This window comes from Mustela nivalis, assembly GCF_964662115.1.
Source record: "Mustela nivalis genome assembly, chromosome: 8".
Classification (NCBI taxonomy): domain Eukaryota; kingdom Metazoa; phylum Chordata; class Mammalia; order Carnivora; family Mustelidae; genus Mustela; species Mustela nivalis.
In genome coordinates this window covers 95,861,169-95,933,257 of record NC_139027.1, presented here as the reverse complement: position 1 = coordinate 95,933,257, position 72,089 = coordinate 95,861,169, and positions in this window count along the sequence as shown.

The window sequence follows — 72,089 nt, the reverse complement described above, 5'->3', positions numbered from 1 at the left end:
ACTTCACAAAAAAAATTTGAATAAACAAATTTAGTAAAGCCGCCAAATACAAGATCAATATATAAAAGACAAGAATTTTGTTTTGTTTCATTTTTTTAATATGGAATTCTTCCCTGTTTTTCATATCATCCAAAGTAAGCAAAAGACAGGAGCATTTTAACACTCTAATGATGAACTACCTGAAAAAATAAAGAAAACAATCTAATTCACAATAGCATCAAAAATAATAAAATACTTAGGAATAGGTTTAACTAAGAAGATGAAAGATCTGTACTCCATAAACTATGACATTGATAAAGAAATTGAAGGAGACACAAATGGAAAGATAGCTCATATTTATGAATGGTAAGAATTAACATTGTTAAAATGTCCATACTACCGAAAACCATCTGTAAATCCAATTCCTATCAAAAATCCAATGTTAGGGGCGCCTGGGTGGCTCAGTGGGTTAAGCCGCTGCCTTCGGCTCAGGTCATGATTCCAGGGTCCTGGGATCGAGCCCCGCATCAGGCTCTCTGCTCAGCAGGAAGCCTGCTTCCTCTTCTCTGTCTGCCTGCCTCTCTGCCTGCTTGTCATCTCTCTCTGTCAAATAAATAAATTAAAAATCTTTAAAAAATCCAATATTATTTTTTACAGAAGTAAGTAAAGAATCCTACAATTTATATGAGACCACAAAAGACAACAAATAATCAAAGCAGTTCTGAGAAAGAATGAAGAAGAGAAATTACACTTCTTGATTTGGAACTATACTACAAAGTCCTCATGCTCAAAACAATAAAGTATACTGGCATAAAAACAGACCAATAAACAAGTAGAACAGAAATAAATCCTTTCATACAGTCACCTAATATTTGACAGGGGCCAACATATGTAATGGGTAAAGATAGTCTGTTCAATAAATGATATTTAAAACTGAATAGTCACATAAACAGTAGGAAACCGGAACCTTATATCACTCATAAGTCTTAACTTGAAGTAGATTAAAGACTTAAAGGTGATGCATGAAACTACATTTCCTAAAGGAAAACATAGGAAAAATTCTCCTTGACATTGGTCTTGCCAATAGTTTTTTGGATACCAGACCAAAAACACAGGAAAAAAAGCAAAAATAAATAAATCGTATTATATCAAACTAAAGTGTCTGCATTGCCAAAAACAAAAGAGAGAGAGAGAGAATGAAAACACAATCCACAGAATGTAAGAAAATACTTACAAATCTTATATCTGAAAAGAGGTTAATAACCAACAGATACAAATAGAAAAAATATATAATTAAAAAAATAGCAAAAGGATCTCAATAGACTTTTTTTTTTTCAAAAAAGTTATATAAATGACCAACAGGAGCATTAAAAAGTGCTCAACGTAAAAAACTCAGGGCAAAGTCATTATGATGTTGTTGTTGTTGTTTACCTCTGAAAAACACAGCAAGATATTACTACCTATTAGAATATATACTACCAGAAATTGAAACTAACAAATTTTGGTAAATATTGGGGAAAATGCACTGTGATAGGCACATAAATTTGTATGGAAAACAGTATGGAGATTATTCATATTATTAAAAGTAAAATTACCATATGATTCAGTAATCCCACTTCTAGGGATATATCTAAAGGAAACGAAGTCACTGTTCAAAGACATATCTGCACTCTTATGTTTATTATCACATTATTAACTCTAAGCAAGAGATGGAAATAACTTCAGTATCCATTAATGGATGAATGAATAAACTAAGTATGGTAAATATATACTATGGAATACTACTTACCCATGAAAAATTAAGAAATACTGCCATACAACAGCATGGATGGATCTTGAAGGTGTTATACTAAGTGAAATATTTCAAAGATTTTATATATTTTTTAAATTTATGTATTATGATATCCCTTACATACAGAATCTGAGGAAAAGGCAAACTAATGGAAACTTAGAGTTGAGTTGACAAGGGGTGAACCTGGGGTGGAGTATGGTGGTCAAAGAGTGCAAACTTGCAACTATAATACGAAAAAGTTCTGGGGATCTAATGTACAGCATGATGATCATAGTTAATAAAATATACATACTTTTTTTTAATTGTGCTTCCCTTTATTAAACTTTGCATATATCACATTCTTACAAGTTGAAAGTTTATAGCAATCTTGTATAAAAGAGGTCTGCTGCCACCATTTTTCTAACAACATTTGTTCATTTTGTGTCTCTCTGTCACATGTTGGAAATCTTGCAATATTTCAAGTTTTTTCATTATTATTGTATTTGTTATGGTGATCTGTGATCAGGAATTATGACCCACTGAAAACTCAGAACTAGTTTACTTAAGGTATATACATTGTTTTTCTTTTAAAACATAATGCTTTTGAACAGTACAGGATAGTGTTTATTTTTTATATGCACTGGGAAACATAATTTTTTATATGCACTGGGAAACCAAAAAAAATAATAATAATTTGACTTAGTTTATTGAGATAATCACTTTATTGAGGCAGTCTGGAACAAAACCCACAAGACCTCTGAAGTTTATCTCTACTATACTATATACATAGAAGTTGCTAAGAGAGTAGATCATAAATTCCCTATGATACATGCATAAAAAACAGTGGCAACTATACGAGATAGTAGATGTATTAACATTTTTATGTAGATTATATTGCAATAAAGATGTATACCGATTTATCAAATTGTACAAAATTTACACAATGTTAAAAGTTTGCAATGTTATAAGAAATCATTTCTTAAATTTCCAAATTATAATATGTCGATTTTTTTTCAATAAAGCTGGCAAAAACCTTTTGTAGAATTAATCTATTTTTCAAAAAAGGAAGTAAGGAAGTAGAAACTGCAACTAACTCTGAAATAATAGAATATAAAATCCATTTTCGTTATATACACTGTGACAAACACTATTACTTAGTTTACAATGAAGGAGTACTTATGAAGCATGAAGGATGGTCTATAAATAAGGCTGAAAGAGCTCAGTTTTAAGGTTCAAATTTAAAATCTTCTTTTGAAATACTAAACTGACCACCCAGTTTTCCAAACATAAATGTCTTAACTGCATGAATTTATTTCATACAACTCTATAATCTAGTTTCATAAGAAAGCAGCATGCAAATTTTGAATAAGACAGACTTGCTTAAGCTTCTTTATGTTCAACAGTAAAGGATACTTCCCTAAAAATAAATAGAAGAAAAATCAGCATATTTATTATGATAATTATTACTCATAATGAGATTCATATTGAATTAGGGAATACATATCCTCAGAGGGGGTAACGTAAAATGAAATTTATTTTGGTAAATGTGTCTATGAATAGTCAATACAATGCCTCAATATAAATGAATATTACCATTTTGAACAATTTAATTACTATTATTAGAATTATTATAAGTATAAAAATAGCTATCATTTTAGCATGGAATATGAGACTCTCATGCTCCATGCTTCATCACATCCACACAACAACTCTGCATAATAAGTATTATCATCACCATTTCATGGGTGAAAAAACTGAGGCTAACACATTTAGATAACTGGTTTATGATTACATGGCTAGTAAAGATGCATCACACTAATTTAGGCTTTATGATTTCAGAATTGTACTCTTTCCACTGCACATTCTATTACTCTGTAAATACTTGGCCTGTTTTCATTTAGTTCTTTAATTTTATTCATGTGGTGATGGCTTAAAGCTTCATTTAAAGGAAGCTTAAAAAATTCATTTAACCAAAAGCTCCCAAGAATTAAAAATGTCATGGATCTAATGTAGACATGGATATCATTAGTTAATGGGTAACTGTATATTTTCCACTCTAGTGAGATAACAATCAGAGTATTTTTCTCAGTTTTAGTCTCTCAGTGTTAAAAAGGACTTTGTTAAAATAGAAATATTTAGACAAAGGTGATCAAAAGTCTGGATCAGGTCACCTTAAGATAAATATTAGGAAACTGAGGAAACAAATGGAGATTTGAACACTGAGCTATGATATAATGAATGGTTTCAAGTATTTAGTAGAGTATAGAAAAGCCCTTTAAAGCCTGGTCTTAGACTAGCATTGCAGCTTCTGGGATATCTGTCCATCTATCCTCTATCTATCTAGATATAAATTTGAAAACTTTTTTAACTTAAAGATTTTGAGAAATAGAACATAATCAGCACCATAGAAGATCTGTTTATGATAACAACCTAGCCCCTCCTCCTAGTTTGTTAATATTCTCTCTTATTTAATGTAACATTGTGCAAATAGACCACTACTGATCTGCCGTTATGAATAAAATAGCTATAATCATCTGTTTGCATATCCTGGTGAAAATATTCATTTAGTTCCATGTTGTATTTCTAGGAATGGACCAAATCTTTATTTTTATTTTTAAGTTTTCTAAATATTGTCCAACTTACCTCAAATGTTTTTATTATGGGCACTTTTATTCTTTCACATTCTTGCAAGACAATTTTACAGTTGCCCAATATGGTAAGTGTGTAATAGTATGTCATTTTAGGTTTTAATTCATTTTTAATATAATTTAATTCCAGATTCATAATAAAGATAAACAGTTTTTACATATGAGTGGCCATTTGGATTACACTTTCTATAAAGTACATGCTCAAATCTTTTGATATCTTAACATTGTGTCATACTGACTTCTTTAATAGTAGATTTTCTGAATGAACTTTTAGCTGTGTAGGTCTTCTCTATTTTATTTAGAACTTGTTTTCATTTCAAAATCTTTATATTTATTTTATTTATATTTATTTATATTTATTTTCATAATCTGCCTTTCCTGTGGGGAAAGCACTGGGCTAGTCCGCATGAACGCATGAGCGACAGAGTAAAAGGCCAAGCGATGCCTACACCGGGAGATGGTAGTGTGCATAGGGTGCCATCCTAGGCTCCGCGCGCTACTGCAGGGTTGGGGCTGTGTCTGCTTAATTCGGCCTGGCAGGGTGAACCCGGGAAGCGAACATGGAGCCTGGGAAAGCAAGGCCCAAAAGGCACCAGCTCTCCCGCAGCTCTGCTTCCCTGACGCGACTGAAGCCTTGCTGAGGAAGCCGCGGCGAAGTGCTGTTCGCTCCAAGCCAAAGCCTCTGAGAAAGCACAGCATTCGCTGAGAAATGTTCTGCGGGCTCCTGCTGCTTGCCTGAGCCCAGTCTCGCGGCTGGAGAAACCCGCATACAGCGAAAGCCTCTTTGCCTTGTCATCTACACTGGGAAATCACAGCATTCGTTGGGAAATCTGAGTTGTGTTTGTGGATGCTGCTGCTGGTAGCCTGAGCTAGTCTCCACAGCACGGTGAAAGATACCCGCATGGAGCGAAATACTCTTTGCCCTAGCATCCCTTCAGCCTGAGAGAGACGCGTGGTTGCACACGTCTGTCACCGCACTCCCCAGGAGCAAGTGTGGGGAAGGCGCAGCAGGCCGCCTCCGGAGAAGAGAAGGAGCCCTTGGCCTTGGGGTCGGGAAATGCTCGGGAAGCAGGATAGGCTGCCATGGCACGAACAGCAGGCCGGTAGCAAGACAAGTGTCACCCGCTCCCTGTGCGGAGAGATGGAAGCCAGGATCCTAAGGAGACATGAGAGGACGACTAGGGCAGAGGCGCGTGCTATCCTCTGAGGAAGGAGTCTGGGCAGAAGGCAGGCCTGTCTTGTGCCTCTGGTCCCAATGGGACAGCATCTCCTTGGCCACCTGTCCCAAGGGCAGACTTGGGCTTGCCTCCAGGTGCCATACCCGCAACTCGCAGAAACAACCCCATGGAGAAACGGGCAGTCAGATGCCGTCTTCCACCAAGATGTGGCAGCGATGTGGGTGGCAGGGGGTGTGCCGGGGAAGGAGTGGAGACTGTCCACCACAGTTCCCCATCCAAGAGCACGGTCCCTATGCAGGGATCCTGTCCCCACCTTTCTCCTGTGCTGAAGGCACTGGCCTAGACCCCGAGTCTCCCTGAGCGCCAGAGCAAAAGGCAAAGCCTTACCTACCCCAGGAGATGGTAATAGGCATAGAGTGCTATGCTAGGCCACGCAAGCTGCTGCAGGGCTGTGACTGTGTCTGCTTAGTTCGGCTTAGCAAGGTGAACTCCAGGTGCGATCTGGAGCTCGGGAAAGCAAGGCCCAAGAGGCACCAGCTCTCCCGCAGCTCTTCTTCCCTGAAGCGAACGAAGCCTTGCTGAGGAAGCAGCAGTGAAGTGCGGTTCGCTCCAAGCCCAAAGCCTCTGTGAAAGCACAACATTCGCTGAAAATCAGAGTCGGTACTGTGGGCTGCTGCTGCTCTTTGCCTGAGCCAATCTCACAGTGGGAGAAACCCGCATACAGCGAAAGGCTCTTTGCCAGGGCATCTCCTCTGGGAAAGCACAGCATTCGTTGGGATAACTGAGTTGGGTTTGGGGATACTGCTGCTGCTTGCCTGAGCTAGTCTCCGCAGCACGGTGGAAGATACCCGCATGGAGCGAAATCCTCTTTGCCCTAGCACCCTTCTGCCTGAGAGAGAAGCGTGGTTGCACACGTCTGTCAGCGCGCTCCCCAGGAGCAAATGTGGGGAACGCACAGCACGCCGCCCCCGGAGAAGAGAAGGAGCCCTTGGCCTTGGGGTCGGGAAACGCTCGGGAAGCAGGATAGCCTGCCGTTGCACGAACAGCAGGCCTGTGGCAAGACAAGTCTCACCCGCTCCCTGTGCGGAGAGATGGAGCCTGAATGCTAAGGAGACATGAGGGGACGACTAGGGCAGGGGCGTCAGCTCCACTCTAAGGAAGGAGACTGGGCAGAAGGCAGGCCTGTCCTGTGCCTCTAGTCCCAAGGGGACAGCATCTCCTTGGCCACCTGTCCCAAGGGCAGACTTGGTCTAGCAACCAAGTGCCATACCCGCAACTCGCAGAAACAACTCCATGGAGAAACGGCCAGTCAGATGCCATCTTCCACCATGATGTGGCAGCGATGTGGGCGGCAGGGGGTGTGCCGGGGAAGGAGTGGAGACTGTCCCCCACAGATCCCCATCCAAGTGCACGGGCCGTGTGCAGGGATCCTGTCGCCTAGACGCCGAGTCTGCCTGAGCGCCGGTGTAAAAGGCAAAGCCTTACCTACCCCAGGAGATGGTAATAGGCATAGAGTGCCATGCTAGGCCACGCAAGCTGCTGCAGGGCTGTGACTGTGTCTGCATAGTTCGGCTTAGCATGTTGAAACCCGGGTGTGAACTTGGAGCCCGGGAAAGCAAGGCCCAAGAGGCACCAGCTCTCCCGCGCTTCTTCTTCCCTGCCGCGACAGAGCGAACGACCAAAGCCTTGCTGAGGAAGCAGCAGCGTAGTGCGGTTCGCGCCAAGTTGAAAACCTCTGGGAAAGTATAGCAGTCGCTGGGAAATCAGAGTCGGTTCTGCGGTCTCTTCTGCTGCTTGCCTGAGCCCAGTCTCGCGGTGGGAAAAACCCGCATACAGCGAAACCCCTTTGCCCGGGCATCCCCTCTGGGAAAGCACAGCATTCGTTGGGAAATCAGAATCGGATGTGTGTGATGCTGCAGCTTAATGCCTGAGCTAGTCTCTGCAGCATGGTGGAAGATACCCGCATGGAGCGAAATCCTCTTTGCCCTAGCACCCCTCTGCCTGAGAGAGATGCGCGGTTGCGCCTGTGGAAAGAGCCTTAAGGAAAGGGACACGTCTATCACTGCGCTCCCCAGGAGCATGTCTGTGGAAGGTGCAGCACGCTGCCCAGGGAGAAGAGCAGGAGCCGTTGGCTTTCTGGTCTGGAAATGGTTGCGAAACAGGAGAGCCGGCCCTGGCAGGCACAGCGGCCGGTGGCACTACAAGTGTTACCCGCTCCCTGTGCAGAGAGACGGAAGCCTGTCTGCTACAGAGAGAGGAGGGGATGAGTAGGGCAGGGCGCGTGCTCCACTCTTAGGAAGGAGTCCGGGCAGAAAGCATGCCTGTCCTGAGCCTCTGGGCCCAAGGAGACAGCAGCTCCTTGGGCACCTGTCCCTGGGGCAGACATGCGCTAGCCACCAGGAGCCTACGCTGAACTCGCAGAAACAGCTCCCAGAAATAACAGGGAGTCAGATGCCGTCTTCCTTCAGGATGTGGAATCTTGGAGGTGGTATGAAGTTTAGAGTGATGGGGTGAGGACAGTCCCCGAAAGCTCCCTATTCAGTGCACGGGCGGTGTGCAGGTTTCCTGTCACGTGCCATTCCTGTGGGGAAAGCACTGGGCTAGTCCGCATGAACGCCTGAGCGCCAGGGTAAAAGGCCAAGCGATGCCTACACCGGGAGATGGTAGTGTGCATAGGGTGCCATCCTAGGCTCCGCACGCTACTGCAGGGTTGGGGCCATGTCTGCTAAATTCGGCCTGGCAGGGTGAACCAAGGAGGCGAACATTGAGCCCGGGAAAGCAAGGCCCCAAAGGCACCAGCTCTCCCGCAGCTCTGCTTCCCTGACGCGACTGAAGCCTTGCTGAGGAAGCCGCGGGGAAGTGCTGTTCGCTCCAAGCCAAAACCTCTGAGAAAGCACTGCATTCGCTGAGAAATGTTCTGCGGGCTACTGCTTTTTGCCTGAGCCCAGTCTCGCGCCTGGAGAAACCCGCATACAGCGAAAGCCTCTTTGCCTCGTGATCTACACTGGGAAATCACAGCATTCGTTTGGAAATCTGAGTTGTGTTTGTGGATGCTGCTGCTGCTAGCCTGAGCTAGTCTCCGCAGCACGGTGGAAGATACCCGCATGGAGCGAAATACTCTTTGCCCTAGCATCCCTTCAGCCTGAGAGAGACGCGTGGTTGCACATGTCTGTCACGGCGTTCCCCAGGAGCAAGTGTGGGGAAGGCGCAGCAGGCCGCGTCCGGAGAAGAGAAGGAGCCCTTGGCCTCGGGGTTGGGAAACGCTCGGGAAGCAGGATAGGCTGCCATGGCACGAACAGCAGGCCGGTAGCAAGACAAGTGTCACCCGCTCCCTGTGCGGAGAGATGGAAGCCTGGCTGCTAAGGAGACATGAGGGGACGACTAGGGCAGAGGCGCGTGCTATCCTCTGAGGAAGGAGTCTGGGCAGAAGGCAGGCCTGTCTTGTGCCTCTGGTCCCAATGGGACAGCATCTCCTTGGCCACCTGTCCCAAGGGCAGACTTGGGCTTGCCACCAGGTGCCATACCCGCAACTCGCAGAAACAACCCCATGGAGAAACGGGCATCTTCCACCAAGATGTGGCAGCGATGTGGGTGGCAGGGGGTGTGCCGGGGAAGGAGTGGAGACTGTCCTCCACAGTTCCTCATCCAAGTGCACGGGCCCTTTGCAGGGATCCTGTCGCCACCTCTCTTTGTGCTGAAGGCACTGGCCTAGACCCCGATTCTCCCTGAGCGCCAGAGCAAAAGGCAAAGCCTTACCTACCCCAGGAGATCGTAATAGGCATAGAGTGCCATGCTAGGCCACGCAAGCTGCTGCAGGGCTGTGACTGTGTCTGCTTAGTTCGGCTTAGCAAGGTGAACCCCGAGTGCGATCTTGGAGCTCGGGAAAGCAAGGCCGAAGAGGCACCAGCTCTCCCGCAGCTCTTCTTCCCTGAAGCGAACGAAGCCTTGCTGAGGAAGCAGCAGTGAAGTGAGGTTCGCCCAAGCCCAAAGCTTCTGTGAAAGCACAACATTCACTGAAAATCAGAGTCGGTACTGTGGGCTGCTGCTGCTGGTTGCCTGAGCCATTCTCACAGTGGGAGAAAACCGCATACAGCGAAGGCTCTTTGCCAGGGCATGTCCTCTGGGAAAGCACAGCATTCGTTGGGAAATCAGAGTCGGGTCTGTGGGATGCTGCCTGCTGCTTGCCTCAGCTAGTCTCCACAGCACGGTGGACTAAACCCGCATGGAGCGAAATCCTCTTTGCCTGGGCATCCCCTCTGCCTGAGAGTGAAGCGCGGTGGCACCTGTGGAAAGAGCCTTAAGGAAAGGGACACGTCTGTCACTGCAGAGCGACGGAAGCCTGGCTGCTAAGGAGACACGAGGGGTAGATTAGGGCAGGGGAAAGGGCTTCACTCTGAGGAAGGAGTCTGGGCAGAAAGCATGCCGGTCCTGACCTTTGGGCTCAAGGAGACAGCCGCTCCTTGGCCACCTGTCCGTGGTGGAGACATGGGCTTGCTACCAGGCGCCTACCCTGAACTCGAGAAACAACTCCCAGAAAGAACTGGCCATCAGATGCCTTCTTCCTCCAGGATGTGGAAGCTTGGAGGAGGCATGGGGTTTAAGGGGAAGGAGTGGGGACATCCCCCAAAGCTCCCTATTCAGTGCACAGAGCGGTGTGCAGGGATCCTGTCACCTCTCCTTTCCGGTGGGGAAAGCACTGGCCTAGTCCCCGAGTCCGCCACAGCGCTAGAGTAAAAGGCCTAGCGATGCCTAAACCGGGAGATGGTAGTGTGCATAGAGTGCCACCCTAGGCTATGCACGCTACTTCACGGTTGTGGCTGTGTCTGCTTAGTTCGGCCTGGCAGGGTGAACCCAGGACGCAAACATGGAACCCGGGAAAGCAAAGCCCAAGAGGCACCAGCTCTCCTGCAGCTCTTCTTCCCTAACGGGACTGAAGCCTTGCTGCGGAAGCAGCGGCGAAGTGCTGTTCGCTCCAAGCCAAAGCCTCTGCTAAAGCACAGCATTCGCTGAGAAATGATCTGCGGGCTGCTGCTGCTTGCCTGAGCCCAGTCTCGCGGTGGGAGAAACCCGCATACAGCGAAAGCCTCTTTGCCTGGGCATCTCCCCTGGGAAAGCACAGCATTTGTTGGGAAATCAGAGTTGGGTTTGTGGATGCTGCTGCTGCTTGCCTGAGCTAGTCTCCGCAGCACGGTGGAAGATACCCGCATGGATCGATATACTTTTTCCCTAGTATCCCCTCTGTATGAGAGAGAAGCATGGTCGCACACGTCTGTCACCGCGCTCCCCAGGAGCACATGGGGGAAGGCACAGCATGCCGCCCCCAGAGTAGAGAAGGAGCCTCTGGCCTTAGGGTCGGGAAAATTGAACAGCCACATGCAGAAAAATGAAATTGGGCCATTTCCTTACACCATACATGAAAATAGACTGGAAATGGATGAAGAAGCATAATGTGAGAGGGAATCCATCAAAATCTTTGAGGAGAGAACAGGTAGCAACCTCTTTGACCTCAGCAGCAGCAACTTCTTCCTAGGAACATCGCCAAAGGCAAGGGAAGCAAGGGCAAGAATGAACTCTTGGGATTTCATCAGATCAAAAAGCTTTTGCCCAGCAAAGGAAACAGTTAACAAAGCCAAAAGATGACTGTCAGAAGTTATCTGGGAGAAGATATTTGCAAATGACATACCAGGTAAAGAACCAGTATCCATCCAAAATCTATAAAGAGCTTATCAAACTCAACACCCTAAGAACAAATAATCGAATGAAGAAATGGGCAGAGGACATGAACAGACATTTCTGCAAAAAATACATCCAAATGGCCAACAGACACATGAAAAAATGCTCCACATCACTCGGCATCAGGGAAATACAAATCAAAACCAGAATGAGATACCACCTCACACCTTTCAGAATGGCTAAAATGAACAAGTCAGTCAATGACAGATGCTGGCGAGGATGTGGAGAAAGGGCAACCCTCCTACACTGTACGTGGGAATGCAAGCTGGAGCGACCACTCTGGAAAGCAGCGTGGAGGTGCCTCAAAAAGCTGAAAATAGAACTAGCCCATGACCCAGTGATTGCAGTACTGGGTATATACCCTACAGATACAAACGTGGCATTCTGAAGGGGCACATGCACCCAAATGTTTATAGCAGCAATGTCCACAATAGTTAAACTATGGAAAGAACCTAAATGTCCTTCAACAGATGAATCAATAAATAAGATGTGGTATATATGTACAATGGGATACTCTGCAGCCATCAAAAGAAATGAAATCCTGCTATTTGTGATGACGTGGATGGAACTAGAGGGTATTATGCTTGGCGAAATAAATCAATCTGAGAAAGACAACTATCATATGATCTCCCTGATATGATGAAGTGAGGATGCAACATAGGCGGTTTCGGGCGTACGAAAAGAAAAATAAAAGAAGATGGGATTGGGAGGGAGACAAACCATAAAAGACTGAATCTCACAAAACAGACTGAGGGTTGCTGGGGGGAGGTGTGTTGGGAGAGGATGGTGGGGGTATGGACATTGGGGAGGGCAGGTGCTATGGTGAGTGATGGTGAGTGCTGTAAAATGTGTAAACCTGGTGATTCACAGACCTGTACCCCTAGGGATAAAAACACATTATATGTTTATAAAAATTTTTTAAAAAAATAATTTAAAAAATCCATTAAAGAAAAACCACATATTGCAAGCCCAGAGCTAATCTCATTTTCAATCAAAAAAGTTTGAAAGTTTTCCCCATAAAGATCAGAAAAAAGACAAGTGTGTCCACTTTCACTACTCTCATTTGACATAGTACTGGATGTCCTAGCCAGAGAAACAAGGAACACAAAGAAATAAGAGACTCCAAAAAAAAAAAAAAAAAAAAGGAAGAAGTAAAATTTTCTTTTTTTGGATAACATGAACTTACATGTTAAAAAATCCTAAAAACTTCACAAAAAAAATTTGAATAAACAAATTTAGTAAAGCCGCCAAATACAAGATCAATATATAAAAGACAAGAATTTTGTTTTGTTTCATTTTTTTAATATGGAATTCTTCCCTGTTTTTCATATCATCCAAAGTAAGCAAAAGACAGGAGCATTTTAACACTCTAATGATGAACTACCTGAAAAAATAAAGAAAACAATCTAATTCACAATAGCATCAAAAATAATAAAATACTTAGGAATAGGTTTAACTAAGAAGATGAAAGATCTGTACTCCATAAACTATGACATTGATAAAGAAATTGAAGGAGACACAAATGGAAAGATAGCTCATATTTATGAATGGTAAGAATTAACATTGTTAAAATGTCCATACTACCGAAAACCATCTGTAAATCCAATTCCTATCAAAAATCCAATGTTAGGGGCGCCTGGGTGGCTCAGTGGGTTAAGCCGCTGCCTTCGGCTCAGGTCATGATTCCAGGGTCCTGGGATCGAGCCCCGCATCAGGCTCTCTGCTCAGCAGGAAGCCTGCTTCCTCTTCTCTGTCTGCCTGCCTCTCTGCCTGCTTGTCATCTCTCTCTGTCAAATAAATAAATTAAAAATCTTTAAAAAATCCAATATTATTTTTTACAGAAGTAAGTAAAGAATCCTACAATTTATATGAGACCACAAAAGACAACAAATAATCAAAGCAGTTCTGAGAAAGAATGAAGAAGAGAAATTACACTTCTTGATTTGGAACTATACTACAAAGTCCTCATGCTCAAAACAATAAAGTATACTGGCATAAAAACAGACCAATAAACAAGTAGAACAGAAATAAATCCTTTCATACAGTCACCTAATATTTGACAGGGGCCAACATATGTAATGGGTAAAGATAGTCTGTTCAATAAATGATATTTAAAACTGAATAGTCACATAAACAGTAGGAAACCGGAACCTTATATCACTCATAAGTCTTAACTTGAAGTAGATTAAAGACTTAAAGGTGATGCATGAAACTACATTTCCTAAAGGAAAACATAGGAAAAATTCTCCTTGACATTGGTCTTGCCAATAGTTTTTTGGATACCAGACCAAAAACACAGGAAAAAAAGCAAAAATAAATAAATCGTATTATATCAAACTAAAGTGTCTGCATTGCCAAAAACAAAAGAGAGAGAGAGAGAATGAAAACACAATCCACAGAATGTAAGAAAATACTTACAAATCTTATATCTGAAAAGAGGTTAATAACCAACAGATACAAATAGAAAAAATATATAATTAAAAAAATAGCAAAAGGATCTCAATAGACTTTTTTTTTTTCAAAAAAGTTATATAAATGACCAACAGGAGCATTAAAAAGTGCTCAACGTAAAAAACTCAGGGCAAAGTCATTATGATGTTGTTGTTGTTGTTTACCTCTGAAAAACACAGCAAGATATTACTACCTATTAGAATATATACTACCAGAAATTGAAACTAACAAATTTTGGTAAATATTGGGGAAAATGCACTGTGATAGGCACATAAATTTGTATGGAAAACAGTATGGAGATTATTCATATTATTAAAAGTAAAATTACCATATGATTCAGTAATCCCACTTCTAGGGATATATCTAAAGGAAACGAAGTCACTGTTCAAAGACATATCTGCACTCTTATGTTTATTATCACATTATTAACTCTAAGCAAGAGATGGAAATAACTTCAGTATCCATTAATGGATGAATGAATAAACTAAGTATGGTAAATATATACTATGGAATACTACTTACCCATGAAAAATTAAGAAATACTGCCATACAACAGCATGGATGGATCTTGAAGGTGTTATACTAAGTGAAATATTTCAAAGATTTTATATATTTTTTAAATTTATGTATTATGATATCCCTTACATACAGAATCTGAGGAAAAGGCAAACTAATGGAAACTTAGAGTTGAGTTGACAAGGGGTGAACCTGGGGTGGAGTATGGTGGTCAAAGAGTGCAAACTTGCAACTATAATACGAAAAAGTTCTGGGGATCTAATGTACAGCATGATGATCATAGTTAATAAAATATACATACTTTTTTTTAATTGTGCTTCCCTTTATTAAACTTTGCATATATCACATTCTTACAAGTTGAAAGTTTATAGCAATCTTGTATAAAAGAGGTCTGCTGCCACCATTTTTCTAACAACATTTGTTCATTTTGTGTCTCTCTGTCACATGTTGGAAATCTTGCAATATTTCAAGTTTTTTCATTATTATTGTATTTGTTATGGTGATCTGTGATCAGGAATTATGACCCACTGAAAACTCAGAACTAGTTTACTTAAGGTATATACATTGTTTTTCTTTTAAAACATAATGCTTTTGAACAGTACAGGATAGTGTTTATTTTTTATATGCACTGGGAAACATAATTTTTTATATGCACTGGGAAACCAAAAAAAATAATAATAATTTGACTTAGTTTATTGAGATAATCACTTTATTGAGGCAGTCTGGAACAAAACCCACAAGACCTCTGAAGTTTATCTCTACTATACTATATACATAGAAGTTGCTAAGAGAGTAGATCATAAATTCCCTATGATACATGCATAAAAAACAGTGGCAACTATACGAGATAGTAGATGTATTAACATTTTTATGTAGATTATATTGCAATAAAGATGTATACCGATTTATCAAATTGTACAAAATTTACACAATGTTAAAAGTTTGCAATGTTATAAGAAATCATTTCTTAAATTTCCAAATTATAATATGTCGATTTTTTTTCAATAAAGCTGGCAAAAACCTTTTGTAGAATTAATCTATTTTTCAAAAAAGGAAGTAAGGAAGTAGAAACTGCAACTAACTCTGAAATAATAGAATATAAAATCCATTTTCGTTATATACACTGTGACAAACACTATTACTTAGTTTACAATGAAGGAGTACTTATGAAGCATGAAGGATGGTCTATAAATAAGGCTGAAAGAGCTCAGTTTTAAGGTTCAAATTTAAAATCTTCTTTTGAAATACTAAACTGACCACCCAGTTTTCCAAACATAAATGTCTTAACTGCATGAATTTATTTCATACAACTCTATAATCTAGTTTCATAAGAAAGCAGCATGCAAATTTTGAATAAGACAGACTTGCTTAAGCTTCTTTATGTTCAACAGTAAAGGATACTTCCCTAAAAATAAATAGAAGAAAAATCAGCATATTTATTATGATAATTATTACTCATAATGAGATTCATATTGAATTAGGGAATACATATCCTCAGAGGGGGTAACGTAAAATGAAATTTATTTTGGTAAATGTGTCTATGAATAGTCAATACAATGCCTCAATATAAATGAATATTACCATTTTGAACAATTTAATTACTATTATTAGAATTATTATAAGTATAAAAATAGCTATCATTTTAGCATGGAATATGAGACTCTCATGCTCCATGCTTCATCACATCCACACAACAACTCTGCATAATAAGTATTATCATCACCATTTCATGGGTGAAAAAACTGAGGCTAACACATTTAGATAACTGGTTTATGATTACATGGCTAGTAAAGATGCATCACACTAATTTAGGCTTTATGATTTCAGAATTGTACTCTTTCCACTGCACATTCTATTACTCTGTAAATACTTGGCCTGTTTTCATTTAGTTCTTTAATTTTATTCATGTGGTGATGGCTTAAAGCTTCATTTAAAGGAAGCTTAAAAAATTCATTTAACCAAAAGCTCCCAAGAATTAAAAATGTCATGGATCTAATGTAGACATGGATATCATTAGTTAATGGGTAACTGTATATTTTCCACTCTAGTGAGATAACAATCAGAGTATTTTTCTCAGTTTTAGTCTCTCAGTGTTAAAAAGGACTTTGTTAAAATAGAAATATTTAGACAAAGGTGATCAAAAGTCTGGATCAGGTCACCTTAAGATAAATATTAGGAAACTGAGGAAACAAATGGAGATTTGAACACTGAGCTATGATATAATGAATGGTTTCAAGTATTTAGTAGAGTATAGAAAAGCCCTTTAAAGCCTGGTCTTAGACTAGCATTGCAGCTTCTGGGATATCTGTCCATCTATCCTCTATCTATCTAGATATAAATTTGAAAACTTTTTTAACTTAAAGATTTTGAGAAATAGAACATAATCAGCACCATAGAAGATCTGTTTATGATAACAACCTAGCCCCTCCTCCTAGTTTGTTAATATTCTCTCTTATTTAATGTAACATTGTGCAAATAGACCACTACTGATCTGCCGTTATGAATAAAATAGCTATAATCATCTGTTTGCATATCCTGGTGAAAATATTCATTTAGTTCCATGTTGTATTTCTAGGAATGGACCAAATCTTTATTTTTATTTTTAAGTTTTCTAAATATTGTCCAACTTACCTCAAATGTTTTTATTATGGGCACTTTTATTCTTTCACATTCTTGCAAGACAATTTTACAGTTGCCCAATATGGTAAGTGTGTAATAGTATGTCATTTTAGGTTTTAATTCATTTTTAATATAATTTAATTCCAGATTCATAATAAAGATAAACAGTTTTTACATATGAGTGGCCATTTGGATTACACTTTCTATAAAGTACATGCTCAAATCTTTTGATATCTTAACATTGTGTCATACTGACTTCTTTAATAGTAGATTTTCTGAATGAACTTTTAGCTGTGTAGGTCTTCTCTATTTTATTTAGAACTTGTTTTCATTTCAAAATCTTTATATTTATTTTATTTATATTTATTTATATTTATTTTCATAATCTGCCTTTCCTGTGGGGAAAGCACTGGGCTAGTCCGCATGAACGCATGAGCGACAGAGTAAAAGGCCAAGCGATGCCTACACCGGGAGATGGTAGTGTGCATAGGGTGCCATCCTAGGCTCCGCGCGCTACTGCAGGGTTGGGGCTGTGTCTGCTTAATTCGGCCTGGCAGGGTGAACCCGGGAAGCGAACATGGAGCCTGGGAAAGCAAGGCCCAAAAGGCACCAGCTCTCCCGCAGCTCTGCTTCCCTGACGCGACTGAAGCCTTGCTGAGGAAGCCGCGGCGAAGTGCTGTTCGCTCCAAGCCAAAGCCTCTGAGAAAGCACAGCATTCGCTGAGAAATGTTCTGCGGGCTCCTGCTGCTTGCCTGAGCCCAGTCTCGCGGCTGGAGAAACCCGCATACAGCGAAAGCCTCTTTGCCTTGTCATCTACACTGGGAAATCACAGCATTCGTTGGGAAATCTGAGTTGTGTTTGTGGATGCTGCTGCTGGTAGCCTGAGCTAGTCTCCACAGCACGGTGAAAGATACCCGCATGGAGCGAAATACTCTTTGCCCTAGCATCCCTTCAGCCTGAGAGAGACGCGTGGTTGCACACGTCTGTCACCGCACTCCCCAGGAGCAAGTGTGGGGAAGGCGCAGCAGGCCGCCTCCGGAGAAGAGAAGGAGCCCTTGGCCTTGGGGTCGGGAAATGCTCGGGAAGCAGGATAGGCTGCCATGGCACGAACAGCAGGCCGGTAGCAAGACAAGTGTCACCCGCTCCCTGTGCGGAGAGATGGAAGCCAGGATCCTAAGGAGACATGAGAGGACGACTAGGGCAGAGGCGCGTGCTATCCTCTGAGGAAGGAGTCTGGGCAGAAGGCAGGCCTGTCTTGTGCCTCTGGTCCCAATGGGACAGCATCTCCTTGGCCACCTGTCCCAAGGGCAGACTTGGGCTTGCCTCCAGGTGCCATACCCGCAACTCGCAGAAACAACCCCATGGAGAAACGGGCAGTCAGATGCCGTCTTCCACCAAGATGTGGCAGCGATGTGGGTGGCAGGGGGTGTGCCGGGGAAGGAGTGGAGACTGTCCACCACAGTTCCCCATCCAAGAGCACGGTCCCTATGCAGGGATCCTGTCCCCACCTTTCTCCTGTGCTGAAGGCACTGGCCTAGACCCCGAGTCTCCCTGAGCGCCAGAGCAAAAGGCAAAGCCTTACCTACCCCAGGAGATGGTAATAGGCATAGAGTGCTATGCTAGGCCACGCAAGCTGCTGCAGGGCTGTGACTGTGTCTGCTTAGTTCGGCTTAGCAAGGTGAACTCCAGGTGCGATCTGGAGCTCGGGAAAGCAAGGCCCAAGAGGCACCAGCTCTCCCGCAGCTCTTCTTCCCTGAAGCGAACGAAGCCTTGCTGAGGAAGCAGCAGTGAAGTGCGGTTCGCTCCAAGCCCAAAGCCTCTGTGAAAGCACAACATTCGCTGAAAATCAGAGTCGGTACTGTGGGCTGCTGCTGCTCTTTGCCTGAGCCAATCTCACAGTGGGAGAAACCCGCATACAGCGAAAGGCTCTTTGCCAGGGCATCTCCTCTGGGAAAGCACAGCATTCGTTGGGATAACTGAGTTGGGTTTGGGGATACTGCTGCTGCTTGCCTGAGCTAGTCTCCGCAGCACGGTGGAAGATACCCGCATGGAGCGAAATCCTCTTTGCCCTAGCACCCTTCTGCCTGAGAGAGAAGCGTGGTTGCACACGTCTGTCAGCGCGCTCCCCAGGAGCAAATGTGGGGAACGCACAGCACGCCGCCCCCGGAGAAGAGAAGGAGCCCTTGGCCTTGGGGTCGGGAAACGCTCGGGAAGCAGGATAGCCTGCCGTTGCACGAACAGCAGGCCTGTGGCAAGACAAGTCTCACCCGCTCCCTGTGCGGAGAGATGGAGCCTGAATGCTAAGGAGACATGAGGGGACGACTAGGGCAGGGGCGTCAGCTCCACTCTAAGGAAGGAGACTGGGCAGAAGGCAGGCCTGTCCTGTGCCTCTAGTCCCAAGGGGACAGCATCTCCTTGGCCACCTGTCCCAAGGGCAGACTTGGTCTAGCAACCAAGTGCCATACCCGCAACTCGCAGAAACAACTCCATGGAGAAACGGCCAGTCAGATGCCATCTTCCACCATGATGTGGCAGCGATGTGGGCGGCAGGGGGTGTGCCGGGGAAGGAGTGGAGACTGTCCCCCACAGATCCCCATCCAAGTGCACGGGCCGTGTGCAGGGATCCTGTCGCCTAGACGCCGAGTCTGCCTGAGCGCCGGTGTAAAAGGCAAAGCCTTACCTACCCCAGGAGATGGTAATAGGCATAGAGTGCCATGCTAGGCCACGCAAGCTGCTGCAGGGCTGTGACTGTGTCTGCATAGTTCGGCTTAGCATGTTGAAACCCGGGTGTGAACTTGGAGCCCGGGAAAGCAAGGCCCAAGAGGCACCAGCTCTCCCGCGCTTCTTCTTCCCTGCCGCGACAGAGCGAACGACCAAAGCCTTGCTGAGGAAGCAGCAGCGTAGTGCGGTTCGCGCCAAGTTGAAAACCTCTGGGAAAGTATAGCAGTCGCTGGGAAATCAGAGTCGGTTCTGCGGTCTCTTCTGCTGCTTGCCTGAGCCCAGTCTCGCGGTGGGAAAAACCCGCATACAGCGAAACCCCTTTGCCCGGGCATCCCCTCTGGGAAAGCACAGCATTCGTTGGGAAATCAGAATCGGATGTGTGTGATGCTGCAGCTTAATGCCTGAGCTAGTCTCTGCAGCATGGTGGAAGATACCCGCATGGAGCGAAATCCTCTTTGCCCTAGCACCCCTCTGCCTGAGAGAGATGCGCGGTTGCGCCTGTGGAAAGAGCCTTAAGGAAAGGGACACGTCTATCACTGCGCTCCCCAGGAGCATGTCTGTGGAAGGTGCAGCACGCTGCCCAGGGAGAAGAGCAGGAGCCGTTGGCTTTCTGGTCTGGAAATGGTTGCGAAACAGGAGAGCCGGCCCTGGCAGGCACAGCGGCCGGTGGCACTACAAGTGTTACCCGCTCCCTGTGCAGAGAGACGGAAGCCTGTCTGCTACAGAGAGAGGAGGGGATGAGTAGGGCAGGGCGCGTGCTCCACTCTTAGGAAGGAGTCCGGGCAGAAAGCATGCCTGTCCTGAGCCTCTGGGCCCAAGGAGACAGCAGCTCCTTGGGCACCTGTCCCTGGGGCAGACATGCGCTAGCCACCAGGAGCCTACGCTGAACTCGCAGAAACAGCTCCCAGAAATAACAGGGAGTCAGATGCCGTCTTCCTTCAGGATGTGGAATCTTGGAGGTGGTATGAAGTTTAGAGTGATGGGGTGAGGACAGTCCCCGAAAGCTCCCTATTCAGTGCACGGGCGGTGTGCAGGTTTCCTGTCACGTGTCATTCCTGTGGGGAAAGCACTGGGCTAGTCCGCATGAACGCCTGAGCGCCAGGGTAAAAGGCCAAGCGATGCCTACACCGGGAGATGGTAGTGTGCATAGGGTGCCATCCTAGGCTCCGCACGCTACTGCAGGGTTGGGGCCATGTCTGCTAAATTCGGCCTGGCAGGGTGAACCAAGGAGGCGAACATTGAGCCCGGGAAAGCAAGGCCCCAAAGGCACCAGCTCTCCCGCAGCTCTGCTTCCCTGACGCGACTGAAGCCTTGCTGAGGAAGCCGCGGGGAAGTGCTGTTCGCTCCAAGCCAAAACCTCTGAGAAAGCACTGCATTCGCTGAGAAATGTTCTGCGGGCTACTGCTTTTTGCCTGAGCCCAGTCTCGCGCCTGGAGAAACCCGCATACAGCGAAAGCCTCTTTGCCTCGTGATCTACACTGGGAAATCACAGCATTCGTTTGGAAATCTGAGTTGTGTTTGTGGATGCTGCTGCTGCTAGCCTGAGCTAGTCTCCGCAGCACGGTGGAAGATACCCGCATGGAGCGAAATACTCTTTGCCCTAGCATCCCTTCAGCCTGAGAGAGACGCGTGGTTGCACATGTCTGTCACGGCGTTCCCCAGGAGCAAGTGTGGGGAAGGCGCAGCAGGCCGCGTCCGGAGAAGAGAAGGAGCCCTTGGCCTCGGGGTTGGGAAACGCTCGGGAAGCAGGATAGGCTGCCATGGCACGAACAGCAGGCCGGTAGCAAGACAAGTGTCACCCGCTCCCTGTGCGGAGAGATGGAAGCCTGGCTGCTAAGGAGACATGAGGGGACGACTAGGGCAGAGGCGCGTGCTATCCTCTGAGGAAGGAGTCTGGGCAGAAGGCAGGCCTGTCTTGTGCCTCTGGTCCCAATGGGACAGCATCTCCTTGGCCACCTGTCCCAAGGGCAGACTTGGGCTTGCCACCAGGTGCCATACCCGCAACTCGCAGAAACAACCCCATGGAGAAACGGGCATCTTCCACCAAGATGTGGCAGCGATGTGGGTGGCAGGGGGTGTGCCGGGGAAGGAGTGGAGACTGTCCTCCACAGTTCCTCATCCAAGTGCACGGGCCCTTTGCAGGGATCCTGTCGCCACCTCTCTTTGTGCTGAAGGCACTGGCCTAGACCCCGATTCTCCCTGAGCGCCAGAGCAAAAGGCAAAGCCTTACCTACCCCAGGAGATCGTAATAGGCATAGAGTGCCATGCTAGGCCACGCAAGCTGCTGCAGGGCTGTGACTGTGTCTGCTTAGTTCGGCTTAGCAAGGTGAACCCCGAGTGCGATCTTGGAGCTCGGGAAAGCAAGGCCGAAGAGGCACCAGCTCTCCCGCAGCTCTTCTTCCCTGAAGCGAACGAAGCCTTGCTGAGGAAGCAGCAGTGAAGTGAGGTTCGCCCAAGCCCAAAGCTTCTGTGAAAGCACAACATTCACTGAAAATCAGAGTCGGTACTGTGGGCTGCTGCTGCTGGTTGCCTGAGCCATTCTCACAGTGGGAGAAAACCGCATACAGCGAAGGCTCTTTGCCAGGGCATGTCCTCTGGGAAAGCACAGCATTCGTTGGGAAATCAGAGTCGGGTCTGTGGGATGCTGCCTGCTGCTTGCCTCAGCTAGTCTCCACAGCACGGTGGACTAAACCCGCATGGAGCGAAATCCTCTTTGCCTGGGCATCCCCTCTGCCTGAGAGTGAAGCGCGGTGGCACCTGTGGAAAGAGCCTTAAGGAAAGGGACACGTCTGTCACTGCAGAGCGACGGAAGCCTGGCTGCTAAGGAGACACGAGGGGTAGATTAGGGCAGGGGAAAGGGCTTCACTCTGAGGAAGGAGTCTGGGCAGAAAGCATGCCGGTCCTGACCTTTGGGCTCAAGGAGACAGCCGCTCCTTGGCCACCTGTCCGTGGTGGAGACATGGGCTTGCTACCAGGCGCCTACCCTGAACTCGAGAAACAACTCCCAGAAAGAACTGGCCATCAGATGCCTTCTTCCTCCAGGATGTGGAAGCTTGGAGGAGGCATGGGGTTTAAGGGGAAGGAGTGGGGACATCCCCCAAAGCTCCCTATTCAGTGCACAGAGCGGTGTGCAGGGATCCTGTCACCTCTCCTTTCCGGTGGGGAAAGCACTGGCCTAGTCCCCGAGTCCGCCACAGCGCTAGAGTAAAAGGCCTAGCGATGCCTAAACCGGGAGATGGTAGTGTGCATAGAGTGCCACCCTAGGCTATGCACGCTACTTCACGGTTGTGGCTGTGTCTGCTTAGTTCGGCCTGGCAGGGTGAACCCAGGACGCAAACATGGAACCCGGGAAAGCAAAGCCCAAGAGGCACCAGCTCTCCTGCAGCTCTTCTTCCCTAACGGGACTGAAGCCTTGCTGCGGAAGCAGCGGCGAAGTGCTGTTCGCTCCAAGCCAAAGCCTCTGCTAAAGCACAGCATTCGCTGAGAAATGATCTGCGGGCTGCTGCTGCTTGCCTGAGCCCAGTCTCGCGGTGGGAGAAACCCGCATACAGCGAAAGCCTCTTTGCCTGGGCATCTCCCCTGGGAAAGCACAGCATTTGTTGGGAAATCAGAGTTGGGTTTGTGGATGCTGCTGCTGCTTGCCTGAGCTAGTCTCCGCAGCACGGTGGAAGATACCCGCATGGATCGATATACTTTTTCCCTAGTATCCCCTCTGTATGAGAGAGAAGCATGGTCGCACACGTCTGTCACCGCGCTCCCCAGGAGCACATGGGGGAAGGCACAGCACGCCGCCCCCAGAGTAGAGAAGGAGCCTCTGGCCTTAGGGTCGGGAAAATTGAACAGCCACATGCAGAAAAATGAAATTGGGCCATTTCCTTACACCATACATGAAAATAGACTGGAAATGGATGAAGAAGCATAATGTGAGAGGGAATCCATCAAAATCTTTGAGGAGAGAACAGGTAGCAACCTCTTTGACCTCAGCAGCAGCAACTTCTTCCTAGGAACATCGCCAAAGGCAAGGGAAGCAAGGGCAAGAATGAACTCTTGGGATTTCATCAGATCAAAAAGCTTTTGCCCAGCAAAGGAAACAGTTAACAAAGCCAAAAGATGACTGTCAGAAGTTATCTGGGAGAAGATATTTGCAAATGACATACCAGGTAAAGAACCAGTATCCATCCAAAATCTATAAAGAGCTTATCAAACTCAACACCCTAAGAACAAATAATCGAATGAAGAAATGGGCAGAGGACATGAACAGACATTTCTGCAAAAAATACATCCAAATGGCCAACAGACACATGAAAAAATGCTCCACATCACTCGGCATCAGGGAAATACAAATCAAAACCAGAATGAGATACCACCTCACACCTTTCAGAATGGCTAAAATGAACAAGTCAGTCAATGACAGATGCTGGCGAGGATGTGGAGAAAGGGCAACCCTCCTACACTGTACGTGGGAATGCAAGCTGGAGCGACCACTCTGGAAAGCAGCGTGGAGGTGCCTCAAAAAGCTGAAAATAGAACTAGCCCATGACCCAGTGATTGCAGTACTGGGTATATACCCTACAGATACAAACGTGGCATTCTGAAGGGGCACATGCACCCAAATGTTTATAGCAGCAATGTCCACAATAGTTAAACTATGGAAAGAACCTAAATGTCCTTCAACAGATGAATCAATAAATAAGATGTGGTATATATGTACAATGGGATACTCTGCAGCCATCAAAAGAAATGAAATCCTGCTATTTGTGATGACGTGGATGGAACTAGAGGGTATTATGCTTGGCGAAATAAATCAATCTGAGAAAGACAACTATCGTATGATCTCCCTGATATGATGAAGTGGAGATGCAACATAGGCGGTTTCGGGCGTACGAAAAGAAAAATAAAAGAAGATGGGATTGGGAGGGAGACAAACCATAAAAGACTGAATCTCACAAAACAGACTGAGGGTTGCTGGGGGGAGGTGTGTTGGGAGAGGATGGTGGGGGTATGGACATTGGGGAGGGCAGGTGCTATGGTGAGTGATGGTGAGTGCTGTAAAATGTGTAAACCTGGTGATTCACAGACCTGTACCCCTAGGGATAAAAACACATTATATGTTTATAAAAATTTTTTAAAAAAATAATTTAAAAAATCCATTAAAGAAAAACCACATATTGCAAGCCCAGAGCTAATCTCATTTTCAATCAAAAAAGTTTGAAAGTTTTCCCCATAAAGATCAGAAAAAAGACAAGTGTGTCCACTTTCACTACTCTCATTTGACATAGTACTGGATGTCCTAGCCAGAGAAACAAGGAACACAAAGAAATAAGAGACTCCAGAAAAAAAAAAAAAAAAGGAAGAAGTAAAATTTTCTTTTATTGGATAACATGAACTTACATGTTAAAAAATCCGAAAAACTTCACAAAAAAAAATTTGAATAAACAAATTTAGTAAAGCCGCCAAATACAAGATCAATATATAAAAGACAAGAATTTTGTTTTGTTTCATTTTTTTTAATATGGAATTCTTCCCTGTTTTTCATATCATCCAAAGTAAGCAAAAGACAGGAGCATTTTAACACTCTAATGATGAACTACCTGAAAAAATAAAGAAAACAATCTAATTCACAATAGCATCAAAAATAATAAAATACTTAGGAATAGGTTTAACTAAGAAGATGAAAGATCTGTACTCCATAAACTATGACATTGATAAAGAAATTGAAGGAGACACAAATGGAAAGATAGCTCATATTTATGAATGGTAAGAATTAACATTGTTAAAATGTCCATACTACCGAAAACCATCTGTAAATCCAATTCCTATCAAAAATCCAATGTTAGGGGCGCCTGGGTGGCTCAGTGGGTTAAGCCGCTGCCTTCGGCTCAGGTCATGATTCCAGGGTCCTGGGATCGAGCCCCGCATCAGGCTCTCTGCTCAGCAGGAAGCCTGCTTCCTCTTCTCTGTCTGCCTGCCTCTCTGCCTGCTTGTCATCTCTCTCTGTCAAATAAATAAATTAAAAATCTTTAAAAAATCCAATATTATTTTTTACAGAAGTAAGTAAAGAATCCTACAATTTATATGAGACCACAAAAGACAACAAATAATCAAAGCAGTTCTGAGAAAGAATGAAGAAGAGAAATTACACTTCTTGATTTGAAACTATACTACAAAGTCCTCATGCTCAAAACAATAAAGTATACTGGCATAAAAACAGACCAATAAACAAGTAGAACAGAAATAAATCCTTTCATACAGTCACCTAATATTTGACAGGGGCCAACATATGTAATGGGTAAAGATAGTCTGTTCAATAAATGATATTTAAAACTGAATAGTCACATAAACAGTAGGAAACCGGAACCTTATATCACTCATAAGTCTTAACTTGAAGTAGATTAAAGACTTAAAGGTGATGCATGAAACTACATTTCCTAAAGGAAAACATAGGAAAAATTCTCCTTGACATTGGTCTTGCCAATAGTTTTTTGGATACCAGACCAAAAACACAGGAAAAAAAGCAAAAATAAATAAATCGTATTACATCAAACTAAAGTGTCTGCATTGCCAAAAACAAAAGAGAGAGAGAGAGAATGAAAACACAATCCACAGAATGTAAGAAAATACTTACAAATCTTATATCTGAAAAGAGGTTAATAACCAACAGATACAAATAGAAAAAATATATAATTAAAAAAATAGCAAAAGGATCTCAATAGACTTTTTTTTTTTCAAAAAAGTTATATAAATGACCAACAGGAGCATTAAAAAGTGCTCAACGTAAAAAACTCAGGGCAAAGTCATTATGATGTTGTTGTTGTTGTTTACCTCTGAAAAACACAGCAAGATATTACTACCTATTAGAATATATACTACCAGAAATTGAAACTAACAAATTTTGGTAAATATTGGGGAAAATGCACTGTGATAGGCACATAAATTTGTATGGAAAACAGTATGGAGATTATTCATATTATTAAAAGTAAAATTACCATATGATTCAGTAATCCCACTTCTAGGGATATATCTAAAGGAAACGAAGTCACTGTTCAAAGACATATCTGCACTCTTATGTTTATTATCACATTATTAACTCTAAGCAAGAGATGGAAATAACTTCAGTATCCATTAATGGATGAATGAATAAACTAAGTATGGTAAATATATACTATGGAATACTACTTACCCATGAAAAATTAAGAAATACTGCCATACAACAGCATGGATGGATCTTGAAGGTGTTATACTAAGTGAAATATTTCAAAGATTTTATATATTTTTTAAATTTATGTATTATGATATCCCTTACATACAGAATCTGAGGAAAAGGCAAACTAATGGAAACTTAGAGTTGAGTTGACAAGGGGTGAACCTGGGGTGGAGTATGGTGGTCAAAGAGTGCAAACTTGCAACTATAATACGAAAAAGTTCTGGGGATCTAATGTACAGCATGATGATCATAGTTAATAAAATATACATACTTTTTTTTAATTGTGCTTCCCTTTATTAAACTTTGCATATATCACATTCTTACAAGTTGAAAGTTTATAGCAATCTTGTATAAAAGAGGTCTGCTGCCACCATTTTTCTAACAACATTTGTTCATTTTGTGTCTCTCTGTCACATGTTGGAAATCTTGCAATATTTCAAGTTTTTTCATTATTATTGTATTTGTTATGGTGATCTGTGATCAGGAATTATGACCCACTGAAAACTCAGAACTAGTTTACTTAAGGTATATACATTGTTTTTCTTTTAAAACATAATGCTTTTGAACAGTACAGGATAGTGTTTATTTTTTATATGCACTGGGAAACATAATTTTTTATATGCACTGGGAAACCAAAAAAAATAATAATAATTTGACTTAGTTTATTGAGATAATCACTTTATTGAGGCAGTCTGGAACAAAACCCACAAGACCTCTGAAGTTTATCTCTACTATACTATATACATAGAAGTTGCTAAGAGAGTAGATCATAAATTCCCTATGATACATGCATAAAAAACAGTGGCAACTATACGAGATAGTAGATGTATTAACATTTTTATGTAGATTATATTGCAATAAAGATGTATACCGATTTATCAAATTGTACAAAATTTACACAATGTTAAAAGTTTGCAATGTTATAAGAAATCATTTCTTAAATTTCCAAATTATAATATGTCGATTTTTTTTCAATAAAGCTGGCAAAAACCTTTTGTAGAATTAATCTATTTTTCAAAAAAGGAAGTAAGGAAGTAGAAACTGCAACTAACTCTGAAATAATAGAATATAAAATCCATTTTCGTTATATACACTGTGACAAACACTATTACTTAGTTTACAATAAAGGAGTACTTATGAAGCATGAAGGATGGTCTATAAATAAGGCTGAAAGAGCTCAGTTTTAAGGTTCAAATTTAAAATCTTCTTTTGAAATACTAAACTGACCACCCAGTTTTCCAAACATAAATGTCTTAACTGCATGAATTTATTTCATACAACTCTATAATCTAGTTACATAAGAAAGCAGCATGCAAATTTTGAATAAGACAGACTTGCTTAAGCTTCTTTATGTTCAACAGTAAAGGATACTTCCCTAAAAATAAATAGAAGAAAAATCAGCATATTTATTATGATAATTATTACTCATAATGAGATTCATATTGAATTAGGGAATACATATCCTCAGAGGGGGTAACGTAAAATGAAATTTATTTTGGTAAATGTGTCTATGAATAGTCAATACAATGCCTCAATATAAATGAATATTACCATTTTGAACAATTTAATTACTATTATTAGAATTATTATAAGTATAAAAATAGCTATCATTTTAGCATGGAATATGAGACTCTCATGCTCCATGCTTCATCACATCCACACAACAACTCTGCATAATAAGTATTATCATCACCATTTCATGGGTGAAAAAACTGAGGCTAACACATTTAGATAACTGGTTTATGATTACATGGCTAGTAAAGATGCATCACACTAATTTAGGCTTTATGATTTCAGAATTGTACTCTTTCCACTGCACATTCTATTACTCTGTAAATACTTGGCCTGTTTTCATTTAGTTCTTTAATTTTATTCATGTGGTGATGGCTTAAAGCTTCATTTAAAGGAAGCTTAAAAAATTCATTTAACCAAAAGCTCCCAAGAATTAAAAATGTCATGGATCTAATGTAGACATGGATATCATTAGTTAATGGGTAACTGTATATTTTCCACTCTAGTGAGATAACAATCAGAGTATTTTTCTCAGTTTTAGTCTCTCAGTGTTAAAAAGGACTTTGTTAAAATAGAAATATTTAGACAAAGGTGATCAAAAGTCTGGATCAGGTCACCTTAAGATAAATATTAGGAAACTGAGGAAACAAATGGAGATTTGAACACTGAGCTATGATATAATGAATGGTTTCAAGTATTTAGTAGAGTATAGAAAAGCCCTTTAAAGCCTGGTCTTAGACTAGCATTGCAGCTTCTGGGATATCTGTCCATCTATCCTCTATCTATCTAGATATAAATTTGAAAACTTTTTTAACTTAAAGATTTTGAGAAATAGAACATAATCAGCACCATAGAAGATCTGTTTATGATAACAACCTAGCCCCTCCTCCTAGTTTGTTAATATTCTCTCTTATTTAATGTAACATTGTGCAAATAGACCACTACTGATCTGCCGTTATGAATAAAATAGCTATAATCATCTGTTTGCATATCCTGGTGAAAATATTCATTTAGTTCCATGTTGTATTTCTAGGAATGGACCAAATCTTTATTTTTATTTTTAAGTTTTCTAAATATTGTCCAACTTACCTCAAATGTTTTTATTATGGGCACTTTCATTCTTTCACATTCTTGCAAGACAATTTTACTGTTGCCCAATATGGTAAGTGTGTAATAGTATGTCATTTTAGGTTTTAATTCATTTTTAATATAATTTAATTCCAGATTCATAATAAAGATAAACAGTTTTTATATATGAGTGGCCATTTGGATTACACTTTCTGTAAAGTACATGCTCAAATCTTTTGATATCTTAACATTGTGTCATACTGACTTCTTTAATAGATTTTCTGAATGAACTTTTAGCTGTGTAGGTCTTCTCTATTTTATTTAGAACTTGTTTTCATTTCAAAATCTTTATATTTATTTTATTTATATTTATTTATATTTATTTTCATAATCTGCCTTTCCTGTGGGGAAAGCACTGGGCTAGTCCGCATGAACGCATGAGCGACAGAGTAAAAGGCCAAGCGATGCCTACACCGGGAGATGGTAGTGTGCATAGGGTGCCATCCTAGGCTCCGCACGCTACTGCAGGGTTGGGGCTGTGTCTGCTTAATTCGGCCTGGCAGGGTGAACCCGGGAAGCGAACATGGAGCCCGGGAAAGCAAGGCCCAAAAGGCACCAGCTCTCCCGCAGCTCTGCTTCCCTGACGCGACTGAAGCCTTGCTGAGGAAGCCGCGGCGAAGTGCTGTTCGCTCCAAGCCAAAGCCTCTGAGAAAGCACAGCATTCGCTGAGAAATGTTCTGCGGGCTCCTGCTGCTTGCCTGAGCCCAGTCTCGCGGCTGGAGAAACCCGCATACAGCGAAAGCCTCTTTGCCTTGTCATCTACACTGGGAAATCACAGCATTCGTTGGGAAATCTGAGTTGTGTTTGTGGATGCTGCTGCTGGTAGCCTGAGCTAGTCTCCACAGCACGGTGAAAGATACCCGCATGGAGCGAAATACTCTTTGCCCTAGCATCCCTTCAGCCTGAGAGAGACGCGTGGTTGCACACGTCTGTCACCGCGCTCCCCAGGAGCAAGTGTGGGGAAGGCGCAGCAGGCCGCCTCCGGAGAAGAGAAGGAGCCCTTGGCCTTGGGGTCGGGAAACGCTCGGGAAGCAGGATAGGCTGCCATGGCACGAACAGCAGGCCGGTAGCAAGACAAGTGTCACCCGCTCCCTGTGCGGAGAGATGGAAGCCAGGATCCTAAGGAGACATGAGAGGACGACTAGGGCAGAGGCGCGTGCTATCCTCTGAGGAAGGAGTCTGGGCAGAAGGCAGGCCTGTCTTGTGCCTCTGGTCCCAATGGGACAGCATCTCCTTGGCCACCTGTCCCAAGGGCAGACTTGGGCTTGCCTCCAGGTGCCATACCCGCAACTCGCAGAAACAACCCCATGGAGAAACGGGCAGTCAGATGCCGTCTTCCACCAAGATGTGGCAGCGATGTGGGTGGCAGGGGGTGTGCCGGGGAAGGAGTGGAGACTGTCCACCACAGTTCCCCATCCAAGAGCACGGTCCCTATGCAGGGATCCTGTCCCCACCTTTCTCCTGTGCTGAAGGCACTGGCCTAGACCCCGAGTCTCCCTGAGCGCCAGAGCAAAAGGCAAAGCCTTACCTACCCCAGGAGATGGTAATAGGCATAGAGTGCTATGCTAGGCCACGCAAGCTGCTGCAGGGCTGTGACTGTGTCTGCTTAGTTCGGCTTAGCAAGGTGAACTCCAGGTGCGATCTGGAGCTCGGGAAAGCAAGGCCCAAGAGGCACCAGCTCTCCCGCAGCTCTTCTTCCCTGAAGCGAACGAAGCCTTGCTGAGGAAGCAGCAGTGAAGTGCGGTTCGCTCCAAGCCCAAAGCCTCTGTGAAAGCACAACATTCGCTGAAAATCAGAGTCGGTACTGTGGGCTGCTGCTGCTCTTTGCCTGAGCCAATCTCACAGTGGGAGAAACCCGCATACAGCGAAAGGCTCTTTGCCAGGGCATCTCCTCTGGGAAAGCACAGCATTCGTTGGGATAACTGAGTTGGGTTTGGGGATACTGCTGCTGCTTGCCTGAGCTAGTCTCCGCAGCACGGTGGAAGATACCCGCATGGAGCGAAATCCTCTTTGCCCTAGCACCCTTCTGCCTGAGAGAGAAGCGTGGTTGCACACGTCTGTCAGCGCGCTCCCCAGGAGCAAATGTGGGGAACGCACAGCACGCCGCCCCCGGAGAAGAGAAGGAGCCCTTGGCCTTGGGGTCGGGAAACGCTCGGGAAGCAGGATAGCCTGCCGTTGCACGAACAGCAGGCCTGTGGCAAGACAAGTCTCACCCGCTCCCTGTGCGGAGAGATGGAGCCTGAATGCTAAGGAGACATGAGGGGACGACTAGGGCAGGGGCGTCAGCTCCACTCTAAGGAAGGAGACTGGGCAGAAGGCAGGCCTGTCCTGTGCCTCTAGTCCCAAGGGGACAGCATCTCCTTGGCCACCTGTCCCAAGGGCAGACTTGGTCTAGCAACCAAGTGCCATACCCGCAACTCGCAGAAACAACTCCATGGAGAAACGGCCAGTCAGATGCCATCTTCCACCATGATGTGGCAGCGATGTGGGCGGCAGGGGGTGTGCCGGGGAAGGAGTGGAGACTGTCCCCCACAGATCCCCATCCAAGTGCACGGGCCGTGTGCAGGGATCCTGTCGCCTAGACGCCGAGTCTGCCTGAGCGCCGGTGTAAAAGGCAAAGCCTTACCTACCCCAGGAGATGGTAATAGGCATAGAGTGCCATGCTAGGCCACGCAAGCTGCTGCAGGGCTGTGACTGTGTCTGCATAGTTCGGCTTAGCATGTTGAAACCCGGGTGTGAACTTGGAGCCCGGGAAAGCAAGGCCCAAGAGGCACCAGCTCTCCCGCGCTTCTTCTTCCCTGCCGCGACAGAGCGAACGACCAAAGCCTTGCTGAGGAAGCAGCAGCGTAGTGCGGTTCGCGCCAAGTTGAAAACCTCTGGGAAAGTATAGCAGTCGCTGGGAAATCAGAGTCGGTTCTGCGGTCTCTTCTGCTGCTTGCCTGAGCCCAGTCTCGCGGTGGGAAAAACCCGCATACAGCGAAACCCCTTTGCCCGGGCATCCCCTCTGGGAAAGCACAGCATTCGTTGGGAAATCAGAATCGGATGTGTGTGATGCTGCAGCTTAATGCCTGAGCTAGTCTCTGCAGCATGGTGGAAGATACCCGCATGGAGCGAAATCCTCTTTGCCCTAGCACCCCTCTGCCTGAGAGAGATGCGCGGTTGCGCCTGTGGAAAGAGCCTTAAGGAAAGGGACACGTCTATCACTGCGCTCCCCAGGAGCATGTCTGTGGAAGGTGCAGCACGCTGCCCAGGGAGAAGAGCAGGAGCCGTTGGCTTTCTGGTCTGGAAATGGTTGCGAAACAGGAGAGCCGGCCCTGGCAGGCACAGCGGCCGGTGGCACTACAAGTGTTACCCGCTCCCTGTGCAGAGAGACGGAAGCCTGTCTGCTACAGAGAGAGGAGGGGATGAGTAGGGCAGGGCGCGTGCTCCACTCTTAGGAAGGAGTCCGGGCAGAAAGCATGCCTGTCCTGAGCCTCTGGGCCCAAGGAGACAGCAGCTCCTTGGGCACCTGTCCCTGGGGCAGACATGCGCTAGCCACCAGGAGCCTACGCTGAACTCGCAGAAACAGCTCCCAGAAATAACAGGGAGTCAGATGCCGTCTTCCTTCAGGATGTGGAATCTTGGAGGTGGTATGAAGTTTAGAGTGATGGGGTGAGGACAGTCCCCGAAAGCTCCCTATTCAGTGCACGGGCGGTGTGCAGGTTTCCTGTCACGTGCCATTCCTGTGGGGAAAGCACTGGGCTAGTCCGCATGAACGCCTGAGCGCCAGGGTAAAAGGCCAAGCGATGCCTACACCGGGAGATGGTAGTGTGCATAGGGTGCCATCCTAGGCTCCGCACGCTACTGCAGGGTTGGGGCCATGTCTGCTAAATTCGGCCTGGCAGGGTGAACCAAGGAGGCGAACATTGAGCCCGGGAAAGCAAGGCCCCAAAGGCACCAGCTCTCCCGCAGCTCTGCTTCCCTGACGCGACTGAAGCCTTGCTGAGGAAGCCGCGGGGAAGTGCTGTTCGCTCCAAGCCAAAACCTCTGAGAAAGCACTGCATTCGCTGAGAAATGTTCTGCGGGCTACTGCTTTTTGCCTGAGCCCAGTCTCGCGCCTGGAGAAACCCGCATACAGCGAAAGCCTCTTTGCCTCGTGATCTACACTGGGAAATCACAGCATTCGTTTGGAAATCTGAGTTGTGTTTGTGGATGCTGCTGCTGCTAGCCTGAGCTAGTCTCCGCAGCACGGTGGAAGATACCCGCATGGAGCGAAATACTCTTTGCCCTAGCATCCCTTCAGCCTGAGAGAGACGCGTGGTTGCACATGTCTGTCACGGCGTTCCCCAGGAGCAAGTGTGGGGAAGGCGCAGCAGGCCGCGTCCGGAGAAGAGAAGGAGCCCTTGGCCTCGGGGTTGGGAAACGCTCGGGAAGCAGGATAGGCTGCCATGGCACGAACAGCAGGCCGGTAGCAAGACAAGTGTCACCCGCTCCCTGTGCGGAGAGATGGAAGCCTGGCTGCTAAGGAGACATGAGGGGACGACTAGGGCAGAGGCGCGTGCTATCCTCTGAGGAAGGAGTCTGGGCAGAAGGCAGGCCTGTCTTGTGCCTCTGGTCCCAATGGGACAGCATCTCCTTGGCCACCTGTCCCAAGGGCAGACTTGGGCTTGCCACCAGGTGCCATACCCGCAACTCGCAGAAACAACCCCATGGAGAAACGGGCAGTCAGATGCCATCTTCCACCAAGATGTGGCAGCGATGTGGGTGGCAGGGGGTGTGCCGGGGAAGGAGTGGAGACTGTCCTCCACAGTTCCTCATCCAAGTGCACGGGCCCTTTGCAGGGATCCTGTCGCCACCTCTCTTTGTGCTGAAGGCACTGGCCTAGACCCCGATTCTCCCTGAGCGCCAGAGCAAAAGGCAAAGCCTTACCTACCCCAGGAGATCGTAATAGGCATAGAGTGCCATGCTAGGCCACGCAAGCTGCTGCAGGGCTGTGACTGTGTCTGCTTAGTTCGGCTTAGCAAGGTGAACCCCGGGTGCGATCTTGGAGCTCGGGAAAGCAAGGCCGAAGAGGCACCAGCTCTCCCGCAGCTCTTCTTCCCTGAAGCGAACGAAGCCTTGCTGAGGAAGCAGCAGTGAAGTGAGGTTCGCCCAAGCCCAAAGCTTCTGTGAAAGCACAACATTCACTGAAAATCAGAGTCGGTACTGTGGGCTGCTGCTGCTGGTTGCCTGAGCCATTCTCACAGTGGGAGAAAACCGCATACAGCGAAAGCTCTTTGCCAGGGCATGTCCTCTGGGAAAGCACAACATTCGTTGGGAAATCAGAGTCGGGTCTGTGGGATGCTGCCTGCTGCTTGCCTCAGCTAGTCTCCACAGCACGGTGGACTAAACCCGCATGGAGCGAAATCCTCTTTGCCTGGGCATCCCCTCTGCCTGAGAGTGAAGCGCGGTGGCACCTGTGGAAAGAGCCTTAAGGAAAGGGACACGTCTGTCACTGCAGAGCGACGGAAGCCTGGCTGCTAAGGAGACACGAGGGGTAGATTAGGGCAGGGGAAAGGGCTTCACTCTGAGGAAGGAGTCTGGGCAGAAAGCATGCCGGTCCTGACCTTTGGGCTCAAGGAGACAGCCGCTCCTTGGCCACCTGTCCGTGGTGGAGACATGGGCTTGCTACCAGGCGCCTACCCTGAACTCGAGAAACAACTCCCAGAAAGAACTGGCCATCAGATGCCTTCTTCCTCCAGGATGTGGAAGCTTGGAGGAGGCATGGGGTTTAAGGGGAAGGAGTGGGGACATCCCCCAAAGCTCCCTATTCAGTGCACAGAGCGGTGTGCAGGGATCCTGTCACCTCTCCTTTCCGGTGGGGAAAGCACTGGCCTAGTCCCCGAGTCCGCCACAGCGCTAGAGTAAAAGGCCTAGCGATGCCTAAACCGGGAGATGGTAGTGTGCATAGAGTGCCACCCTAGGCTATGCACGCTACTTCACGGTTGTGGCTGTGTCTGCTTAGTTCGGCCTGGCAGGGTGAACCCAGGACGCAAACATGGAACCCGGGAAAGCAAAGCCCAAGAGGCACCAGCTCTCCTGCAGCTCTTCTTCCCTAACGGGACTGAAGCCTTGCTGCGGAAGCAGCGGCGAAGTGCTGTTCGCTCCAAGCCAAAGCCTCTGCTAAAGCACAGCATTCGCTGAGAAATGATCTGCGGGCTGCTGCTGCTTGCCTGAGCCCAGTCTCGCGGTGGGAGAAACCCGCATACAGCGAAAGCCTCTTTGCCTGGGCATCTCCCCTGGGAAAGCACAGCATTTGTTGGGAAATGAGAGTTGGGTTTGTGGATGCTGCTGCTGCTTGCCTGAGCTAGTCTCCGCAGCACGGTGGAAGATACCCGCATGGATCGATATACTTTTTCCCTAGTATCCCCTCTGTATGAGAGAGAAGCATGGTCGCACACGTCTGTCACCGCGCTCCCCAGGAGCACATGGGGGAAGGCACAGCACGCCGCCCCCAGAGTAGAGAAGGAGCCTCTGGCCTTAGGGTCGGGAAAATTGAACAGCCACATGCAGAAAAATGAAATTGGGCCATTTCCTTACACCATACATGGAAATAGACTGGAAATGGATGAAGAAGCATAATGTGAGAGGGAATCCATCAAAATCTTTGAGGAGAGAACAGGTAGCAACCTCTTTGACCTCAGCAGCAGCAACTTCTTCCTAGGAACATCGCCAAAGGCAAGGGAAGCAAGGGCAAGAATGAACTCTTGGGATTTCATCAGATCAAAAAGCTTTTGCCCAGCAAAGGAAACAGTTAACAAAGCCAAAAGATGACTGTCAGAAGTTATCTGGGAGAAGATATTTGCAAATGACATACCAGGTAAAGAACCAGTATCCATCCAAAATCTATAAAGAGCTTATCAAACTCAACACCCTAAGAACAAATAATCGAATGAAGAAATGGGCAGAGGACATGAACAGACATTTCTGAAAAAAATACATCCAAATGGCCAACAGACACATGAAAAAATGCTCCACATCACTCGGCATCAGGGAAATACAAATCAAAACCAGAATGAGATACCACCTCACACCTTTCAGAATGGCTAAAATGAACAAGTCAGTCAATGACAGATGCTGGCGAGGATGTGGAGAAAGGGCAACCCTCCTACACTGTACGTGGGAATGCAAGCTGGAGCGACCACTCTGGAAAGCAGCGTGGAGGTGCCTCAAAAAGCTGAAAATAGAACTAGCCCATGACCCAGTGATTGCAGTACTGGGTATATACCCTACAGATACAAACGTGGCATTCTGAAGGGGCACATGCACCCAAATGTTTATAGCAGCAATGTCCACAATAGTTAAACTATGGAAAGAACCTAAATGTCCTTCAACAGATGAATCAATAAATAAGATGTGGTATATATGTACAATGGGATACTCTGCAGCCATCAAAAGAAATGAAATCCTGCTATTTGTGATGACGTGGATGGAACTAGAGGGTATTATGCTTGGCGAAATAAATCAATCTGAGAAAGACAACTATCATATGATCTCCCTGATATGATGAAGTGAGGATGCAACATAGGCGGTTTCGGGCGTACGAAAAGAAAAATAAAAGAAGATGGGATTGGGAGGGAGACAAACCATAAAAGACTGAATCTCACAAAACAGACTGAGGGTTGCTGGGGGGAGGTGTGTTGGGAGAGGATGGTGGGGGTATGGACATTGGGGAGGGCAGGTGCTATGGTGAGTGATGGTGAGTGCTGTAAAATGTGTAAACCTGGTGATTCACAGACCTGTACCCCTAGGGATAAAAACACATTATATGTTTATAAAAATTTTTTAAAAAAATAATTTAAAAAATCCATTAAAGAAAAACCACATATTGCAAGCCCAGAGCTAATCTCATTTTCAATCAAAAAAGTTTGAAAGTTTTCCCCATAAAGATCAGAAAAAAGACAAGTGTGTCCACTTTCACTACTCTCATTTGACATAGTACTGGATGTCCTAGCCAGAGAAACAAGGAACACAAAGAAATAAGAGACTCCAAAAAAAAAAAAAAAAAAAAGGAAGAAGTAAAATTTTCTTTTTTTGGATAACATGAACTTACATGTTAAAAAATCCTAAAAACTTCACAAAAAAAATTTGAATAAACAAATTTAGTAAAGCCGCCAAATACAAGATCAATATATAAAAGACAAGAATTTTGTTTTGTTTCATTTTTTTAATATGGAATTCTTCCCTGTTTTTCATATCATCCAAAGTAAGCAAAAGACAGGAGCATTTTAACACTCTAATGATGAACTACCTGAAAAAATAAAGAAAACAATCTAATTCACAATAGCATCAAAAATAATAAAATACTTAGGAATAGGTTTAACTAAGAAGATGAAAGATCTGTACTCCATAAACTATGACATTGATAAAGAAATTGAAGGAGACACAAATGGAAAGATAGCTCATATTTATGAATGGTAAGAATTAACATTGTTAAAATGTCCATACTACCGAAAACCATCTGTAAATCCAATTCCTATCAAAAATCCAATGTTAGGGGCGCCTGGGTGGCTCAGTGGGTTAAGCCGCTGCCTTCGGCTCAGGTCATGATTCCAGGGTCCTGGGATCGAGCCCCGCATCAGGCTCTCTGCTCAGCAGGAAGCCTGCTTCCTCTTCTCTGTCTGCCTGCCTCTCTGCCTGCTTGTCATCTCTCTCTGTCAAATAAATAAATTAAAAATCTTTAAAAAATCCAATATTATTTTTTACAGAAGTAAGTAAAGAATCCTACAATTTATATGAGACCACAAAAGACAACAAATAATCAAAGCAGTTCTGAGAAAGAATGAAGAAGAGAAATTACACTTCTTGATTTGGAACTATACTACAAAGTCCTCATGCTCAAAACAATAAAGTATACTGGCATAAAAACAGACCAATAAACAAGTAGAACAGAAATAAATCCTTTCATACAGTCACCTAATATTTGACAGGGGCCAACATATGTAATGGGTAAAGATAGTCTGTTCAATAAATGATATTTAAAACTGAATAGTCACATAAACAGTAGGAAACCGGAACCTTATATCACTCATAAGTCTTAACTTGAAGTAGATTAAAGACTTAAAGGTGATGCATGAAACTACATTTCCTAAAGGAAAACATAGGAAAAATTCTCCTTGACATTGGTCTTGCCAATAGTTTTTTGGATACCAGACCAAAAACACAGGAAAAAAAGCAAAAATAAATAAATCGTATTACATCAAACTAAAGTGTCTGCATTGCCAAAAACAAAAGAGAGAGAGAGAGAATGAAAACACAATCCACAGAATGTAAGAAAATACTTACAAATCTTATATCTGAAAAGAGGTTAATAACCAACAGATACAAATAGAAAAAATATATAATTAAAAAAATAGCAAAAGGATCTCAATAGACTTTTTTTTTTTCAAAAAAGTTATATAAATGACCAACAGGAGCATTAAAAAGTGCTCAACGTAAAAAACTCAGGGCAAAGTCATTATGATGTTGTTGTTGTTGTTTACCTCTGAAAAACACAGCAAGATATTACTACCTATTAGAATATATACTACCAGAAATTGAAACTAACAAATTTTGGTAAATATTGGGGAAAATGCACTGTGATAGGCACATAAATTTGTATGGAAAACAGTATGGAGATTATTCATATTATTAAAAGTAAAATTACCATATGATTCAGTAATCCCACTTCTAGGGATATATCTAAAGGAAACGAAGTCACTGTTCAAAGACATATCTGCACTCTTATGTTTATTATCACATTATTAACTCTAAGCAAGAGATGGAAATAACTTCAGTATCCATTAATGGATGAATGAATAAACTAAGTATGGTAAATATATACTATGGAATACTACTTACCCATGAAAAATTAAGAAATACTGCCATACAACAGCATGGATGGATCTTGAAGGTGTTATACTAAGTGAAATATTTCAAAGATTTTATATATTTTTTAAATTTATGTATTATGATATCCCTTACATACAGAATCTGAGGAAAAGGCAAACTAATGGAAACTTAGAGTTGAGTTGACAAGGGGTGAACCTGGGGTGGAGTATGGTGGTCAAAGAGTGCAAACTTGCAACTATAATACGAAAAAGTTCTGGGGATCTAATGTACAGCATGATGATCATAGTTAATAAAATATACATACTTTTTTTTAATTGTGCTTCCCTTTATTAAACTTTGCATATATCACATTCTTACAAGTTGAAAGTTTATAGCAATCTTGTATAAAAGAGGTCTGCTGCCACCATTTTTCTAACAACATTTGTTCATTTTGTGTCTCTCTGTCACATGTTGGAAATCTTGCAATATTTCAAGTTTTTTCATTATTATTGTATTTGTTATGGTGATCTGTGATCAGGAATTATGACCCACTGAAAACTCAGAACTAGTTTACTTAAGGTATATACATTGTTTTTCTTTTAAAACATAATGCTTTTGAACAGTACAGGATAGTGTTTATTTTTTATATGCACTGGGAAACATAATTTTTTATATGCACTGGGAAACCAAAAAAAATAATAATAATTTGACTTAGTTTATTGAGATAATCACTTTATTGAGGCAGTCTGGAACAAAACCCACAAGACCTCTGAAGTTTATCTCTACTATACTATATACATAGAAGTTGCTAAGAGAGTAGATCATAAATTCCCTATGATACATGCATAAAAAACAGTGGCAACTATACGAGATAGTAGATGTATTAACATTTTTATGTAGATTATATTGCAATAAAGATGTATACCGATTTATCAAATTGTACAAAATTTACACAATGTTAAAAGTTTGCAATGTTATAAGAAATCATTTCTTAAATTTCCAAATTATAATATGTCGATTTTTTTTCAATAAAGCTGGCAAAAACCTTTTGTAGAATTAATCTATTTTTCAAAAAAGGAAGTAAGGAAGTAGAAACTGCAACTAACTCTGAAATAATAGAATATAAAATCCATTTTCGTTATATACACTGTGACAAACACTATTACTTAGTTTACAATGAAGGAGTACTTATGAAGCATGAAGGATGGTCTATAAATAAGGCTGAAAGAGCTCAGTTTTAAGGTTCAAATTTAAAATCTTCTTTTGAAATACTAAACTGACCACCCAGTTTTCCAAACATAAATGTCTTAACTGCATGAATTTATTTCATACAACTCTATAATCTAGTTTCATAAGAAAGCAGCATGCAAATTTTGAATAAGACAGACTTGCTTAAGCTTCTTTATGTTCAACAGTAAAGGATACTTCCCTAAAAATAAATAGAAGAAAAATCAGCATATTTATTATGATAATTATTACTCATAATGAGATTCATATTGAATTAGGGAATACATATCCTCAGAGGGGGTAACGTAAAATGAAATTTATTTTGGTAAATGTGTCTATGAATAGTCAATACAATGCCTCAATATAAATGAATATTACCATTTTGAACAATTTAATTACTATTATTAGAATTATTATAAGTATAAAAATAGCTATCATTTTAGCATGGAATATGAGACTCTCATGCTCCATGCTTCATCACATCCACACAACAACTCTGCATAATAAGTATTATCATCACCATTTCATGGGTGAAAAAACTGAGGCTAACACATTTAGATAACTGGTTTATGATTACATGGCTAGTAAAGATGCATCACACTAATTTAGGCTTTATGATTTCAGAATTGTACTCTTTCCACTGCACATTCTATTACTCTGTAAATACTTGGCCTGTTTTCATTTAGTTCTTTAATTTTATTCATGTGGTGATGGCTTAAAGCTTCATTTAAAGGAAGCTTAAAAAATTCATTTAACCAAAAGCTCCCAAGAATTAAAAATGTCATGGATCTAATGTAGACATGGATATCATTAGTTAATGGGTAACTGTATATTTTCCACTCTAGTGAGATAACAATCAGAGTATTTTTCTCAGTTTTAGTCTCTCAGTGTTAAAAAGGACTTTGTTAAAATAGAAATATTTAGACAAAGGTGATCAAAAGTCTGGATCAGGTCACCTTAAGATAAATATTAGGAAACTGAGGAAACAAATGGAGATTTGAACACTGAGCTATGATATAATGAATGGTTTCAAGTATTTAGTAGAGTATAGAAAAGCCCTTTAAAGCCTGGTCTTAGACTAGCATTGCAGCTTCTGGGATATCTGTCCATCTATCCTCTATCTATCTAGATATAAATTTGAAAACTTTTTTAACTTAAAGATTTTGAGAAATAGAACATAATCAGCACCATAGAAGATCTGTTTATGATAACAACCTAGCCCCTCCTCCTAGTTTGTTAATATTCTCTCTTATTTAATGTAACATTGTGCAAATAGACCACTACTGATCTGCCGTTATGAATAAAATAGCTATAATCATCTGTTTGCATATCCTGGTGAAAATATTCATTTAGTTCCATGTTGTATTTCTAGGAATGGACCAAATCTTTATTTTTATTTTTAAGTTTTCTAAATATTGTCCAACTTACCTCAAATGTTTTTATTATGGGCACTTTTATTCTTTCACATTCTTGCAAGACAATTTTACAGTTGCCCAATATGGTAAGTGTGTAATAGTATGTCATTTTAGGTTTTAATTCATTTTTAATATAATTTAATTCCAGATTCATAATAAAGATAAACAGTTTTTACATATGAGTGGCCATTTGGATTACACTTTCTATAAAGTACATGCTCAAATCTTTTGATATCTTAACATTGTGTCATACTGACTTCTTTAATAGTAGATTTTCTGAATGAACTTTTAGCTGTGTAGGTCTTCTCTATTTTATTTAGAACTTGTTTTCATTTCAAAATCTTTATATTTATTTTATTTATATTTATTTATATTTATTTTCATAATCTGCCTTTCCTGTGGGGAAAGCACTGGGCTAGTCCGCATGAACGCATGAGCGACAGAGTAAAAGGCCAAGCGATGCCTACACCGGGAGATGGTAGTGTGCATAGGGTGCCATCCTAGGCTCCGCGCGCTACTGCAGGGTTGGGGCTGTGTCTGCTTAATTCGGCCTGGCAGGGTGAACCCGGGAAGCGAACATGGAGCCTGGGAAAGCAAGGCCCAAAAGGCACCAGCTCTCCCGCAGCTCTGCTTCCCTGACGCGACTGAAGCCTTGCTGAGGAAGCCGCGGCGAAGTGCTGTTCGCTCCAAGCCAAAGCCTCTGAGAAAGCACAGCATTCGCTGAGAAATGTTCTGCGGGCTCCTGCTGCTTGCCTGAGCCCAGTCTCGCGGCTGGAGAAACCCGCATACAGCGAAAGCCTCTTTGCCTTGTCATCTACACTGGGAAATCACAGCATTCGTTGGGAAATCTGAGTTGTGTTTGTGGATGCTGCTGCTGGTAGCCTGAGCTAGTCTCCACAGCACGGTGAAAGATACCCGCATGGAGCGAAATACTCTTTGCCCTAGCATCCCTTCAGCCTGAGAGAGACGCGTGGTTGCACACGTCTGTCACCGCACTCCCCAGGAGCAAGTGTGGGGAAGGCGCAGCAGGCCGCCTCCGGAGAAGAGAAGGAGCCCTTGGCCTTGGGGTCGGGAAACGCTCGGGAAGCAGGATAGGCTGCCATGGCACGAACAGCAGGCCGGTAGCAAGACAAGTGTCACCCGCTCCCTGTGCGGAGAGATGGAAGCCAGGATCCTAAGGAGACATGAGAGGACGACTAGGGCAGAGGCGCGTGCTATCCTCTGAGGAAGGAGTCTGGGCAGAAGGCAGGCCTGTCTTGTGCCTCTGGTCCCAATGGGACAGCATCTCCTTGGCCACCTGTCCCAAGGGCAGACTTGGGCTTGCCTCCAGGTGCCATACCCGCAACTCGCAGAAACAACCCCATGGAGAAACGGGCAGTCAGATGCCGTCTTCCACCAAGATGTGGCAGCGATGTGGGTGGCAGGGGGTGTGCCGGGGAAGGAGTGGAGACTGTCCACCACAGTTCCCCATCCAAGAGCACGGTCCCTATGCAGGGATCCTGTCCCCACCTTTCTCCTGTGCTGAAGGCACTGGCCTAGACCCCGAGTCTCCCTGAGCGCCAGAGCAAAAGGCAAAGCCTTACCTACCCCAGGAGATGGTAATAGGCATAGAGTGCTATGCTAGGCCACGCAAGCTGCTGCAGGGCTGTGACTGTGTCTGCTTAGTTCGGCTTAGCAAGGTGAACTCCAGGTGCGATCTGGAGCTCGGGAAAGCAAGGCCCAAGAGGCACCAGCTCTCCCGCAGCTCTTCTTCCCTGAAGCGAACGAAGCCTTGCTGAGGAAGCAGCAGTGAAGTGCGGTTCGCTCCAAGCCCAAAGCCTCTGTGAAAGCACAACATTCGCTGAAAATCAGAGTCGGTACTGTGGGCTGCTGCTGCTCTTTGCCTGAGCCAATCTCACAGTGGGAGAAACCCGCATACAGCGAAAGGCTCTTTGCCAGGGCATCTCCTCTGGGAAAGCACAGCATTCGTTGGGATAACTGAGTTGGGTTTGGGGATACTGCTGCTGCTTGCCTGAGCTAGTCTCCGCAGCACGGTGGAAGATACCCGCATGGAGCGAAATCCTCTTTGCCCTAGCACCCTTCTGCCTGAGAGAGAAGCGTGGTTGCACACGTCTGTCAGCGCGCTCCCCAGGAGCAAATGTGGGGAACGCACAGCACGCCGCCCCCGGAGAAGAGAAGGAGCCCTTGGCCTTGGGGTCGGGAAACGCTCGGGAAGCAGGATAGCCTGCCGTTGCACGAACAGCAGGCCTGTGGCAAGACAAGTCTCACCCGCTCCCTGTGCGGAGAGATGGAGCCTGAATGCTAAGGAGACATGAGGGGACGACTAGGGCAGGGGCGTCAGCTCCACTCTAAGGAAGGAGACTGGGCAGAAGGCAGGCCTGTCCTGTGCCTCTAGTCCCAAGGGGACAGCATCTCCTTGGCCACCTGTCCCAAGGGCAGACTTGGTCTAGCAACCAAGTGCCATACCCGCAACTCGCAGAAACAACTCCATGGAGAAACGGCCAGTCAGATGCCATCTTCCACCATGATGTGGCAGCGATGTGGGCGGCAGGGGGTGTGCCGGGGAAGGAGTGGAGACTGTCCCCCACAGATCCCCATCCAAGTGCACGGGCCGTGTGCAGGGATCCTGTCGCCTAGACGCCGAGTCTGCCTGAGCGCCGGTGTAAAAGGCAAAGCCTTACCTACCCCAGGAGATGGTAATAGGCATAGAGTGCCATGCTAGGCCACGCAAGCTGCTGCAGGGCTGTGACTGTGTCTGCATAGTTCGGCTTAGCATGTTGAAACCCGGGTGTGAACTTGGAGCCCGGGAAAGCAAGGCCCAAGAGGCACCAGCTCTCCCGCGCTTCTTCTTCCCTGCCGCGACAGAGCGAACGACCAAAGCCTTGCTGAGGAAGCAGCAGCGTAGTGCGGTTCGCGCCAAGTTGAAAACCTCTGGGAAAGTATAGCAGTCGCTGGGAAATCAGAGTCGGTTCTGCGGTCTCTTCTGCTGCTTGCCTGAGCCCAGTCTCGCGGTGGGAAAAACCCGCATACAGCGAAACCCCTTTGCCCGGGCATCCCCTCTGGGAAAGCACAGCATTCGTTGGGAAATCAGAATCGGATGTGTGTGATGCTGCAGCTTAATGCCTGAGCTAGTCTCTGCAGCATGGTGGAAGATACCCGCATGGAGCGAAATCCTCTTTGCCCTAGCACCTCTCTGCCTGAGAGAGATGCGCGGTTGCGCCTGTGGAAAGAGCCTTAAGGAAAGGGACACGTCTATCACTGCGCTCCCCAGGAGCATGTCTGTGGAAGGTGCAGCACGCTGCCCAGGGAGAAGAGCAGGAGCCGTTGGCTTTCTGGTCTGGAAATGGTTGCGAAACAGGAGAGCCGGCCCTGGCAGGCACAGCGGCCGGTGGCACTACAAGTGTTACCCGCTCCCTGTGCAGAGAGACGGAAGCCTGTCTGCTACAGAGAGAGGAGGGGATGAGTAGGGCAGGGCGCGTGCTCCACTCTTAGGAAGGAGTCCGGGCAGAAAGCATGCCTGTCCTGAGCCTCTGGGCCCAAGGAGACAGCAGCTCCTTGGGCACCTGTCCCTGGGGCAGACATGCGCTAGCCACCAGGAGCCTACGCTGAACTCGCAGAAACAGCTCCCAGAAATAACAGGGAGTCAGATGCCGTCTTCCTTCAGGATGTGGAATCTTGGAGGTGGTATGAAGTTTAGAGTGATGGGGTGAGGACAGTCCCCGAAAGCTCCCTATTCAGTGCACGGGCGGTGTGCAGGTTTCCTGTCACGTGCCATTCCTGTGGGGAAAGCACTGGGCTAGTCCGCATGAACGCCTGAGCGCCAGGGTAAAAGGCCAAGCGATGCCTACACCGGGAGATGGTAGTGTGCATAGGGTGCCATCCTAGGCTCCGCACGCTACTGCAGGGTTGGGGCCATGTCTGCTAAATTCGGCCTGGCAGGGTGAACCAAGGAGGCGAACATTGAGCCCGGGAAAGCAAGGCCCCAAAGGCACCAGCTCTCCCGCAGCTCTGCTTCCCTGACGCGACTGAAGCCTTGCTGAGGAAGCCGCGGGGAAGTGCTGTTCGCTCCAAGCCAAAACCTCTGAGAAAGCACTGCATTCGCTGAGAAATGTTCTGCGGGCTACTGCTTTTTGCCTGAGCCCAGTCTCGCGCCTGGAGAAACCCGCATACAGCGAAAGCCTCTTTGCCTCGTGATCTACACTGGGAAATCACAGCATTCGTTTGGAAATCTGAGTTGTGTTTGTGGATGCTGCTGCTGCTAGCCTGAGCTAGTCTCCGCAGCACGGTGGAAGATACCCGCATGGAGCGAAATACTCTTTGCCCTAGCATCCCTTCAGCCTGAGAGAGACGCGTGGTTGCACATGTCTGTCACGGCGTTCCCCAGGAGCAAGTGTGGGGAAGGCGCAGCAGGCCGCGTCCGGAGAAGAGAAGGAGCCCTTGGCCTCGGGGTTGGGAAACGCTCGGGAAGCAGGATAGGCTGCCATGGCACGAACAGCAGGCCGGTAGCAAGACAAGTGTCACCCGCTCCCTGTGCGGAGAGATGGAAGCCTGGCTGCTAAGGAGACATGAGGGGACGACTAGGGCAGAGGCGCGTGCTATCCTCTGAGGAAGGAGTCTGGGCAGAAGGCAGGCCTGTCTTGTGCCTCTGGTCCCAATGGGACAGCATCTCCTTGGCCACCTGTCCCAAGGGCAGACTTGGGCTTGCCACCAGGTGCCATACCCGCAACTCGCAGAAACAACCCCATGGAGAAACGGGCATCTTCCACCAAGATGTGGCAGCGATGTGGGTGGCAGGGGGTGTGCCGGGGAAGGAGTGGAGACTGTCCTCCACAGTTCCTCATCCAAGTGCACGGGCCCTTTGCAGGGATCCTGTCGCCACCTCTCTTTGTGCTGAAGGCACTGGCCTAGACCCCGATTCTCCCTGAGCGCCAGAGCAAAAGGCAAAGCCTTACCTACCCCAGGAGATCGTAATAGGCATAGAGTGCCATGCTAGGCCACGCAAGCTGCTGCAGGGCTGTGACTGTGTCTGCTTAGTTCGGCTTAGCAAGGTGAACCCCGAGTGCGATCTTGGAGCTCGGGAAAGCAAGGCCGAAGAGGCACCAGCTCTCCCGCAGCTCTTCTTCCCTGAAGCGAACGAAGCCTTGCTGAGGAAGCAGCAGTGAAGTGAGGTTCGCCCAAGCCCAAAGCTTCTGTGAAAGCACAACATTCACTGAAAATCAGAGTCGGTACTGTGGGCTGCTGCTGCTGGTTGCCTGAGCCATTCTCACAGTGGGAGAAAACCGCATACAGCGAAGGCTCTTTGCCAGGGCATGTCCTCTGGGAAAGCACAGCATTCGTTGGGAAATCAGAGTCGGGTCTGTGGGATGCTGCCTGCTGCTTGCCTCAGCTAGTCTCCACAGCACGGTGGACTAAACCCGCATGGAGCGAAATCCTCTTTGCCTGGGCATCCCCTCTGCCTGAGAGTGAAGCGCGGTGGCACCTGTGGAAAGAGCCTTAAGGAAAGGGACACGTCTGTCACTGCAGAGCGACGGAAGCCTGGCTGCTAAGGAGACACGAGGGGTAGATTAGGGCAGGGGAAAGGGCTTCACTCTGAGGAAGGAGTCTGGGCAGAAAGCATGCCGGTCCTGACCTTTGGGCTCAAGGAGACAGCCGCTCCTTGGCCACCTGTCCGTGGTGGAGACATGGGCTTGCTACCAGGCGCCTACCCTGAACTCGAGAAACAACTCCCAGAAAGAACTGGCCATCAGATGCCTTCTTCCTCCAGGATGTGGAAGCTTGGAGGAGGCATGGGGTTTAAGGGGAAGGAGTGGGGACATCCCCCAAAGCTCCCTATTCAGTGCACAGAGCGGTGTGCAGGGATCCTGTCACCTCTCCTTTCCGGTGGGGAAAGCACTGGCCTAGTCCCCGAGTCCGCCACAGCGCTAGAGTAAAAGGCCTAGCGATGCCTAAACCGGGAGATGGTAGTGTGCATAGAGTGCCACCCTAGGCTATGCACGCTACTTCACGGTTGTGGCTGTGTCTGCTTAGTTCGGCCTGGCAGGGTGAACCCAGGACGCAAACATGGAACCCGGGAAAGCAAAGCCCAAGAGGCACCAGCTCTCCTGCAGCTCTTCTTCCCTAACGGGACTGAAGCCTTGCTGCGGAAGCAGCGGCGAAGTGCTGTTCGCTCCAAGCCAAAGCCTCTGCTAAAGCACAGCATTCGCTGAGAAATGATCTGCGGGCTGCTGCTGCTTGCCTGAGCCCAGTCTCGCGGTGGGAGAAACCCGCATACAGCGAAAGCCTCTTTGCCTGGGCATCTCCCCTGGGAAAGCACAGCATTTGTTGGGAAATCAGAGTTGGGTTTGTGGATGCTGCTGCTGCTTGCCTGAGCTAGTCTCCGCAGCACGGTGGAAGATACCCGCATGGATCGATATACTTTTTCCCTAGTATCCCCTCTGTATGAGAGAGAAGCATGGTCGCACACGTCTGTCACCGCGCTCCCCAGGAGCACATGGGGGAAGGCACAGCACGCCGCCCCCAGAGTAGAGAAGGAGCCTCTGGCCTTAGGGTCGGGAAAATTGAACAGCCACATGCAGAAAAATGAAATTGGGCCATTTCCTTACACCATACATGAAAATAGACTGGAAATGGATGAAGAAGCATAATGTGAGAGGGAATCCATCAAAATCTTTGAGGAGAGAACAGGTAGCAACCTCTTTGACCTCAGCAGCAGCAACTTCTTCCTAGGAACATCGCCAAAGGCAAGGGAAGCAAGGGCAAGAATGAACTCTTGGGATTTCATCAGATCAAAAAGCTTTTGCCCAGCAAAGGAAACAGTTAACAAAGCCAAAAGATGACTGTCAGAAGTTATCTGGGAGAAGATATTTGCAAATGACATACCAGGTAAAGAACCAGTATCCATCCAAAATCTATAAAGAGCTTATCAAACTCAACACCCTAAGAACAAATAATCGAATGAAGAAATGGGCAGAGGACATGAACAGACATTTCTGCAAAAAATACATCCAAATGGCCAACAGACACATGAAAAAATGCTCCACATCACTCGGCATCAGGGAAATACAAATCAAAACCAGAATGAGATACCACCTCACACCTTTCAGAATGGCTAAAATGAACAAGTCAGTCAATGACAGATGCTGGCGAGGATGTGGAGAAAGGGCAACCCTCCTACACTGTACGTGGGAATGCAAGCTGGAGCGACCACTCTGGAAAGCAGCGTGGAGGTGCCTCAAAAAGCTGAAAATAGAACTAGCCCATGACCCAGTGATTGCAGTACTGGGTATATACCCTACAGATACAAACGTGGCATTCTGAAGGGGCACATGCACCCAAATGTTTATAGCAGCAATGTCCACAATAGTTAAACTATGGAAAGAACCTAAATGTCCTTCAACAGATGAATCAATAAATAAGATGTGGTATATATGTACAATGGGATACTCTGCAGCCATCAAAAGAAATGAAATCCTGCTATTTGTGATGACGTGGATGGAACTAGAGGGTATTATGCTTGGCGAAATAAATCAATCTGAGAAAGACAACTATCGTATGATCTCCCTGATATGATGAAGTGAGGATGCAACATAGGCGGTTTCGGGCGTACGAAAAGAAAAATAAAAGAAGATGGGATTGGGAGGGAGACAAACCATAAAAGACTGAATCTCACAAAACAGACTGAGGGTTGCTGGGGGGAGGTGTGTTGGGAGAGGATGGTGGGGGTATGGACATTGGGGAGGGCAGGTGCTATGGTGAGTGATGGTGAGTGCTGTAAAATGTGTAAACCTGGTGATTCACAGACCTGTACCCCTAGGGATAAAAACACATTATATGTTTATAAAAATTTTTTAAAAAAATAATTTAAAAAATCCATTAAAGAAAAACCACATATTGCAAGCCCAGAGCTAATCTCATTTTCAATCAAAAAAGTTTGAAAGTTTTCCCCATAAAGATCAGAAAAAAGACAAGTGTGTCCACTTTCACTACTCTCATTTGACATAGTACTGGATGTCCTAGCCAGAGAAACAAGGAACACAAAGAAATAAGAGACTCCAAAAAAAAAAAAAAAAAAAAGGAAGAAGTAAAATTTTCTTTTTTTGGATAACATGAACTTACATGTTAAAAAATCCTAAAAACTTCACAAAAAAAATTTGAATAAACAAATTTAGTAAAGCCGCCAAATACAAGATCAATATATAAAAGACAAGAATTTTGTTTTGTTTCATTTTTTTAATATGGAATTCTTCCCTGTTTTTCATATCATCCAAAGTAAGCAAAAGACAGGAGCATTTTAACACTCTAATGATGAACTACCTGAAAAAATAAAGAAAACAATCTAATTCACAATAGCATCAAAAATAATAAAATACTTAGGAATAGGTTTAACTAAGAAGATGAAAGATCTGTACTCCATAAACTATGACATTGATAAAGAAATTGAAGGAGACACAAATGGAAAGATAGCTCATATTTATGAATGGTAAGAATTAACATTGTTAAAATGTCCATACTACCGAAAACCATCTGTAAATCCAATTCCTATCAAAAATCCAATGTTAGGGGCGCCTGGGTGGCTCAGTGGGTTAAGCCGCTGCCTTCGGCTCAGGTCATGATTCCAGGGTCCTGGGATCGAGCCCCGCATCAGGCTCTCTGCTCAGCAGGAAGCCTGCTTCCTCTTCTCTGTCTGCCTGCCTCTCTGCCTGCTTGTCATCTCTCTCTGTCAAATAAATAAATTAAAAATCTTTAAAAAATCCAATATTATTTTTTACAGAAGTAAGTAAAGAATCCTACAATTTATATGAGACCACAAAAGACAACAAATAATCAAAGCAGTTCTGAGAAAGAATGAAGAAGAGAAATTACACTTCTTGATTTGGAACTATACTACAAAGTCCTCATGCTCAAAACAATAAAGTATACTGGCATAAAAACAGACCAATAAACAAGTAGAACAGAAATAAATCCTTTCATACAGTCACCTAATATTTGACAGGGGCCAACATATGTAATGGGTAAAGATAGTCTGTTCAATAAATGATATTTAAAACTGAATAGTCACATAAACAGTAGGAAACCGGAACCTTATATCACTCATAAGTCTTAACTTGAAGTAGATTAAAGACTTAAAGGTGATGCATGAAACTACATTTCCTAAAGGAAAACATAGGAAAAATTCTCCTTGACATTGGTCTTGCCAATAGTTTTTTGGATACCAGACCAAAAACACAGGAAAAAAAGCAAAAATAAATAAATCGTATTATATCAAACTAAAGTGTCTGCATTGCCAAAAACAAAAGAGAGAGAGAGAGAATGAAAACACAATCCACAGAATGTAAGAAAATACTTACAAATCTTATATCTGAAAAGAGGTTAATAACCAACAGATACAAATAGAAAAAATATATAATTAAAAAAATAGCAAAAGGATCTCAATAGACTTTTTTTTTTTCAAAAAAGTTATATAAATGACCAACAGGAGCATTAAAAAGTGCTCAACGTAAAAAACTCAGGGCAAAGTCATTATGATGTTGTTGTTGTTGTTTACCTCTGAAAAACACAGCAAGATATTACTACCTATTAGAATATATACTACCAGAAATTGAAACTAACAAATTTTGGTAAATATTGGGGAAAATGCACTGTGATAGGCACATAAATTTGTATGGAAAACAGTATGGAGATTATTCATATTATTAAAAGTAAAATTACCATATGATTCAGTAATCCCACTTCTAGGGATATATCTAAAGGAAACGAAGTCACTGTTCAAAGACATATCTGCACTCTTATGTTTATTATCACATTATTAACTCTAAGCAAGAGATGGAAATAACTTCAGTATCCATTAATGGATGAATGAATAAACTAAGTATGGTAAATATATACTATGGAATACTACTTACCCATGAAAAATTAAGAAATACTGCCATACAACAGCATGGATGGATCTTGAAGGTGTTATACTAAGTGAAATATTTCAAAGATTTTATATATTTTTTAAATTTATGTATTATGATATCCCTTACATACAGAATCTGAGGAAAAGGCAAACTAATGGAAACTTAGAGTTGAGTTGACAAGGGGTGAACCTGGGGTGGAGTATGGTGGTCAAAGAGTGCAAACTTGCAACTATAATACGAAAAAGTTCTGGGGATCTAATGTACAGCATGATGATCATAGTTAATAAAATATACATACTTTTTTTTAATTGTGCTTCCCTTTATTAAACTTTGCATATATCACATTCTTACAAGTTGAAAGTTTATAGCAATCTTGTATAAAAGAGGTCTGCTGCCACCATTTTTCTAACAACATTTGTTCATTTTGTGTCTCTCTGTCACATGTTGGAAATCTTGCAATATTTCAAGTTTTTTCATTATTATTGTATTTGTTATGGTGATCTGTGATCAGGAATTATGACCCACTGAAAACTCAGAACTAGTTTACTTAAGGTATATACATTGTTTTTCTTTTAAAACATAATGCTTTTGAACAGTACAGGATAGTGTTTATTTTTTATATGCACTGGGAAACATAATTTTTTATATGCACTGGGAAACCAAAAAAAATAATAATAATTTGACTTAGTTTATTGAGATAATCACTTTATTGAGGCAGTCTGGAACAAAACCCACAAGACCTCTGAAGTTTATCTCTACTATACTATATACATAGAAGTTGCTAAGAGAGTAGATCATAAATTCCCTATGATACATGCATAAAAAACAGTGGCAACTATACGAGATAGTAGATGTATTAACATTTTTATGTAGATTATATTGCAATAAAGATGTATACCGATTTATCAAATTGTACAAAATTTACACAATGTTAAAAGTTTGCAATGTTATAAGAAATCATTTCTTAAATTTCCAAATTATAATATGTCGATTTTTTTTCAATAAAGCTGGCAAAAACCTTTTGTAGAATTAATCTATTTTTCAAAAAAGGAAGTAAGGAAGTAGAAACTGCAACTAACTCTGAAATAATAGAATATAAAATCCATTTTCGTTATATACACTGTGACAAACACTATTACTTAGTTTACAATGAAGGAGTACTTATGAAGCATGAAGGATGGTCTATAAATAAGGCTGAAAGAGCTCAGTTTTAAGGTTCAAATTTAAAATCTTCTTTTGAAATACTAAACTGACCACCCAGTTTTCCAAACATAAATGTCTTAACTGCATGAATTTATTTCATACAACTCTATAATCTAGTTTCATAAGAAAGCAGCATGCAAATTTTGAATAAGACAGACTTGCTTAAGCTTCTTTATGTTCAACAGTAAAGGATACTTCCCTAAAAATAAATAGAAGAAAAATCAGCATATTTATTATGATAATTATTACTCATAATGAGATTCATATTGAATTAGGGAATACATATCCTCAGAGGGGGTAACGTAAAATGAAATTTATTTTGGTAAATGTGTCTATGAATAGTCAATACAATGCCTCAATATAAATGAATATTACCATTTTGAACAATTTAATTACTATTATTAGAATTATTATAAGTATAAAAATAGCTATCATTTTAGCATGGAATATGAGACTCTCATGCTCCATGCTTCATCACATCCACACAACAACTCTGCATAATAAGTATTATCATCACCATTTCATGGGTGAAAAAACTGAGGCTAACACATTTAGATAACTGGTTTATGATTACATGGCTAGTAAAGATGCATCACACTAATTTAGGCTTTATGATTTCAGAATTGTACTCTTTCCACTGCACATTCTATTACTCTGTAAATACTTGGCCTGTTTTCATTTAGTTCTTTAATTTTATTCATGTGGTGATGGCTTAAAGCTTCATTTAAAGGAAGCTTAAAAAATTCATTTAACCAAAAGCTCCCAAGAATTAAAAATGTCATGGATCTAATGTAGACATGGATATCATTAGTTAATGGGTAACTGTATATTTTCCACTCTAGTGAGATAACAATCAGAGTATTTTTCTCAGTTTTAGTCTCTCAGTGTTAAAAAGGACTTTGTTAAAATAGAAATATTTAGACAAAGGTGATCAAAAGTCTGGATCAGGTCACCTTAAGATAAATATTAGGAAACTGAGGAAACAAATGGAGATTTGAACACTGAGCTATGATATAATGAATGGTTTCAAGTATTTAGTAGAGTATAGAAAAGCCCTTTAAAGCCTGGTCTTAGACTAGCATTGCAGCTTCTGGGATATCTGTCCATCTATCCTCTATCTATCTAGATATAAATTTGAAAACTTTTTTAACTTAAAGATTTTGAGAAATAGAACATAATCAGCACCATAGAAGATCTGTTTATGATAACAACCTAGCCCCTCCTCCTAGTTTGTTAATATTCTCTCTTATTTAATGTAACATTGTGCAAATAGACCACTACTGATCTGCCGTTATGAATAAAATAGCTATAATCATCTGTTTGCATATCCTGGTGAAAATATTCATTTAGTTCCATGTTGTATTTCTAGGAATGGACCAAATCTTTATTTTTATTTTTAAGTTTTCTAAATATTGTCCAACTTACCTCAAATGTTTTTATTATGGGCACTTTTATTCTTTCACATTCTTGCAAGACAATTTTACAGTTGCCCAATATGGTAAGTGTGTAATAGTATGTCATTTTAGGTTTTAATTCATTTTTAATATAATTTAATTCCAGATTCATAATAAAGATAAACAGTTTTTACATATGAGTGGCCATTTGGATTACACTTTCTATAAAGTACATGCTCAAATCTTTTGATATCTTAACATTGTGTCATACTGACTTCTTTAATAGTAGATTTTCTGAATGAACTTTTAGCTGTGTAGGTCTTCTCTATTTTATTTAGAACTTGTTTTCATTTCAAAATCTTTATATTTATTTTATTTATATTTATTTATATTTATTTTCATAATCTGCCTTTCCTGTGGGGAAAGCACTGGGCTAGTCCGCATGAACGCATGAGCGACAGAGTAAAAGGCCAAGCGATGCCTACACCGGGAGATGGTAGTGTGCATAGGGTGCCATCCTAGGCTCCGCGCGCTACTGCAGGGTTGGGGCTGTGTCTGCTTAATTCGGCCTGGCAGGGTGAACCCGGGAAGCGAACATGGAGCCTGGGAAAGCAAGGCCCAAAAGGCACCAGCTCTCCCGCAGCTCTGCTTCCCTGACGCGACTGAAGCCTTGCTGAGGAAGCCGCGGCGAAGTGCTGTTCGCTCCAAGCCAAAGCCTCTGAGAAAGCACAGCATTCGCTGAGAAATGTTCTGCGGGCTCCTGCTGCTTGCCTGAGCCCAGTCTCGCGGCTGGAGAAACCCGCATACAGCGAAAGCCTCTTTGCCTTGTCATCTACACTGGGAAATCACAGCATTCGTTGGGAAATCTGAGTTGTGTTTGTGGATGCTGCTGCTGGTAGCCTGAGCTAGTCTCCACAGCACGGTGAAAGATACCCGCATGGAGCGAAATACTCTTTGCCCTAGCATCCCTTCAGCCTGAGAGAGACGCGTGGTTGCACACGTCTGTCACCGCACTCCCCAGGAGCAAGTGTGGGGAAGGCGCAGCAGGCCGCCTCCGGAGAAGAGAAGGAGCCCTTGGCCTTGGGGTCGGGAAATGCTCGGGAAGCAGGATAGGCTGCCATGGCACGAACAGCAGGCCGGTAGCAAGACAAGTGTCACCCGCTCCCTGTGCGGAGAGATGGAAGCCAGGATCCTAAGGAGACATGAGAGGACGACTAGGGCAGAGGCGCGTGCTATCCTCTGAGGAAGGAGTCTGGGCAGAAGGCAGGCCTGTCTTGTGCCTCTGGTCCCAATGGGACAGCATCTCCTTGGCCACCTGTCCCAAGGGCAGACTTGGGCTTGCCTCCAGGTGCCATACCCGCAACTCGCAGAAACAACCCCATGGAGAAACGGGCAGTCAGATGCCGTCTTCCACCAAGATGTGGCAGCGATGTGGGTGGCAGGGGGTGTGCCGGGGAAGGAGTGGAGACTGTCCACCACAGTTCCCCATCCAAGAGCACGGTCCCTATGCAGGGATCCTGTCCCCACCTTTCTCCTGTGCTGAAGGCACTGGCCTAGACCCCGAGTCTCCCTGAGCGCCAGAGCAAAAGGCAAAGCCTTACCTACCCCAGGAGATGGTAATAGGCATAGAGTGCTATGCTAGGCCACGCAAGCTGCTGCAGGGCTGTGACTGTGTCTGCTTAGTTCGGCTTAGCAAGGTGAACTCCAGGTGCGATCTGGAGCTCGGGAAAGCAAGGCCCAAGAGGTACCAGCTCTCCCGCAGCTCTTCTTCCCTGAAGCGAACGAAGCCTTGCTGAGGAAGCAGCAGTGAAGTGCGGTTCGCTCCAAGCCCAAAGCCTCTGTGAAAGCACAACATTCGCTGAAAATCAGAGTCGGTACTGTGGGCTGCTGCTGCTCTTTGCCTGAGCCAATCTCACAGTGGGAGAAACCCGCATACAGCGAAAGGCTCTTTGCCAGGGCATCTCCTCTGGGAAAGCACAGCATTCGTTGGGATAACTGAGTTGGGTTTGGGGATACTGCTGCTGCTTGCCTGAGCTAGTCTCCGCAGCACGGTGGAAGATACCCGCATGGAGCGAAATCCTCTTTGCCCTAGCACCCTTCTGCCTGAGAGAGAAGCGTGGTTGCACACGTCTGTCAGCGCGCTCCCCAGGAGCAAATGTGGGGAACGCACAGCACGCCGCCCCCGGAGAAGAGAAGGAGCCCTTGGCCTTGGGGTCGGGAAACGCTCGGGAAGCAGGATAGCCTGCCGTTGCACGAACAGCAGGCCTGTGGCAAGACAAGTCTCACCCGCTCCCTGTGCGGAGAGATGGAGCCTGAATGCTAAGGAGACATGAGGGGACGACTAGGGCAGGGGCGTCAGCTCCACTCTAAGGAAGGAGACTGGGCAGAAGGCAGGCCTGTCCTGTGCCTCTAGTCCCAAGGGGACAGCATCTCCTTGGCCACCTGTCCCAAGGGCAGACTTGGTCTAGCAACCAAGTGCCATACCCGCAACTCGCAGAAACAACTCCATGGAGAAACGGCCAGTCAGATGCCATCTTCCACCATGATGTGGCAGCGATGTGGGCGGCAGGGGGTGTGCCGGGGAAGGAGTGGAGACTGTCCCCCACAGATCCCCATCCAAGTGCACGGGCCGTGTGCAGGGATCCTGTCGCCTAGACGCCGAGTCTGCCTGAGCGCCGGTGTAAAAGGCAAAGCCTTACCTACCCCAGGAGATGGTAATAGGCATAGAGTGCCATGCTAGGCCACGCAAGCTGCTGCAGGGCTGTGACTGTGTCTGCATAGTTCGGCTTAGCATGTTGAAACCCGGGTGTGAACTTGGAGCCCGGGAAAGCAAGGCCCAAGAGGCACCAGCTCTCCCGCGCTTCTTCTTCCCTGCCGCGACAGAGCGAACGACCAAAGCCTTGCTGAGGAAGCAGCAGCGTAGTGCGGTTCGCGCCAAGTTGAAAACCTCTGGGAAAGTATAGCAGTCGCTGGGAAATCAGAGTCGGTTCTGCGGTCTCTTCTGCTGCTTGCCTGAGCCCAGTCTCGCGGTGGGAAAAACCCGCATACAGCGAAACCCCTTTGCCCGGGCATCCCCTCTGGGAAAGCACAGCATTCGTTGGGAAATCAGAATCGGATGTGTGTGATGCTGCAGCTTAATGCCTGAGCTAGTCTCTGCAGCATGGTGGAAGATACCCGCATGGAGCGAAATCCTCTTTGCCCTAGCACCCCTCTGCCTGAGAGAGATGCGCGGTTGCGCCTGTGGAAAGAGCCTTAAGGAAAGGGACACGTCTATCACTGCGCTCCCCAGGAGCATGTCTGTGGAAGGTGCAGCACGCTGCCCAGGGAGAAGAGCAGGAGCCGTTGGCTTTCTGGTCTGGAAATGGTTGCGAAACAGGAGAGCCGGCCCTGGCAGGCACAGCGGCCGGTGGCACTACAAGTGTTACCCGCTCCCTGTGCAGAGAGACGGAAGCCTGTCTGCTACAGAGAGAGGAGGGGATGAGTAGGGCAGGGCGCGTGCTCCACTCTTAGGAAGGAGTCCGGGCAGAAAGCATGCCTGTCCTGAGCCTCTGGGCCCAAGGAGACAGCAGCTCCTTGGGCACCTGTCCCTGGGGCAGACATGCGCTAGCCACCAGGAGCCTACGCTGAACTCGCAGAAACAGCTCCCAGAAATAACAGGGAGTCAGATGCCGTCTTCCTTCAGGATGTGGAATCTTGGAGGTGGTATGAAGTTTAGAGTGATGGGGTGAGGACAGTCCCCGAAAGCTCCCTATTCAGTGCACGGGCGGTGTGCAGGTTTCCTGTCACGTGCCATTCCTGTGGGGAAAGCACTGGGCTAGTCCGCATGAACGCCTGAGCGCCAGGGTAAAAGGCCAAGCGATGCCTACACCGGGAGATGGTAGTGTGCATAGGGTGCCATCCTAGGCTCCGCACGCTACTGCAGGGTTGGGGCCATGTCTGCTAAATTCGGCCTGGCAGGGTGAACCAAGGAGGCGAACATTGAGCCCGGGAAAGCAAGGCCCCAAAGGCACCAGCTCTCCCGCAGCTCTGCTTCCCTGACGCGACTGAAGCCTTGCTGAGGAAGCCGCGGGGAAGTGCTGTTCGCTCCAAGCCAAAACCTCTGAGAAAGCACTGCATTCGCTGAGAAATGTTCTGCGGGCTACTGCTTTTTGCCTGAGCCCAGTCTCGCGCCTGGAGAAACCCGCATACAGCGAAAGCCTCTTTGCCTCGTGATCTACACTGGGAAATCACAGCATTCGTTTGGAAATCTGAGTTGTGTTTGTGGATGCTGCTGCTGCTAGCCTGAGCTAGTCTCCGCAGCACGGTGGAAGATACCCGCATGGAGCGAAATACTCTTTGCCCTAGCATCCCTTCAGCCTGAGAGAGACGCGTGGTTGCACATGTCTGTCACGGCGTTCCCCAGGAGCAAGTGTGGGGAAGGCGCAGCAGGCCGCGTCCGGAGAAGAGAAGGAGCCCTTGGCCTCGGGGTTGGGAAACGCTCGGGAAGCAGGATAGGCTGCCATGGCACGAACAGCAGGCCGGTAGCAAGACAAGTGTCACCCGCTCCCTGTGCGGAGAGATGGAAGCCTGGCTGCTAAGGAGACATGAGGGGACGACTAGGGCAGAGGCGCGTGCTATCCTCTGAGGAAGGAGTCTGGGCAGAAGGCAGGCCTGTCTTGTGCCTCTGGTCCCAATGGGACAGCATCTCCTTGGCCACCTGTCCCAAGGGCAGACTTGGGCTTGCCACCAGGTGCCATACCCGCAACTCGCAGAAACAACCCCATGGAGAAACGGGCATCTTCCACCAAGATGTGGCAGCGATGTGGGTGGCAGGGGGTGTGCCGGGGAAGGAGTGGAGACTGTCCTCCACAGTTCCTCATCCAAGTGCACGGGCCCTTTGCAGGGATCCTGTCGCCACCTCTCTTTGTGCTGAAGGCACTGGCCTAGACCCCGATTCTCCCTGAGCGCCAGAGCAAAAGGCAAAGCCTTACCTACCCCAGGAGATCGTAATAGGCATAGAGTGCCATGCTAGGCCACGCAAGCTGCTGCAGGGCTGTGACTGTGTCTGCTTAGTTCGGCTTAGCAAGGTGAACCCCGAGTGCGATCTTGGAGCTCGGGAAAGCAAGGCCGAAGAGGCACCAGCTCTCCCGCAGCTCTTCTTCCCTGAAGCGAACGAAGCCTTGCTGAGGAAGCAGCAGTGAAGTGAGGTTCGCCCAAGCCCAAAGCTTCTGTGAAAGCACAACATTCACTGAAAATCAGAGTCGGTACTGTGGGCTGCTGCTGCTGGTTGCCTGAGCCATTCTCACAGTGGGAGAAAACCGCATACAGCGAAGGCTCTTTGCCAGGGCATGTCCTCTGGGAAAGCACAGCATTCGTTGGGAAATCAGAGTCGGGTCTGTGGGATGCTGCCTGCTGCTTGCCTCAGCTAGTCTCCACAGCACGGTGGACTAAACCCGCATGGAGCGAAATCCTCTTTGCCTGGGCATCCCCTCTGCCTGAGAGTGAAGCGCGGTGGCACCTGTGGAAAGAGCCTTAAGGAAAGGGACACGTCTGTCACTGCAGAGCGACGGAAGCCTGGCTGCTAAGGAGACACGAGGGGTAGATTAGGGCAGGGGAAAGGGCTTCACTCTGAGGAAGGAGTCTGGGCAGAAAGCATGCCGGTCCTGACCTTTGGGCTCAAGGAGACAGCCGCTCCTTGGCCACCTGTCCGTGGTGGAGACATGGGCTTGCTACCAGGCGCCTACCCTGAACTCGAGAAACAACTCCCAGAAAGAACTGGCCATCAGATGCCTTCTTCCTCCAGGATGTGGAAGCTTGGAGGAGGCATGGGGTTTAAGGGGAAGGAGTGGGGACATCCCCCAAAGCTCCCTATTCAGTGCACAGAGCGGTGTGCAGGGATCCTGTCACCTCTCCTTTCCGGTGGGGAAAGCACTGGCCTAGTCCCCGAGTCCGCCACAGCGCTAGAGTAAAAGGCCTAGCGATGCCTAAACCGGGAGATGGTAGTGTGCATAGAGTGCCACCCTAGGCTATGCACGCTACTTCACGGTTGTGGCTGTGTCTGCTTAGTTCGGCCTGGCAGGGTGAACCCAGGACGCAAACATGGAACCCGGGAAAGCAAAGCCCAAGAGGCACCAGCTCTCCTGCAGCTCTTCTTCCCTAACGGGACTGAAGCCTTGCTGCGGAAGCAGCGGCGAAGTGCTGTTCGCTCCAAGCCAAAGCCTCTGCTAAAGCACAGCATTCGCTGAGAAATGATCTGCGGGCTGCTGCTGCTTGCCTGAGCCCAGTCTCGCGGTGGGAGAAACCCGCATACAGCGAAAGCCTCTTTGCCTGGGCATCTCCCCTGGGAAAGCACAGCATTTGTTGGGAAATCAGAGTTGGGTTTGTGGATGCTGCTGCTGCTTGCCTGAGCTAGTCTCCGCAGCACGGTGGAAGATACCCGCATGGATCGATATACTTTTTCCCTAGTATCCCCTCTGTATGAGAGAGAAGCATGGTCGCACACGTCTGTCACCGCGCTCCCCAGGAGCACATGGGGGAAGGCACAGCACGCCGCCCCCAGAGTAGAGAAGGAGCCTCTGGCCTTAGGGTCGGGAAAATTGAACAGCCACATGCAGAAAAATGAAATTGGGCCATTTCCTTACACCATACATGAAAATAGACTGGAAATGGATGAAGAAGCATAATGTGAGAGGGAATCCATCAAAATCTTTGAGGAGAGAACAGGTAGCAACCTCTTTGACCTCAGCAGCAGCAACTTCTTCCTAGGAACATCGCCAAAGGCAAGGGAAGCAAGGGCAAGAATGAACTCTTGGGATTTCATCAGATCAAAAAGCTTTTGCCCAGCAAAGGAAACAGTTAACAAAGCCAAAAGATGACTGTCAGAAGTTATCTGGGAGAAGATATTTGCAAATGACATACCAGGTAAAGAACCAGTATCCATCCAAAATCTATAAAGAGCTTATCAAACTCAACACCCTAAGAACAAATAATCGAATGAAGAAATGGGCAGAGGACATGAACAGACATTTCTGCAAAAAATACATCCAAATGGCCAACAGACACATGAAAAAATGCTCCACATCACTCGGCATCAGGGAAATACAAATCAAAACCAGAATGAGATACCACCTCACACCTTTCAGAATGGCTAAAATGAACAAGTCAGTCAATGACAGATGCTGGCGAGGATGTGGAGAAAGGGCAACCCTCCTACACTGTACGTGGGAATGCAAGCTGGAGCGACCACTCTGGAAAGCAGCGTGGAGGTGCCTCAAAAAGCTGAAAATAGAACTAGCCCATGACCCAGTGATTGCAGTACTGGGTATATACCCTACAGATACAAACGTGGCATTCTGAAGGGGCACATGCACCCAAATGTTTATAGCAGCAATGTCCACAATAGTTAAACTATGGAAAGAACCTAAATGTCCTTCAACAGATGAATCAATAAATAAGATGTGGTATATATGTACAATGGGATACTCTGCAGCCATCAAAAGAAATGAAATCCTGCTATTTGTGATGACGTGGATGGAACTAGAGGGTATTATGCTTGGCGAAATAAATCAATCTGAGAAAGACAACTATCGTATGATCTCCCTGATATGATGAAGTGGAGATGCAACATAGGCGGTTTCGGGCGTACGAAAAGAAAAATAAAAGAAGATGGGATTGGGAGGGAGACAAACCATAAAAGACTGAATCTCACAAAACAGACTGAGGGTTGCTGGGGGGAGGTGTGTTGGGAGAGGATGGTGGGGGTATGGACATTGGGGAGGGCAGGTGCTATGGTGAGTGATGGTGAGTGCTGTAAAATGTGTAAACCTGGTGATTCACAGACCTGTACCCCTAGGGATAAAAACACATTATATGTTTATAAAAATTTTTTAAAAAAATAATTTAAAAAATCCATTAAAGAAAAACCACATATTGCAAGCCCAGAGCTAATCTCATTTTCAATCAAAAAAGTTTGAAAGTTTTCCCCATAAAGATCAGAAAAAAGACAAGTGTGTCCACTTTCACTACTCTCATTTGACATAGTACTGGATGTCCTAGCCAGAGAAACAAGGAACACAAAGAAATAAGAGACTCCAAAAAAAAAAAAAAAAAAAGGAAGAAGTAAAATTTTCTTTTATTGGATAACATGAACTTACATGTTAAAAAATCCGAAAAACTTCACAAAAAAAATTTGAATAAACAAATTTAGTAAAGCCGCCAAATACAAGATCAATATATAAAAGACAAGAATTTTGTTTTGTTTCATTTTTTTTAATATGGAATTCTTCCCTGTTTTTCATATCATCCAAAGTAAGCAAAAGACAGGAGCATTTTAACACTCTAATGATGAACTACCTGAAAAAATAAAGAAAACAATCTAATTCACAATAGCATCAAAAATAATAAAATACTTAGGAATAGGTTTAACTAAGAAGATGAAAGATCTGTACTCCATAAACTATGACATTGATAAAGAAATTGAAGGAGACACAAATGGAAAGATAGCTCATATTTATGAATGGTAAGAATTAACATTGTTAAAATGTCCATACTACCGAAAACCATCTGTAAATCCAATTCCTATCAAAAATCCAATGTTAGGGGCGCCTGGGTGGCTCAGTGGGTTAAGCCGCTGCCTTCGGCTCAGGTCATGATTCCAGGGTCCTGGGATCGAGCCCCGCATCAGGCTCTCTGCTCAGCAGGAAGCCTGCTTCCTCTTCTCTGTCTGCCTGCCTCTCTGCCTGCTTGTCATCTCTCTCTGTCAAATAAATAAATTAAAAATCTTTAAAAAATCCAATATTATTTTTTACAGAAGTAAGTAAAGAATCCTACAATTTATATGAGACCACAAAAGACAACAAATAATCAAAGCAGTTCTGAGAAAGAATGAAGAAGAGAAATTACACTTCTTGATTTGAAACTATACTACAAAGTCCTCATGCTCAAAACAATAAAGTATACTGGCATAAAAACAGACCAATAAACAAGTAGAACAGAAATAAATCCTTTCATACAGTCACCTAATATTTGACAGGGGCCAACATATGTAATGGGTAAAGATAGTCTGTTCAATAAATGATATTTAAAACTGAATAGTCACATAAACAGTAGGAAACCGGAACCTTATATCACTCATAAGTCTTAACTTGAAGTAGATTAAAGACTTAAAGGTGATGCATGAAACTACATTTCCTAAAGGAAAACATAGGAAAAATTCTCCTTGACATTGGTCTTGCCAATAGTTTTTTGGATACCAGACCAAAAACACAGGAAAAAAAGCAAAAATAAATAAATCGTATTACATCAAACTAAAGTGTCTGCATTGCCAAAAACAAAAGAGAGAGAGAGAGAATGAAAACACAATCCACAGAATGTAAGAAAATACTTACAAATCTTATATCTGAAAAGAGGTTAATAACCAACAGATACAAATAGAAAAAATATATAATTAAAAAAATAGCAAAAGGATCTCAATAGACTTTTTTTTTTTCAAAAAAGTTATATAAATGACCAACAGGAGCATTAAAAAGTGCTCAACGTAAAAAACTCAGGGCAAAGTCATTATGATGTTGTTGTTGTTGTTTACCTCTGAAAAACACAGCAAGATATTACTACCTATTAGAATATATACTACCAGAAATTGAAACTAACAAATTTTGGTAAATATTGGGGAAAATGCACTGTGATAGGCACATAAATTTGTATGGAAAACAGTATGGAGATTATTCATATTATTAAAAGTAAAATTACCATATGATTCAGTAATCCCACTTCTAGGGATATATCTAAAGGAAACGAAGTCACTGTTCAAAGACATATCTGCACTCTTATGTTTATTATCACATTATTAACTCTAAGCAAGAGATGGAAATAACTTCAGTATCCATTAATGGATGAATGAATAAACTAAGTATGGTAAATATATACTATGGAATACTACTTACCCATGAAAAATTAAGAAATACTGCCATACAACAGCATGGATGGATCTTGAAGGTGTTATACTAAGTGAAATATTTCAAAGATTTTATATATTTTTTAAATTTATGTATTATGATATCCCTTACATACAGAATCTGAGGAAAAGGCAAACTAATGGAAACTTAGAGTTGAGTTGACAAGGGGTGAACCTGGGGTGGAGTATGGTGGTCAAAGAGTGCAAACTTGCAACTATAATACGAAAAAGTTCTGGGGATCTAATGTACAGCATGATGATCATAGTTAATAAAATATACATACTTTTTTTTAATTGTGCTTCCCTTTATTAAACTTTGCATATATCACATTCTTACAAGTTGAAAGTTTATAGCAATCTTGTATAAAAGAGGTCTGCTGCCACCATTTTTCTAACAACATTTGTTCATTTTGTGTCTCTCTGTCACATGTTGGAAATCTTGCAATATTTCAAGTTTTTTCATTATTATTGTATTTGTTATGGTGATCTGTGATCAGGAATTATGACCCACTGAAAACTCAGAACTAGTTTACTTAAGGTATATACATTGTTTTTCTTTTAAAACATAATGCTTTTGAACAGTACAGGATAGTGTTTATTTTTTATATGCACTGGGAAACATAATTTTTTATATGCACTGGGAAACCAAAAAAAATAATAATAATTTGACTTAGTTTATTGAGATAATCACTTTATTGAGGCAGTCTGGAACAAAACCCACAAGACCTCTGAAGTTTATCTCTACTATACTATATACATAGAAGTTGCTAAGAGAGTAGATCATAAATTCCCTATGATACATGCATAAAAAACAGTGGCAACTATACGAGATAGTAGATGTATTAACATTTTTATGTAGATTATATTGCAATAAAGATGTATACCGATTTATCAAATTGTACAAAATTTACACAATGTTAAAAGTTTGCAATGTTATAAGAAATCATTTCTTAAATTTCCAAATTATAATATGTCGATTTTTTTTCAATAAAGCTGGCAAAAACCTTTTGTAGAATTAATCTATTTTTCAAAAAAGGAAGTAAGGAAGTAGAAACTGCAACTAACTCTGAAATAATAGAATATAAAATCCATTTTCGTTATATACACTGTGACAAACACTATTACTTAGTTTACAATAAAGGAGTACTTATGAAGCATGAAGGATGGTCTATAAATAAGGCTGAAAGAGCTCAGTTTTAAGGTTCAAATTTAAAATCTTCTTTTGAAATACTAAACTGACCACCCAGTTTTCCAAACATAAATGTCTTAACTGCATGAATTTATTTCATACAACTCTATAATCTAGTTACATAAGAAAGCAGCATGCAAATTTTGAATAAGACAGACTTGCTTAAGCTTCTTTATGTTCAACAGTAAAGGATACTTCCCTAAAAATAAATAGAAGAAAAATCAGCATATTTATTATGATAATTATTACTCATAATGAGATTCATATTGAATTAGGGAATACATATCCTCAGAGGGGGTAACGTAAAATGAAATTTATTTTGGTAAATGTGTCTATGAATAGTCAATACAATGCCTCAATATAAATGAATATTACCATTTTGAACAATTTAATTACTATTATTAGAATTATTATAAGTATAAAAATAGCTATCATTTTAGCATGGAATATGAGACTCTCATGCTCCATGCTTCATCACATCCACACAACAACTCTGCATAATAAGTATTATCATCACCATTTCATGGGTGAAAAAACTGAGGCTAACACATTTAGATAACTGGTTTATGATTACATGGCTAGTAAAGATGCATCACACTAATTTAGGCTTTATGATTTCAGAATTGTACTCTTTCCACTGCACATTCTATTACTCTGTAAATACTTGGCCTGTTTTCATTTAGTTCTTTAATTTTATTCATGTGGTGATGGCTTAAAGCTTCATTTAAAGGAAGCTTAAAAAATTCATTTAACCAAAAGCTCCCAAGAATTAAAAATGTCATGGATCTAATGTAGACATGGATATCATTAGTTAATGGGTAACTGTATATTTTCCACTCTAGTGAGATAACAATCAGAGTATTTTTCTCAGTTTTAGTCTCTCAGTGTTAAAAAGGACTTTGTTAAAATAGAAATATTTAGACAAAGGTGATCAAAAGTCTGGATCAGGTCACCTTAAGATAAATATTAGGAAACTGAGGAAACAAATGGAGATTTGAACACTGAGCTATGATATAATGAATGGTTTCAAGTATTTAGTAGAGTATAGAAAAGCCCTTTAAAGCCTGGTCTTAGACTAGCATTGCAGCTTCTGGGATATCTGTCCATCTATCCTCTATCTATCTAGATATAAATTTGAAAACTTTTTTAACTTAAAGATTTTGAGAAATAGAACATAATCAGCACCATAGAAGATCTGTTTATGATAACAACCTAGCCCCTCCTCCTAGTTTGTTAATATTCTCTCTTATTTAATGTAACATTGTGCAAATAGACCACTACTGATCTGCCGTTATGAATAAAATAGCTATAATCATCTGTTTGCATATCCTGGTGAAAATATTCATTTAGTTCCATGTTGTATTTCTAGGAATGGACCAAATCTTTATTTTTATTTTTAAGTTTTCTAAATATTGTCCAACTTACCTCAAATGTTTTTATTATGGGCACTTTCATTCTTTCACATTCTTGCAAGACAATTTTACTGTTGCCCAATATGGTAAGTGTGTAATAGTATGTCATTTTAGGTTTTAATTCATTTTTAATTTAATTTAATTCCAGATTCATAATAAAGATAAACAGTTTTTATATATGAGTGGCCATTTGGATTACACTTTCTGTAAAGTACATGCTCAAATCTTTTGATATCTTAACATTGTGTCATACTGACTTCTTTAATAGATTTTCTGAATGAACTTTTAGCTGTGTAGGTCTTCTCTATTTTATTTAGAACTTGTTTTCATTTCAAAATCTTTATATTTATTTTATTTATATTTATTTATATTTATTTTCATAATCTGCCTTTCCTGTGGGGAAAGCACTGGGCTAGTCCGCATGAACGCATGAGCGACAGAGTAAAAGGCCAAGCGATGCCTACACCGGGAGATGGTAGTGTGCATAGGGTGCCATCCTAGGCTCCGCACGCTACTGCAGGGTTGGGGCTGTGTCTGCTTAATTCGGCCTGGCAGGGTGAACCCGGGAAGCGAACATGGAGCCCGGGAAAGCAAGGCCCAAAAGGCACCAGCTCTCCCGCAGCTCTGCTTCCCTGACGCGACTGAAGCCTTGCTGAGGAAGCCGCGGCGAAGTGCTGTTCGCTCCAAGCCAAAGCCTCTGAGAAAGCACAGCATTCGCTGAGAAATGTTCTGCGGGCTCCTGCTGCTTGCCTGAGCCCAGTCTCGCGGCTGGAGAAACCCGCATACAGCGAAAGCCTCTTTGCCTTGTCATCTACACTGGGAAATCACAGCATTCGTTGGGAAATCTGAGTTGTGTTTGTGGATGCTGCTGCTGGTAGCCTGAGCTAGTCTCCACAGCACGGTGAAAGATACCCGCATGGAGCGAAATACTCTTTGCCCTAGCATCCCTTCAGCCTGAGAGAGACGCGTGGTTGCACACGTCTGTCACCGCGCTCCCCAGGAGCAAGTGTGGGGAAGGCGCAGCAGGCCGCCTCCGGAGAAGAGAAGGAGCCCTTGGCCTTGGGGTCGGGAAACGCTCGGGAAGCAGGATAGGCTGCCATGGCACGAACAGCAGGCCGGTAGCAAGACAAGTGTCACCCGCTCCCTGTGCGGAGAGATGGAAGCCAGGATCCTAAGGAGACATGAGAGGACGACTAGGGCAGAGGCGCGTGCTATCCTCTGAGGAAGGAGTCTGGGCAGAAGGCAGGCCTGTCTTGTGCCTCTGGTCCCAATGGGACAGCATCTCCTTGGCCACCTGTCCCAAGGGCAGACTTGGGCTTGCCTCCAGGTGCCATACCCGCAACTCGCAGAAACAACCCCATGGAGAAACGGGCAGTCAGATGCCGTCTTCCACCAAGATGTGGCAGCGATGTGGGTGGCAGGGGGTGTGCCGGGGAAGGAGTGGAGACTGTCCACCACAGTTCCCCATCCAAGAGCACGGTCCCTATGCAGGGATCCTGTCCCCACCTTTCTCCTGTGCTGAAGGCACTGGCCTAGACCCCGAGTCTCCCTGAGCGCCAGAGCAAAAGGCAAAGCCTTACCTACCCCAGGAGATGGTAATAGGCATAGAGTGCTATGCTAGGCCACGCAAGCTGCTGCAGGGCTGTGACTGTGTCTGCTTAGTTCGGCTTAGCAAGGTGAACTCCAGGTGCGATCTGGAGCTCGGGAAAGCAAGGCCCAAGAGGCACCAGCTCTCCCGCAGCTCTTCTTCCCTGAAGCGAACGAAGCCTTGCTGAGGAAGCAGCAGTGAAGTGCGGTTCGCTCCAAGCCCAAAGCCTCTGTGAAAGCACAACATTCGCTGAAAATCAGAGTCGGTACTGTGGGCTGCTGCTGCTCTTTGCCTGAGCCAATCTCACAGTGGGAGAAACCCGCATACAGCGAAAGGCTCTTTGCCAGGGCATCTCCTCTGGGAAAGCACAGCATTCGTTGGGATAACTGAGTTGGGTTTGGGGATACTGCTGCTGCTTGCCTGAGCTAGTCTCCGCAGCACGGTGGAAGATACCCGCATGGAGCGAAATCCTCTTTGCCCTAGCACCCTTCTGCCTGAGAGAGAAGCGTGGTTGCACACGTCTGTCAGCGCGCTCCCCAGGAGCAAATGTGGGGAACGCACAGCACGCCGCCCCCGGAGAAGAGAAGGAGCCCTTGGCCTTGGGGTCGGGAAACGCTCGGGAAGCAGGATAGCCTGCCGTTGCACGAACAGCAGGCCTGTGGCAAGACAAGTCTCACCCGCTCCCTGTGCGGAGAGATGGAGCCTGAATGCTAAGGAGACATGAGGGGACGACTAGGGCAGGGGCGTCAGCTCCACTCTAAGGAAGGAGACTGGGCAGAAGGCAGGCCTGTCCTGTGCCTCTAGTCCCAAGGGGACAGCATCTCCTTGGCCACCTGTCCCAAGGGCAGACTTGGTCTAGCAACCAAGTGCCATACCCGCAACTCGCAGAAACAACTCCATGGAGAAACGGCCAGTCAGATGCCATCTTCCACCATGATGTGGCAGCGATGTGGGCGGCAGGGGGTGTGCCGGGGAAGGAGTGGAGACTGTCCCCCACAGATCCCCATCCAAGTGCACGGGCCGTGTGCAGGGATCCTGTCGCCTAGACGCCGAGTCTGCCTGAGCGCCGGTGTAAAAGGCAAAGCCTTACCTACCCCAGGAGATGGTAATAGGCATAGAGTGCCATGCTAGGCCACGCAAGCTGCTGCAGGGCTGTGACTGTGTCTGCATAGTTCGGCTTAGCATGTTGAAACCCGGGTGTGAACTTGGAGCCCGGGAAAGCAAGGCCCAAGAGGCACCAGCTCTCCCGCGCTTCTTCTTCCCTGCCGCGACAGAGCGAACGACCAAAGCCTTGCTGAGGAAGCAGCAGCGTAGTGCGGTTCGCGCCAAGTTGAAAACCTCTGGGAAAGTATAGCAGTCGCTGGGAAATCAGAGTCGGTTCTGCGGTCTCTTCTGCTGCTTGCCTGAGCCCAGTCTCGCGGTGGGAAAAACCCGCATACAGCGAAACCCCTTTGCCCGGGCATCCCCTCTGGGAAAGCACAGCATTCGTTGGGAAATCAGAATCGGATGTGTGTGATGCTGCAGCTTAATGCCTGAGCTAGTCTCTGCAGCATGGTGGAAGATACCCGCATGGAGCGAAATCCTCTTTGCCCTAGCACCCCTCTGCCTGAGAGAGATGCGCGGTTGCGCCTGTGGAAAGAGCCTTAAGGAAAGGGACACGTCTATCACTGCGCTCCCCAGGAGCATGTCTGTGGAAGGTGCAGCACGCTGCCCAGGGAGAAGAGCAGGAGCCGTTGGCTTTCTGGTCTGGAAATGGTTGCGAAACAGGAGAGCCGGCCCTGGCAGGCACAGCGGCCGGTGGCACTACAAGTGTTACCCGCTCCCTGTGCAGAGAGACGGAAGCCTGTCTGCTACAGAGAGAGGAGGGGATGAGTAGGGCAGGGCGCGTGCTCCACTCTTAGGAAGGAGTCCGGGCAGAAAGCATGCCTGTCCTGAGCCTCTGGGCCCAAGGAGACAGCAGCTCCTTGGGCACCTGTCCCTGGGGCAGACATGCGCTAGCCACCAGGAGCCTACGCTGAACTCGCAGAAACAGCTCCCAGAAATAACAGGGAGTCAGATGCCGTCTTCCTTCAGGATGTGGAATCTTGGAGGTGGTATGAAGTTTAGAGTGATGGGGTGAGGACAGTCCCCGAAAGCTCCCTATTCAGTGCACGGGCGGTGTGCAGGTTTCCTGTCACGTGCCATTCCTGTGGGGAAAGCACTGGGCTAGTCCGCATGAACGCCTGAGCGCCAGGGTAAAAGGCCAAGCGATGCCTACACCGGGAGATGGTAGTGTGCATAGGGTGCCATCCTAGGCTCCGCACGCTACTGCAGGGTTGGGGCCATGTCTGCTAAATTCGGCCTGGCAGGGTGAACCAAGGAGGCGAACATTGAGCCCGGGAAAGCAAGGCCCCAAAGGCACCAGCTCTCCCGCAGCTCTGCTTCCCTGACGCGACTGAAGCCTTGCTGAGGAAGCCGCGGGGAAGTGCTGTTCGCTCCAAGCCAAAACCTCTGAGAAAGCACTGCATTCGCTGAGAAATGTTCTGCGGGCTACTGCTTTTTGCCTGAGCCCAGTCTCGCGCCTGGAGAAACCCGCATACAGCGAAAGCCTCTTTGCCTCGTGATCTACACTGGGAAATCACAGCATTCGTTTGGAAATCTGAGTTGTGTTTGTGGATGCTGCTGCTGCTAGCCTGAGCTAGTCTCCGCAGCACGGTGGAAGATACCCGCATGGAGCGAAATACTCTTTGCCCTAGCATCCCTTCAGCCTGAGAGAGACGCGTGGTTGCACATGTCTGTCACGGCGTTCCCCAGGAGCAAGTGTGGGGAAGGCGCAGCAGGCCGCGTCCGGAGAAGAGAAGGAGCCCTTGGCCTCGGGGTTGGGAAACGCTCGGGAAGCAGGATAGGCTGCCATGGCACGAACAGCAGGCCGGTAGCAAGACAAGTGTCACCCGCTCCCTGTGCGGAGAGATGGAAGCCTGGCTGCTAAGGAGACATGAGGGGACGACTAGGGCAGAGGCGCGTGCTATCCTCTGAGGAAGGAGTCTGGGCAGAAGGCAGGCCTGTCTTGTGCCTCTGGTCCCAATGGGACAGCATCTCCTTGGCCACCTGTCCCAAGGGCAGACTTGGGCTTGCCACCAGGTGCCATACCCGCAACTCGCAGAAACAACCCCATGGAGAAACGGGCAGTCAGATGCCATCTTCCACCAAGATGTGGCAGCGATGTGGGTGGCAGGGGGTGTGCCGGGGAAGGAGTGGAGACTGTCCTCCACAGTTCCTCATCCAAGTGCACGGGCCCTTTGCAGGGATCCTGTCGCCACCTCTCTTTGTGCTGAAGGCACTGGCCTAGACCCCGATTCTCCCTGAGCGCCAGAGCAAAAGGCAAAGCCTTACCTACCCCAGGAGATCGTAATAGGCATAGAGTGCCATGCTAGGCCACGCAAGCTGCTGCAGGGCTGTGACTGTGTCTGCTTAGTTCGGCTTAGCAAGGTGAACCCCGGGTGCGATCTTGGAGCTCGGGAAAGCAAGGCCGAAGAGGCACCAGCTCTCCCGCAGCTCTTCTTC